We start from the raw sequence: 72089 nt of genomic DNA on the forward strand, positions 1-72089 counted from the left end.
CCCCGTCCATGAGGAAGTGGAGGTCATCCTCCCCGTCGGTCAAGGAGTCGTCGTCCTCGGACTCGACGGAGAAGTTCCAGTCCCTCTCGTCCCACCACTCTGGGGCGCGGGCCTCGTACGCCCTTATCGGATCGTACTCCGGCATCGGCTCACTAGAGGAGGAGGACTGGAAAGAGAGACCCGAGGAGGCAGAGGAGGAGGAGTCCATGGCAGAGGAAGGGTTTTTTTTTCGAGTGCTAATGCAGAGGAAGAGGATGAGGAAGCGAACTGCTCGGTGCGGTTAAATAAAGGGGATATAGTGGAGATGATTCAATGCTGCGGCGGTTTCCGAGGATGTGGTGTCAAATCTGTCAAGTCGTGCAGTACAGAGAAGTTGAGAAGGCAAGGCATCATGATGAAGGATACTGTAGCGGTTCTGCTCTGCAACGCGTAACCCGATGAAGAAAAACAGAGTGGTTTTGGAATTATTATTGCCAAAACCAGGGGGGCATGTGTTATCACCAGAATTTAGCCAGAGCAGGAGATGGGCCGTGATTGAGATGGGCTTAGAGGACATGCATATAAAGTGTCTCTGAATCAGCCTCGTACGAGAGTTTGGGCTAGATTGCCCGTGTATCTGTATATTATGGTAGATTACGTTTTATGTTTAGAATTAAGAGATAGAGTTTAGTCGTACATAGCTAGGTTTATTCCCAAGATAGAAAGTCTACGGACTATAAATATGTACCTAGGGTTATTGAGAAAGGAGGACGATCACGTTCACAACAAACCAATCTAGGCGCATCGCCACCCCTTGTTTCGAGGGTTTCTTCCGGTAAGCGTCATGCTGCCTAGATCGCATCTTGCGATCTAGGCAAGATTCTGTTTATTCGTTGCTTGGTGTTGCTCGTGCTGAAGCCTTGTTGATGACGAGCAACACCGTTTATCGTAGATGTTTTGGGGCTGACGTGGATACTTTTCTAATATACTTGCTTAGCTATGCTGCCCCTCAACATCTAGCTGCCTTTGCACCTATCTTGGGTGTAAGGGCAGCATCTTGCTTCATCTTTATTTAGTAGATCTGATCTGTTATGGTTGTTCCTTGTTCTCCAAGGATTAGTTTGATATCCGCATGATTAGGCCTTGCAAACGGGTTGAATGATCCAGTAGTGCGTAAGGTATAGTTTGCTATTCCTAGAGGGATTGTTCCGGGAATCGACGTTATGTTGGTTTTTAGGCCTCTTTAGGACTAGTTTTCTATTATCTTACGTATCTCGCTGTGCTCAACTACGTGTAGGATGTTCCGGTTATGCGGTGAAAACCCTAGACTGTCGTAGATTGATTTAACTTGGTATCGATAAAGCAGGATCCCCATGTTATCGTAAATCCAACGTGAACCATGGGTCAATCGGCTCTTTGAGCCGATTCACAGGATAACCTGAGAGCCGATCGGGGCTCGTATTTAATGTTTACGTGTCTGCCATGCAGGAAACTAATTGAAGCAATCCATCACCTTCCCCGACCAGGTATAGGTCGTGTGGCACGCCCTTGCAACCGCCAGGACGTGTGCCGGAGCATTGTGGGCCGTCGCCCGAGGGACCAGGGCCCACCAGCAGTCCTGGGAGCCTCCCGGCTCTCCGTGTTGCTCGTCGCTGCTCGCCGGTGGGTTTTGGCAGGCAACAGGATCTTACCCACATTTGACAATAGACTTTTCCGTTGATCTTTTTCGTTTGCTATCCACCCTTACCCACCACATATAGAGTTCTTTGCCTTTTGCGTGTGCTTTGAGTGTGTGTGTGAGTAACCCCGATACATTTCGACTTTGCTCTTGACTTGAACCATTTTTCCAATACTTTCTTGAAAGGTGGGATACTTGTGTAGTTTTCCTTCCACCATACATATACACCTATCCTAGTGAGATATACATGATGACCCCACAAGAGCAAGCCGAGATGAGAGCGTACTTCGCCGAGCTAGATGCTCGAGAAGCCCAAATGACACCCAAAGATAAAGCCAAGTGCAACGCATACTTCAAACACCTTGAGAGCAAGAGTGACACACCCCATGAGTTGAGTGAGGACGTTTTGATTTCTAACAACTTAACCTCTACTCCTCTTGTGTTGTCTTCCTCTTTGATAGGTTGCTCGGACATCGACGACGCCATTGCCATAGAGATGAGGGACTCCACTATATGTGAGATGACCGACTCCACTATATGTGAGGTGAGTGACTCCACTATATGTGAGCTTGATGAGTGCCTCCACTTCGAGAGCATGAGTGATACACCAAGTGAGATGAGAGTGGTAGTTGATAGGTCATGTGAGGCCATTTTCAATTCTAACATCTTACCCTCTACCTCTAGTGTGTTTCCTTGTGTCTCATTAGGTTCCATGGATGACGAGACGCCGATTATGGAGAAGATGTACATGGTGCATGAAGATGATGCTATCGCACCATGCTTGATTAAAGATGAACATGGAGGCCACATCGAGCCTACCTCTTCCACAACACCTACCTCATATGAGCGGGACTACAAAGGTACCTATATGGGTGTTGATGATGCCATGATCCCACTATTGGACATGATGATTTGTGAGTGCTTGCATGAGTTGGATGATCCTATTGCTATGTCATATGCTTCTTTCACTTTCCCTTGTGATACTTGTGCCATTGTTGATCATGTGGAAGTAGTTGCTTGTGACACTTGGACCATGCCATGCTATGAGTGTTTCGATTTCTATCCTATTGCTTGCAATATGTCGAACAATTTCTCTTTCCCATGTATTGTTTGCAATGTTGATAATGATGCTTGTGTTGTGACAACCTTGCCGAACAATTGCTCTTTCCCTAGGTTTGTCGACAACAATGATCAAGTGTTGAACATGTTTTGTGCTACATGCTTGCAATATTCTCCCATTAACGCAACCAAAATGATGAACAATTTCTCTTTCCAATGCTTGGCTTGCAATAGTGTTAATATGCTTGTAAATGAGATTGCCCCCATAGCTCTCTCAAATTTTGGAGACTTTGCATATATCCATGTTGAGCATGTTCCTAAGTTTTCCCCGCATATTCACCATGTGTACTATAATATCTTGCTTACCACTAATGGTGATGTGCAAAAGAAATGGCGGATCATGATGGATGATGTGTTCATATACCATGCACACACGTTGTTCTTGTTGTCTAACATGTGTGTAGGTACCCAAACTCCAATGTCAACCTCGATTGAGCACGAGTTGACAAAAAGAGCTCTTGAGAGCATGATACAAGTGAGCTCCAATGAATGGTTTCGCCCGCACACTTCGCCTACACAAGATCTCTCAATGAGAGCACACCGACATCTTGCTAAGGTGACCTCCTTCAACTTGCGCTCTCTTGCTATACCCGTGGAACTTCATCTACTCTTTGAGTGTTGCGTTGCTTGTCTTGTGCTATTGATAGGGTTCATGATAAGTGATGCCACATTCAAGAGTTGTTGCCATCTCCCACCTCTACCCGTTCATGATGACTTATCGTCGAGGACGACTCTTTTTCAAGTGGGGGGAGATGATGCAGCCCGACCTTCGGTCTCCACCGCATCATGTGCGTCAATGCCGACACGTCACGCAAAGGTGAATCTTCTCCTTTATGCGTGCCTACAATTGTCTCTCATGAATGGTATGCTACCTCATCCTCCTTCATATGACCATGATAGGAACACATCGCCAAGTACGGAGGAAGTGGATGACACCATGGAGGCTCGAGGACTCAAGGCCGAGGTCACGGAGGCATGGAAGAGAAGAAGGAAGAAGAGCGCCCGAGGTCGCCAAGAAGAGACGGCGCATGAAGCATGATCTGCTCGGATTATCCGCCCCACTAAGGCCGGACAATCCGCCCCCTATGCGTCCAAGTCAATTCGGGCCAAGTCCCATGTACCCCCTTGTATGCCTAAACTACCCCTCCTTAGTGGCTCCCTATATATAGGCTCCCACCTCCCCCTTCATTAGGTAAGAGTTGATGAACTAGAATTTGGCTCATGCCTCCACCATACCTTTGGGATTAGGGAAACCCCCTCCTTAGATTTACCCAAATCTATTGTACAAGGCACTCCTTATATGATTAGTCTCTCACACTCGTGATTCTACCACCGGTCTCTCACTCGTGTGATTCTACCGATCGTATACCGATCTTCCTCTCGGGGATTCTACCGCGTGTCTTTCTCTTGAGAGATTCTATCGGGATAGTGGTTCGGGCTATCGGGAGTAAACCGAATTGTATCGGATTGGTGTGCGTTTGCGTGTGTTCATCGTGTTCATCGCCGTGTTCTTCCTGTTCTTCCTCTCCCCCGCCTTTCCCTCGGTCAATTCGTGAGATCGGGCAACCCACGTGGCCTTAGGCCGCATCAAAATGTTACATGCCTGAATGGTTGAATGGATAGATACAATGAGCTATAAAAACGTGTGATGTATATAATTAGCCGCATGAATAAATTCGTGCCTGGTGATTGCCGGCAATGCAATAACGGGAGCAAGTATGATAGGCGGTGATGCCATGACTCTTCTATTGTTGCTCAGGTTATATGTGATAACCATGGTTTGGCGAGGCTGGATCTGATTTTTAACATGGCCGCATGTGTACAATATATAGGTACCAGAACTATGGCCACAGGCGGGAAGCCAAAAATATATTGTTTAGGCTTTGGCGGTAATACTACTCTTTTTCCTGATACCAAAAAGAAAGAAAGCAAATCGTTAGAGAGAATAGCATCTTAAAAAATCAGGACATTCCTTCCGAGGGATAAATAATAATGGCAATTAATATTTTTGTTTGTATGACGAAATCAATAAATATTATGTGCGAGATACCTGCCTTTCTATGATCCCATCAGCGTGAGGAAATTATTAACGCCAAATATGAAATTAATTTTGGTGACATTTGTTTGGCTAAGTTGCCATTAATATGTGGGAGATCCATATCTTTATATGATATTTGTTTGGCTAAGTTCCGAATAACAGCGTGCTGACGTACGAGAGCTATCTGCTTGAAAAATATCATGAATACCAAATATTAGATTTGTATGACCGACAAGTCCCAAATATTTACATGACGTTATCAGTTAGAGAAATAACAGGAACAGTAATATTTATTTTGTTTGGGCGTCATTTCTTTTATAAATTTCTAAAATATATTGTGTGATACTTTTGTCCTTCACGGACACAATCATCAACAGGAGAAAAATCGGGAACAGTAAATAACAAATGATTTGGGTGACAATTATTTTGTCAAGATTCATATAATTCAGTGACATGAGAAATACGTCCTCTACTGGAGTAGTCTTTTAGTTTTCCAAAGTCTGTATTGTTGGACGTGGACTTAATTTTGTTTTCCTGTTTCATCTTGTTGATGTTTATTCTCATAAATTAACAGAACTTACTTCAGCTATTTTAATTGTATATTAAAAAATAATGAATGAATAATCAAAATGATACAAACTTCAATATCTGTAATAAAGATAAAGATTATACATAAAATGACAATCAGAGGAAAATAAACATCTCGGTTCACTGTACTGACATTTAAACTAAAACTTCATTATCAGAGAGAGACAATCACTCTAATTTTTATATTTATTATTATTTCGGACTTCCAAATCTCCTATGAATCATAAACAAAGCACTTCATTAGAATTCAGAAGTGAAGACTGTCAGCCATATCGGTCATGTAAACAGAAGAAAATTATTGGGGGTAAACTACCGAAGTGATGAGCAAGTGCAAATCCAAATACTATAAACCTGACCAAAATAACTTGTGTAGTCAAAATGATCTCTACCCAACACGATTGATTTAGAAGCAATACATACCTGAACGGGACAATGCGATGCTTAACTGTGAAAAATCAAGATAATAGTATCGTTGAGTTGTGGAGGTGCTTGCAGAGCAAGGCACGAATTGATCTGGGGCGGCTTAACTTTATAGGCGTTCGTCCATTAAATTTGAGATCTGATTGGCAATCCAAATCTCTTCAAACGTGGAAGGTTGAGATATCATACTGCAGTTACGTTATAAACTTTCCTTGCAAATCTTCTTGCAATAAAATCGTTTCTGCCAGCGTGCAATAAAAACCTTAGGAGGCTACCCTTGATCCGTGGCTAATTGATTGACCATAGATTGACCACGTAGTTAACATGTACTCATGTTCGATATTTTAGGGAGAGAGGGTGAGCTAATTGGAGTTAATGGCCTAAGTGCAAATGTTTACATGATTTTTTTTTTTGAAAGCCACACGTTTATTTAATAAGCTACCAGAAGCAAGAAAACTCGAATTTATATCTTCTTCAGCTCCCCTTGGTCCTCGATTATGGCAGCAGCTGCTGATCCATCTCTATATCTTGCCATACTTGCCGCGAGAAGGGTACAAACAAAACATGCATGTGCACCAGAAAATACAAACTGAACCAACACCTAGCCGCACATGCCCATCAGCAATGAATTGTAGATATCGCTGCCCCGGACACAGAAAATTCAGTTTTCATTGTTTCATGTTCTTCATAGACGAATGGCTAGCAGAATATTTCTATGCCAACTTGCATCAAGTACGATCATGCTCTACCTGAACGGCGGCGAGAAAAAGGGGAGTGATGGGAAGTGTGCTCCAACGAAGATATACCTGGAACGGCGGCGAGAAAAAGCGGAGACACAATTCATGTTTTTTTGCTTCAGTGATTGATCTGACAGTTGTACAAGGATGAGGATCGTGCAATGAAGGAAGGTGTCTTCCTAGAGCGTATCGTGATTGATTTGCTTCGCGGCAACATGACGACTTGCCTACTTATTTTGTACGTGAAGGAGAACCAAATCTAGAGCATAATTGATGTTACCATATTTTGATGTACGTGATATGTGATTGAGATATTCCGCCTGTGGATATTTGCTGATTGACTTGATTGACTTGATCGGATGAAGCGGAATAGGGACAATAGATTGGATGGCCAGGATCTTTTCAATGACGACCACCAAAGTGCGTTGAGTGTCAAACGACCAACTCTCATTTAATAGTAAAAATTTTGAGAGGTCCATCGGTGGCTGATTTTTATCCTCCAACCCTTTTAGATATATGACTAAGGATTTGGTAGCTAATATTGGATATGTCACAACTAGCTAGAGGCACAAACAAATGGTTAGGTTTCTAAACTTACGATCTAATTAAATTTTTGCATTGTATTCACTAAATTCTTTATTAGTTATTGCAGATTTGCATGTATAATTTGCGACGGCTAATATGAAACAAAGGAGTATAATAAACAAAATAATACAGTACTATGTGCAAAGCACGACGCTATCACCAAAGGTTGTGTCAGAGTCCACTTCAGTACAGGGAAGACTTTGTCACGTACATATAATAACATTATAAAATTGTAAAATCATTTTCAATATTCTTTTGATGGAAAAACATTTCCAATTCCCGCTCGTCTCCAATTCTCCGTGCGCTCCACCTTCTAGCTTCTCCAGGAAGGAATAGACTCTCCGCCCTTCTTCTCCCGGAAGAAACCCCAATAACCCACCCAAAATTCCTCAAAACCCAAACAAAAAATTTCATCCCCACACCTTCCATTCTCCTACAAATCCCTCTCTCACCGCAACGCGACCTGCTATCTAAGTATCTCTCCGCCGCCCCTCCGAAGTCCGAACCCTTGTACTAGAATCTTCCAGGAACCCCAAGGAGCCAGGCGGAGGGGGCAAGACGGGAAGGTGAGAGATGTCGGCGAAGCTGCGGGTGGAGGAGCTCCGCGCCGAGTTGCAGCGCCGCGGCCTCGACCCCTCCGGCACCAAGCCGGCACTCGTGAGTCGCATTCCCTTGTACAGTATTTTTTCCTCTCTGTAATCTCGCCTACTAGGCTAGCCGCGGCACGCCCCCCCTCAGTCTGCTCGCGTCACCTGGCCCCGGCGGTTCCTCTCCAGCATTTTCAGTCGAGCGCACGGTTTAGTTGCCCAAACGCGCGCACCATGTGCTCGTGCATATGCCAGCACGTGTTGCTCCTGTGCTGTTTATCTTTACTATGCTTAGTACAAACATCGTCACATATGGGGATTGCCCTTGCGACTTACTTCCGGCGATGCCTTCTCCACCAGGTGCGGAAGCTGGACGCTGCCATTCGTAAGGAAGAGAAGGAGCCGGCTCCTGCAGCCGAGATATGCAATGCGGATGGCATGGATGGTGTGGTCATGGATGGCGAAGCGGACGGCGACAGCAAAAGGAAGAGAAAAAGGCGTGCTGGAGCTGACAATGAGGAGGAAAATGGCGTGCCGTCGGACGCGGTAAAGGTAGAGAGCATGGGCTACCGCGAGCTGCAGGCTTTGGCCAAGGCACGAGGGCTCAATGCTAATGGGAGCAAGAAGGATGTTATGCAGAGGCTGCTCTCCACCCCTGCTACTTCTGTGCCAACTGTGGATGCTGGTGTTCAGGACAAGAAGGAAGCATCAGGAGGTTTGTTTATATGTAGTTTCTGTATATTGTTTATTGGAGGCTAGGATTTTGATTGTACCTGATTGAGGGCATGGGCCACAGATGTTACACTGGATGCGACACAGCTAGAGGGCATGGGCTACCGTGAGCTGCAGGCATTGGCCAGGGCACGGGGTCTCGTGGCTAATGGGACCAAGAAGGATGTTATTCAGAGGTTACTCTCGACCCCTGCTAATTCTGCGCCACTTGCTGATGGTGCTGTTCAGGACAAGAAGAAAGTTGCAAAAGGTTGGTTCATCTGAGTTTCTCATATTGGTTACTGGAGGGTGAGGTTTCAACTTTATCCACTCAACTGTTCTTTGGCTTGGCTGTTTACATATTTTGTTGGTGCAGGTGGTGTTGGGGACGTTGAGGAGGAGGTGAAAAAGGAGAAGATAGTCACAGCCACGAAGAAAGGTGCTGCAGTGCTGGACGAGCACATCCCTGACCACATAAAAGTGGCCTATCATGTACTGCAAGTGGTGCGTGAGTTCATTATTGACTATTTTTCCCTACATGTACTGCACCTTCGATGTGCATTTCAATTGTAACCATGTGTCACTGAATTCCTATACGGTAGGCATATTTGGCGAGTTTAGAGCAAAACATGATTCTTTTGTTGAACGATTGAACGTCAAACTTAGATAATTTGATCTCCTTGTTCAAACTAAATATTCTCATCAATATGGAGCCTGATGGATTACATCATGTCCACTTTGTCACTTTGTCTGTAAATATTCATAAATGTGATAGCATTTTGTGACACCCAAATGTATCACCAACTACAGATGCAAGTGGTCAAATATTAGGGAACCCTCTACCCTCTTTCCTTCAACAAAATGGACTAACTTTTCTGATGATATCATCATTTTGCAGAAGTTAGTTCATTTTTTTGCACTAAAGAGGGTAGAGGGTGCCCTAATATTGACCCACTTGTATCTTTATGTACCACCATAGCAGGCCTAACTCTACTACGTGTTTAGAGAATAGACCAATGAAAACTTACAATGGCATCCCTAATTGGTCATTTTAGTATTCACCGTGTACAGTACCTTTAAAGCTTCCTTATGGCCATCTCCTTACAATCGAATCCCAATATTTAACTACCTTAAAACTGATATGCTTTGATCTGAACAGTTATATGTTCCTTCTACTATTTTTCTTCTCATCTTTATGATATATATACATATTTTATTGCAGGGTAATGAGATTTATGATGCCACCATGAACCAGACTAATGTTGGAGATAACAACAATAAGTTCTATATCATTCAAGCTTTAGGTTTGTCCTGCAAGTTACTGTTGCTTACTTGCTCACCTTTTTTTCCCTTGAGAATGTCTTTATCCACTGCATTTTTAAGCGAGAATGTCTACTTCAATGAAATGTTGGACACTTCCTTTTTTTGCTTTCATCTACTTCAGTGCTATTTATTTTTGGAACATGTCACACAGAAATGCATTTTTCGCCTTATAAATAATGACAATATTCAATAAAAAAATTAACCAGTGCTTGTTAACTGTAGAATCTGACGCTGGCGGAAGCTTCCTGGTTTACAATAGATGGGGGAGAGTAGGGGCACGAGGTCAACAAAAGCTACATGGTCCCTTTTCAACACGAGATGAAGCAATATATGAGTTTGAAGGGAAGTTTGAGGATAAAACTAATAACGCTTGGTCCAACCGCAAGAATTTCAAGTTTTATGCAAAGAAATACGCTTGGCTTGAAATGGACTACGGTGAAGTTGACAAGGAAACAGTGAGTTTTGACTTAAGTTTCATTAGCAGTTTTTCACCTCTGTTGTTTTTAATCGTCTGGTATTCAATTTTAGACTCAGATTCAGAAGAAAGGTTCCATTGCCGATCAGATAAAAGCGACAAAGCTTGAAACTCGAACTGCACAATTCATATCCCTCATTTGCAATATAAGCATGATGAAGCAGCAAATGATGGAAATAGGTAAGTCACTTGATGATTTATGCCTTGTCAACTGACGAGAGCATCATAATATTCATCTATTTACAGTGAGCTACTTATCTATATCTATATGCTTGCATAGTGGTAACATTATCAGATGCAGCATAGTGCCAGAATCTTACTTGTTCCTTGTTTTCTTTTTTCTCTCCTTGTTTTGGTTTCTGTTTGTTCCTGTTGGGTTTCATATTTAGCCTACCCCATCTTGCTTGGGAAAAAGGCTTTGATGTTCATTTTTTTAATGCAATCTTCAATGATGTATCAACACCTTCATATGCTGATGTGTACCCATATCCGTGCAACTTCGGTTTCTATGATTCAGCAGTTATAACTATGGGAGTTATTTTTATGAAGAAATATGATCAGAAATAGTTAATGGCCAAATATGATCATCTGCTCAACTACCGGAGTTGAATTAGTTTGCTTGGACTTTTTTATGTTCTATATCGTTCTACAGGTTCTTTTATTACATGTATATTCCTGTTACTTAACCGTGTAGCATTTTCTGTTATACTAATTCATCTTGCCTATCCAACTAGGTTATAATGCTGATAAACTTCCTCTTGGAAAACTGAGCAAATCAACAATACTTAAGGTGAGTTATATTGATGCTTCTTTGTCAGGAAGTATGAATTCAGCATGGATATAAGATTACATTTTGAAGAAAACCACACATTAGTAACATGGACTCTAGAACTTCTGTTAGATGTTGATTTTATTGTCATATGCAGTAACAGTTTGGATCTTGGTTTAATTTTCCGTTATCCTGTCTTGTCTCTCTATTCTGATGATGAGTTTCATATCTTTCCATAGGGTTATGATGTTCTAAAGAGGATTTCCAGTGTTATTTCACGAGCAGACAGGAGACAGCTTGAACAATTGACTGGGTGAGTCTATACTTTTCTTTTTGCATTGCTTCAGTTTTTTTTTTGCATTGCTTGAGTTGTTTAAACCTTGTGTCATCATAGTCCTAAGACTTATGCAAAAAAAATTCTAAAATTAAATGTTAATCTAAAGAGTAAATCAAAAGTTAATGATATGTCTACTACATTAAATGTATGATGATTTCGGTAGTTAATTTCTTGCTAACTTAATAGGTGATCTCATATGGGTGGAAGGACGGCCACCAACTCGGATCTATATAAGAGTAAAGACAAAGATTTGACTGCAGCAACCATTTATAACAACTAAACATGCCAATTTCTTAGTGCAAGCTAGGTCATCTTTGAATAATAACAAATCATCAGGTTTCGATTCTTACTGAATGGTTTGCTCACTAGGATATGATTATAGGTTATGGTTGCCTTCCTATGTTGGAGTCTGAGATAGCAAAGATTTCTGTGGAAACATTTGCATGAATTGATGATAGTTATGAATGCATGACTTCTTTTTCCTATATTTGTAATTGACGTCCTTTAAAGGCTAGATGATTTGTGTTTATTGTGATGTTCTTACCTTTGGTGACAGGGAATTCTACACCGTGATTCCACATGACTTTGGTTTCAAGAAGATGCGTGAGTATCAACTTTCTAGATTAACTGAACTTACAGTCACCATTTCACAATTCAGCTATGATTTGTACCTTCTAGGAGTAAATCTGACCTTCTAAAAAGTTCATCTGACAGGTGAATACGTTATCGACACTCCTCAAAAATTAAAAGCTAAGCTGGAAATGGTAATACTACTATTTTGGGTTAATTTGAGCACTTAACTGTCTTGAAATGTTTAAATCTTATGCTAAACAAATAATTCTTTTCGAGCAAACTTTTAGAACAACGAATCTTTGGAATAGAGATTTTAGATTTATAGAGTGCAGCCTCCTTTGGTCCTTTCGAGTATACTAATGTTCTTATATGTATGCTATTTGTTATCTTCTAGACTCCATCAGATATACTGTCTATGGAAGAAAACTTACCTGCCATTCTTCTCAAAAAAGTTATCAGGGTTGTTTAAAATTTATGTTGATTGTAGTTTCACATTCAAATTGTTTCTCACAAATATATTATGCCCTCTATGAATTCCAGCTTTATCTCTAGTTCTGTACTACCCCTGTTTCTATAGAATCTTCTCAGTGCTGCCTCTGATGTTTTTTCATAGGTTGAAGCCCTTGGTGAGATTGAAATTGCAACTAAGCTTCTGGAGGATGGTTCAAGTGATGAGGTAGGATATTTTGCAAATTAATCGAATTGCAGAGATCGATATCCGCATTTATAAGTTCTTATCAATTGAACAGTCTCCATTTATCTTAGATTTTCAAGCTTGTGGTTCTTGTGCAAAATCTCCATTTTCAGCCTGTCTTGGATAATAATAACTGCAATATGAATTTCTACTTGTTGCTTAAACAAATTATCATTGTTTAAGTGACTAAAGCATTATTTGTACATGTTTATCCTTACACATGTTGCAACCTAACTTTAACATGTTTCACAATGTAGGAGGATCCACTGTATGCTCGATACAACCAACTTTGTTGTGACTTTACGCCTCTAGAAGTTCAATCTGAAGAGTACTCTATGGTAATAATTCTACCAAGAATCTCTATTTACATTTAGACATTCCATGTTGGTCGCTAGGTGTATAAAGGTAGCAACTGTCACTGTAACAACTTAAATGTAGAATTTTTTTTACATTTCCTTCGTTGAAAATGGCCGAGAGTATTTTATTAGCAGAGATCGAATTAGCACGTTGAATGACATTAGTTTTTGTTGTCCACTCCCTTTTAGTCCTTTACTCTTGCTAATGTTGATATTTGTCAAGTTCACTCTGATAATAGTTTGAGTTAACCACATTTGAAATTTTCTGCTGCCCAGATAAAAACATATTTGGCGAATACGCATGGGAAAACGCACTCAGGTTATACTATTGACGTATTGCAAATGTTTAAGGTGTCAAGACATGGCGAAACAGAGCGGTTTCAGAAGGTCAGTGGGTCTTCCTAATCTGCCGTGTGTAAGCATCGCAAAGAACTAGTACTATAAATGTCTGATTCTCAATATCTGTGCAGTATGCTAGTGCAGGAAATAGGATGCTTTTATGGCATGGTTCTCGTCTGTCCAACTGGGCTGGGATCTTTTCTCAGGGTAATATATCATGCTTTTTATTCACAAGTATAAGTATGGAAGATAAATTCACTCAGCTTTCTTCGTTTGTTTTATGAGTTATGACATACTATTTGCTCTTCCTGGAGTTCCTAGAAACAGCATTTAGGTTTTGTCACATGTATGGAAATACTAATTTACCTTCACATGCATGATTTGATGCTTGATTATCATTTAAATCCATTTGCCTGTGGAGCCTCCCTTCATGATCATCACCCTTGTTTAAAACCAAAACTGTTTGTTAGCATAATGAATGTCAGTTTTAAAACTAACATTGTTATTCCTCTCAGGTTTGAGAATTGCCCCTCCTGAAGCACCTGTTACTGGCTACATGTTTGGAAAAGGGGTTTATTTCGCTGATATGTTCTCCAAGAGTGCAAACTACTGCTATGCTTCAGAAACATCTAGATCTGGGGTGTTGCTTCTCTGTGAGGTCTGTTCGTTGTTGTCGCCTCCCAAGATATTACAATTTCAGCATACAATTTTGCGTGTTAGTGCAACCATTTGACTGACTGTGTTTTCTTCAGTGATTGTATTAATCACCTCGTCTTATCTGATTGAGCCATGGTCTCAAGAGCCCAACCATTTTTGTTTAAGTTATCTAAAATTATCCGTGTGTTGATAACTTACATTTCTCTGTGAGGTCTGCTTATAACATTCTCTTAACTTATATTTCTCAGGTTGCACTGGGCGATATGAATGAACTACTAACTGCAGATTACAATGCTAATGATCTGCCGAAGGGAAAACTAAGGTCAGTTACTGAAGCAAAATGCTTTTGATAAATTACAATACTAACCTGTTAATTCAAAAAGTTACACTAGTATTACATTATGCTGTAAAGTGCACATTCCTATCAACTGAAACCTCTTCAGAAGCTTTAATGTGTCTCTTTCTTAGAACATAATTATCAACATGATATATCATCTATTTCTATATGCTGTACTGATTTCTGACATAAATATTGCTGTCGCTACTTGATATGAGCATGAGAAACATCTGGTTGCAATTATTTTGATGCAGCACTAAAGGAGTTGGCCAGATGGCACCAAACATAGCGGAGTCAAAGATCACTGATGATGGTGTGGTTGTTCCACTAGGAAAACCCAAAGAGGAACCTTCAAAGAGGGTACGTTCACCTCGCAACCATGTAGAATACAGAAGCACTTTGATTAATTATGCACCGCCTCTCTGGTTGCAGGGTAGCTTGCTGTACAACGAGTACATTGTTTACAACATAGATCAGATAAGGATGCGGTACGTCCTCCATGTTTCCTTCAACTTCAAGAGACGGTAGACCAGTTTGGTGAGAACCTGGAAGCTGGAGCCAATGCTGTGATCATAACGTTTCCATCACAGCAACCACTTTTGGGGCCTTAAATCTTTTTCTGTGAGCAAAATGTGTAGGCCTTTCCTCCCATTTTAAGGCAGGGTTTCAGATTCTGATGGCTGATCCTGTGTGTGTATATAAAGGCAATCCAGTATCGAAATGAATGTTACTTCTCTAGATTAAAGACTTTCTGAAAATCAACTGTGACTTACTTTTTTTCAATCGCTTGCGGATGAGAAATTCCCTACGTTCTCTTAGTGAGGTTTGTGTGTATGCAGCCACCCGCGACAAGCGCTGTGAGCTATTCCCTTTGAAGATTCATAAGTCAGCTATTTTAAATTTTAAGCGGAAACTGAAGTGAAAACGGGACTGGTTTTTGGCGGAAAAGGATAAGTGGAAATACATAAAAAAAAGGAATTTCTATTTTCGTGCCCTCGGTTTCTTAGTTGTGCTGTTATTCCCAGCTCCTTAGTTTTTCCTCAGTTTTCCCCAAGACCTTGTCTGAAATCATCACAGGTGCTGTAACGGTCGGTTGCCCGATGGTTGACCGTTATCTTCTGACTAGTGGGGCCACGTAGAGCCCGCAAAGACACGTCAGACCATCCATCTTTGTTTGACCGTAAGCATCGCTGTATCCCTGACCAATGACCGTAAGCATCGCTATATCCCTGACCAAAACACGCACGAGTGGGGCTTCGGTATATCGAATGACAAGTGGACCATGGCGCTGATACAAGGGGCAATACACGGGTAGGAATAGATTTTTAAACGGAGCTCTACATCGATGGCACGGAGGAGATGGCCTGCGGGGTGCCGAGATGAGATCGACGTCCACAAAGAACTGCATGAGGCGAGACCAGACGCATTAGATAGATATGAACTAGACGCGTTTAACCATGCGAAGAAGAGAAGAAATGGTCGACGACATCGACGACTACCTCAAAACTTTGACTGACCGTGTCCGACACGAACGCGAGCAATGTAGAGAAAACTAGTGTCTCTCCTTTCTGGCGTGTATAGATGGGTGCTAGAAGAGTGTGGTCGCGAAGGGAAAGACCTCGCGGTGGTCTGTGGCGTCCAACATAGCGGGGCGGCGTGGCCGTGCCCACAACGGCGTGCATGCATGCTCGGCATTGGCATGAGCATGTACGTTCGGCATTGGCCTCGGCGGTATCTCTGGTGTGTCAGTGATCGAATGAGGGGACGGGATTGAGGGTGCATCCCGACGGTGACCTAGCAGTGGCGGCGAGCATAGCTGTTCTGACCATGCCGATATCGGCATCGGCAAAGTTTGGAGGCTGTGGTGCTCGAATCAAGGTTGGATTTGTTTCTTGCACGCCAAAAATGATTTGAAACAAGTTTCGTGTTGAAGGTTAGGTGACGAAAGTTTGTAACTAAGCCCAAAATTATACTAGCGCCATGGTGAGGTTCTTTTTGATAGAGCTATACGATTGGGCAAACTTTTTTGACACTTTTTAGATAGGGTTCCTTGTTGTTACACGTATGGCATCATGTATGGCAAATTTGGGGTCATTTGGAGATGTTCGAAAAAATCACTTTGCTTAAACGCATGCCGTTTCGTCTCACTAAAACCAGCTTTTCTAACAAGGTGATTTATTCTACCTTCTCTAAATGACCTCAAATTTCATACAGCTGATCTTCTATACATAAATAGATAGATTGTTTCATTTTTATATTTTTCTAACTTTTTATTTCCCTTTATAATACCCAATTGATTTTCAGGTCAAAACCTCGAAAAACAGCATCATGTATGGCATCATTTTCGCTCTAAATTTCAAATTTTGTGAAACTTTCCCTTTTAGATATTCCTTGTTGTTATAGATATGGCATAATGTATGCCAAATTTGGTTAGGTCTCACTGAAACCAGCTTTTGTAACAAGTTACCTTCTCTAAATGACCTCAAAAATCATACAGACGATCTTCTATACAAAGATAGGTAGATTGTTTCGTTTTTACATTTTTTTGAACTTTTATTTCCCTTTATAATACCCATTTGTTTTCAGGTCAAAACCTCGAAAGTTAACATAAGTAGATGGTGAACCCTTCCAAACTTCAAATACAGAGATAGATAGATTGGTTCGTTTATCATTTTTACCGTGAATAGTAATGGCTACAAGAAATCGGTGATTGTTTATCATTTTTTGCCTGAAAAGTAATGAATACAACAAATCGGTGATGGTTTATCATTTTTTCGTGAAAATTAATGGCTACAACAAATCGGTGATGGTTTATCATTTTTTGCGTGAAAATTAATGGCTACAACAAATCGGTGATGGTTTATCATTTTTTGCGTGAAAAGTAATGCCTAAAAGAGTTTATAATTTTTAGCGCGTGAAAATGAATACAGAAAACCGCCCTTTAGCATACTTAGAGAGTGGAAGGTAACCGCCGACAGAGAGAGAGAGGGGTTATCCTGCTCGTTAGATCATACGATCAACGGTCGGCGGACACGATCCGCGTGACATGAGCTAGACCAATCAGGGCAATGTTGCACGTGTGAGAGAATTTGTGGAGGGAGAGGGCAAAACTGAGTAGTATCAAGAAACCAAGGGCACCTATGTAATAAACAGACTAAGGGATTCAAATATGAGATTTAAAAAATGGAAAATGCGTGTTTTGTACAATGAAACCCATCTTGGCCTATCTCAAACTATTTGCAATACAAATATACATGAGCATGAGAATTGTGGCCTCATTTAGACAAAGTATGTTTTGGGGAAAGCTGTTTTGGGAAGGGCTTATTGTGGAAAACCATGCACCTTCATAGCTACTAGGTGATTTGAGAAGGCCTTTGAAAAGTGGAAATTTGTGGTAAAACTTGATTTATCTATGACTTAAACTAGCAATTTGTAGTAAAAACTCCATGAGTATGTGCCACTATTTTTCGGAATTTTTTGCACATTAAATGACTCATTTAACTAGTTAATCCCATTTGTTGACTGTCTGTTGACCAGCTACTTGAGGGTAAAACTGAGCATATTGCACTAGCCGATATTAGCACTCAAGGGGAAAACTGAGCACACAAAAAATGCTAGTATAATACTCGAGGTTATACGTGAGTATATCTAAATTTCCAGGGTTAGACTCGAGGACGCGTGTTGCGGTGCAGATATGGAAGACGTGCAATTGTTGACGCGTAGACGCGGGTCGCGGTGCAGAAGTCGAAGACGTGCAATCGTGGACGCGTGTCGCATTGCAGAAGTCCAAGACGTGCAGACGTGCAGCGGTGGACGCGTAGGACGTGGGTCGCATTAACCACCCCTCGCCTTTATAGACGCCTCCTCCCACTATCTCTGTCACTCTCACTCGCCTACGCAACACCGCCTCTCTCACGTCCCATCATCTTCTCCAACGCAAAAAACCCTCTCCCTCTCCTCTGCCGGCGAGATGGACAAGGAGAATGCCAATCCCATCATCCACGGCGCCGTCGGCTCCAAGCGCGAAGCCTCCCTCTTCGACGCCATCCCCTCAACGGACGTCGCCGCCTCCTCCGCCGGTGCATCGGAGGCTGCTGCCGCCGGTGGCAGTCAGATTCCGCCGGGATGGGACCCCTACGAGGAGGTGTCGTACGTCCCGCCCCCGAACCCCTACGACACCTCCATGGAGGACGCATGGAACGAGGTAACTACGGTTTGCTTCCTTTTTTGTTCCCCATTCCTTTGAACCCTATTTTTGCTGGTGTAGATGGATGTGTGGATGGATGAGTATTGGGCTAATATTTGCGCCGATTTTATTCCATTTTGCTTTGATCCCTCCTTGATTTCGTTTAAGATTTGGGGTTCGGCCGTTCGGTTAATTTATGCAAGTAATAATGGGATCTCAATCAGTTAATTTATGCAAGTAATCATAGGATCTCATTCAGTTATTTTATGCACGAATCAAAAGATATCAACCGTTTAATTTTGCAAATAATCTGGGATGTGTTCAAGTTCAGATCTGGAATCTGTTTCTTCGCCTATGATGAATCGGTGGGCACAGATTTTTACAGGGAGGGTTCAGCGAACCATTTATGTGTACAAATCTGTTGTGCATGAGCTTTGGTTCGCTGACTACATCCCTGTAGACATATAATCGTGTCCACTCTAACTGAGGCTGCCTCTGTTTTTTTAACTTTGTTATCATGCACGTTAGTCATCGTTGCAAATCATTCACTAATAGTTCTCGTTTGATATGGATCAGTTGTCTGGCAGCGACGTCGGCAGCAACGACGAGCACCATGACATCAAGACTCACCAGGTGCTGCGGAGGCTGCATGTCGGCCAGTACGTCTCCTACTTCGCCAAGGGTGTCTACAGGTGCCCCTTCTGCACTAGGAGGCTCGGCGGCACTGACTTCAACTGCCTCCTCACGCATGCCAAGAACATCGGCAACACCAACCGTAAGGTCGGCGCGTCGGTGAACCCCCACTCCTTGCGCGCCAAGCACATGGCGCTCGGCATGCACCTCCGCAGCATCCAGCGGGTGGAGATCTCCGCCGGGCGCATGCCTCCGCTCAAGCCCAAGGCTCCCAAGGGGAGCAACAAGTGGAGGCAGAGGCAGTTGGGGTAGGCGGAGTCCTGGACGTGTGCTGCTCGCTGCCTCCTCCATTTTGTTGTTGGGATCCCTTTGTTGTTAGCTAGGGATCCCTTGTTGTTATGTTGTTAGTATGATGGTGCTGTGAAGAACCTCGAACCTGTTACTATGTTTGGCTGCTGTATGCAGCTTATTATCTAGTGAGGGATCCCTATTATCTATCCCTATTCTACTATATGACCATGTGAATTTATCGTACATTCCCTGTAGTTTGCTTCTAGATTTAACTACATACATATGGACCAGATGGAGTACTAGATTGGGCTCCATACTAGATTTGCTGCCATATTGGGCAAACAACGAGGGCCAAAAGGCACAAATAATAATTGAAGAAAGACAGAAATGGAAGCTTCTCTAGATTTGATACTAATTAGGTGAAAAAAGGCAGAGAGAAGGAGGCGGAAAAGGTACTCTTAAAAGGGAAAATGCTAATTTGGGCCGAGAGAGACAAAACCCAGCTCTTGCTCACGTGCAACCAAACGCTATCTCGTCCTATCCCACGCGGTCCCTTTCTACCAGCCCCACGCGACGCGGGCCCACACGACACGGCCCCACACGTCAGCACGGAACGGTCAACTAAACGGGAGTGCTGCCGTCTGAGCTGCTTCTGCGCGTTTCAAACAAGGACTTGGGGAAAACTGAGGAAAAACTAAGGAGCTGGGGAAAACTGAGCACAACTAAGGACCCGAGGGCACGAAAATAGAAATCCCAAAAAAATCGAGAGTATACACAATGGCGTATGAATGTATCTTAGTTCTGCAGTACCTATAGTCTGAGTTACAAGATAGACATGACACGTTTGGTGATTGTGAAGGCCTCGAGCGAGGGACTGCTAACTCTACTTGCGCAATCTGCGCCACCGCACATCAATTTACGTGGATGATGTCGAAACTTTCTTACGTCCCACCGTGCTAGATTTCGTAGTCTTCACTGCGATTGTTGATGATTTTGGTACAGCCTCCGGCCTCTGCACCAACATAGGCAAATGCTTGACAAATCTTATTTGATGCATGGATACTGAGGAGGTTTTGGTGGTCCAAGATGATGAGAACATCCCTACTACACTACTACCTCCGTCATTGCAAGATGAAGACGAAGCTGATGTGAAGCTCAAGTCCAATAAAGTCAGGATTGGACCTATGACAAGGGTTCGTGCGAAGCTACTAAAACAGCAGGTGAATTTGTTTCTAAGTGATACTTTGATCGATGAGAACTTTATACTACCTAAGTCCTATTAATTATGTATGATCGGGTATGAAGATGGAGCAAGCATCGCACGAGGAGAAGAGGAGCAGCTGGACATGAAGCCGGACGTGAAGCTGGACATGGAGCTGGACATGACGACATCCCATGGACGCGCGAGGGAGGAGCGGGAGGCATGCGCGAGGGAAGAAGACGAAGTCCAGGCCGGCCCAGGTTCCGGTCAGACCGGTCGCCACGCCGGCGCGCCCGGTCAGGGACCCGGTCTGACCGGACGCCACGCCGGGGGCGGCCCGGCGCCAACCGGAATCCATGCTTTTGCCAACCGGTGGGTGTACTGCAATTCACGACCCATGCCCGGTCAGCACCCGGCGCCAGGCCCAGTTTGAACCGGCCTGACCCGGTTCCAGGCCCGGTCGACCGGCTCCTGAGCCGGCCGTGTCCGAGTCTGTCTCGACCAGATCCAATCTGGGTCGGTTTTCTATGTATCTTTTCGACCTATGGGCGTCCTGAACCCCTATATAAGTTCCCAGGACGCCCCCATAATATCTTTAGACCATGTTTAAGATAAACCCTAGTTCATAGTTGATTGCTTTGCAACTCTATTGAATCTTTACACCAGATTGCATTGATTTTGTGTTTACCCCTGAAAGTCTTGTGTGATCTGCTGTTCTATTCGGAATTAGACGGTTGCAAGCTTCGTGGTCGGCGGCTACGTGCGCAAGTGTGTGGAGAGCTGTTACATTGGCGACAGGGACAATTCAAGAGACTTAGTTGCATCATACAAGTTACCATCCACTTCATCGTCGTGTTATCTCCGCTGTGTTCATCCCGTGATCATCATCACCACCGTTGCTTACTAAGAAGATCGGGCCACCCCTTATCATCTTGGTATCAGATTTCAGCGTTTCCTCGGTAAGCCATCCACAATCCACCCCATAGTTGAGTTGTGAGTGTTTCCTATCCAGAAAAAGCCATAAAAAGTTAGGGTTAGGGTTTGCCATAGCCTTAGGTTGCACTAATTTCGAGTTTTAGTTGCTTTTCGTAGTTGTTTTTGCGTATCTTTTTCTTCCATCTAGTATTGTTAGGGTTTGTGTTTCCGCCATCATCTAGTTCAGTTTTTGTTACTCCGAGTCCACATAGCATACAATGTGTTTGTCCAAACCATAGCCACAGCCTTTCGATATAAGTGACTAGGAACTTCCCCAGAAGAGACTAGTTTTACCGCTCGACAAGCTGCTCATTAGGGTTTTGGCTCTTTGCAATTTCTGTTGGCCGTGTTATCAAGGAGTTGAGTCATAAAAAATCAAAAAAAAGTGAAAAGAGAAAAGAAGTAAAAAGAGCTACATAGATGTGTGTTATACAAAAAGAAAATTCAAAAAAAAGTGAAGTGCTAGTAGAATAAAGTGAAGGCCTAAGTTTTCTTTAACTGCACCCGTAGTTGAGTAATCTTGTGCCTGTCTTGTTGAGCTTTGCTAGCGTCTCTCCAGTGCATTGAAACCTTTTCATCCATATAGTTGCATTGCCACATTTATCGCCTTGTGTGAGTATCTTTGGTTGTCTACGGTCAGCGCTAGAGCTTGTTATTGATGCAAATAGGTAGCCCACCTACAGCCTCACATATATCCTGTTTTGTCGTGTGATTGTTCTTATACCCTTGATATTCGCTTCGCTACATCCGTGCACTAGTCGTCACTACAAGTGGTAAGCAATACTAATTCACTTTGGAGCGGTAAGATTTCCTTTTCTTACTAGTTTTGAGTGAGTTGTGAGAGTACCACCACATATATTTGTTTTAGTGCACTAATCTACTAACCATGTCTTCTAGTGATGAAAAAATCGTTCACCAGAAAAACAAGGATGCTGCTGATGTGATGACATGGAGGGAGTATGGGTTCTTCGTAATGAGATGCGACGCGAATTCCGCGTTCAGGACATTCTGCCACAGAGTTGTGTCCCTTTGAGGTGGTGTATGGTTTCAAACCCATTACTCCACTTGACTTGTTGCCTCTACCCATACATGAGAGATTCAATATGGAGGCATCAAAGAGGGCATAATTTGTACGGAAGATACATGTGAAGACTAAAGAGTTGATAGAGAAGAAAGGCAAGAGCAATGCCGCAAGAGTGAACAAGAAGCGCAAGGAGATATTGTTCAAGCCTGGTGATATGGTCTGGGTACTTTTTCGCAAGGATAGGTTCCCGAAGCTGCGGAAGTCCAAGTTGCTTCCTCGTGGTGCTGGTCCTTACAAAGTGCTTGCCAATATCAATGATAATGCATACTCGATAGATCTTCCAACTGATGAGTTTGGTGTCAGTAATTCTTTCAATGTTGTTGATTTGACACCATATGACGGAGAAGACCTTGGAGCGTCGAGGTCAACGCCTTTTGAAGGGGGGGAGATGATGAGGACATCCCTACTACAGTACTACCTCCATCATTGCAAGATGAAGACGAAGCAGTTGTGAAGCTCAAGTCCAATGAAGTCAGGATTGGACCTATGACAAGGGCTCGTGCGAAGCTACTAAAACAACAGGTGAATTTGTTCCTAAGTGATACTTTGAGCGATGAGAACTTTATACTACCTAAGTCCTATTACTTATGTATGATCAGGTATGAAGAGGGAGCAAGCATCTCACGAGGAGAAGAGGAGTGATACGTCTCCGACGTATCGATAATTTCTTATGTTCTATGCCATATTATTGATGATACCTACATGTTTTATGCACACTTTATGTCATATTCGTGCATTTTCTGGAACTAACCTATTAACAAGATGCCGAAGTGCCGCTTGTCTGTTTTCGCTGTTTTTGGTTTCGTAAATCCTAGTAACGAAATATTCTCGAATCGGACGAAATCAAGACCCAGGTTCCTATTTTCACCGGAAGCATCCGAACACCCGAGAAGGACCGCAGGGGGGCACCGGGCCCCCGCACCATAGGCCGGTGCGGCCCAGGCCCTGGCCGCGCCGCCATATGGTGTGGCCACCCCTTCGACCCTCCTGCGCCGCCTCTTCGCCTATATAAAGCCTCCGTCGCGAAACCCCTGATGCGAAGAACCACGAGACGGAAAACCTTCCAGAGCCACCGCCATCGCGAAGCCAAGATCTGGGGGACATGAGTCTCTGTTCCGGCACCCTGCCGGAGCGGGGAAGTGCCCCCGGAAGGCTTCTCCATCGACACCGCTGCCATCTCCACCGCCATCTTCATCACCGCCGCTGCTCCCATGAGGAGGGAGTAGTTCTCCATCGAGGCTCGGGGCTGTACCGGTAGCTATGTGGTTCATCTCTCTCCTATGTGCTTCATTACAATAATCTCATGAGCTGCCTTACATGATTGAGATTCATATGATGATGCATGTAATCTAGATGTCATTATGCTAGTCAAGTGAGTTTTACTTATGTGATCTCCGGAGACTCCTTGTCCCACGTGTGTAAAGGTGAAAGTGTGTGCACCGTGTGGGTCTCTTAGGCTATATTTCACAGAATACTTATTCACTGTTGAATGGCATAGTGAGGTGCTTATTTATATCTCTTTATGATTGCAATGTGTTTGTATCACAATTTATCTATGTGCTACTCTAGCAATGTTATTAAAGTAGTTTTATTCCTCCCGCACGTGTGCAAAGGTGACAGTGTGTGCACCGTGTTAGTACTTGGTTTATGCTATGATCATGATCTCTTGTAGATTGCGAAGTTAACTATTGCTATGATAATATTGATGTGATCTATTCCTCCTACATATGCATGAAGGTGACAAGTGTGCATGCTATGTTAGTACTTGGTTTAGTCTTTTGATCTATCTTACACTAAAGGTTACTAAAATATGAGCATTATTGTGGAGCTTGTTAACTCCGGCATTGAGGGTTCGTGTAATCCTACGCAATGTGTTCATCATCCAACAAGAGTGTAGAGTATGCATTTATCTATTCTGTTATGTGATCAATGTTGAGAGTGTCCACTAGTGAAAGTGTAATCCCTAGGCCTTGTTCCTAAATACCGCTTGTTTACCGTTTTACTCGCGCTACTACCGTCGCGTTACTACCGCTTGTTTATCGTCCCGGGCAAAGCACTTTTCTCGGTGCCGTTGCTACTACTTATTCATACCACCTCGTATTTCACTATCTCTTCGCCGAACTAGTGCACCTATTAGGTGTGTTGGGGACACAAGAGACTTTTTGCTTTGTGGTTGCAGGGTTGCATGAGAGGGATATCTTTGACCTCTTCCTCCCCGAGTTCGATAAACCTTGGGTGATCCACTTAAGGGAAACTTGCCGCCGTTCTACAAACCTCCGCTCTTGGAGGCCCAACACTGTCTAAAAGAATAGAAGCTCCCGTAGACATCAAGCACTTTTCTCGGCGCCGTTGCCGGGGAGGAAAGGTAAAAGGCACTCATACTCCGGCCCGTGTAACAGTACTTTTCTCGGCGCCATTGTGTTTGTGCTCGAAGCTATTTCCTTTAGATCCCGCAATTGCATCTTTTTGTTTCTTGTTTACACTAGTTGGCATAATGGACAACAATGAGCTTCTTATTCTATTTCCTGATTTAAAACATGGATTGTTTGATGCGAAAATTAAAAAACCTATGGAATCTTATTTGCATGCTGGTAGTAATATTAGTATGAACGCTTTGAACACCATTGTTGATAATAATGTAGAAAGTTCTAAGCTTGGGGAAGCTGGTTTTCATGATCTTTTTAGTCCCCCAAGAATTGAGGAGAAAATTTTCTTTTATAATTACAATATGCCTCCTATACATGATGATAGCCACTTTGTTGAATTTGCTCCCACTACAACTAATAAAATTGATTATCCTTACGTGGAGAGTAATAATTTTATACATGAGACTCATGATAAGAATGCTTTATGTGATAGTTATATTATTGAGTTTGCTCATGATGCTACTGAAAGTTATCATGAGAGAGGAAAATATGGTTGTAGAAATTTTCATGTTACTAAAACACCTCTCTATGTGCTGAAATTTTTGAAGCTACACTCGTTTTATCTTCCTATGCTTGTCACTTTGCTCTTCATGAACTTGTTTATTTACAAGATTCCTTTTCATAGGAAGCATGTTAGACTTAAATGTGTTTTTAATTTGCCTCTTGATGCTCTCTTTTGCTTCAAATACTATTTCTTGCGAGTGCATCATTAAAACTTGCTGAGCCCATCTTAATGGCTATAAAGAAAAGAACTTCTTGGGAGATAACCCATGTGTTATTTTGCTACAGTACTTTGTTTTATATTTGTGTCTCGGAAGTTGTTTACTACTGTAGCAACCTCTCCTTATCTTAGTTTTATGTTTTCTTGTGCCAAGTAAAGTCTTTGATAGTAAAGTAAATACTAGATTTGGATTACTGCACAGTTCCAGATTTCTTTGCTGTCACGAATCTGGGTCTAATTCTCTGTAGGTAACTCAGAAAATTATGCCAATTTACGTGAGTGATCCTCAGATATGTACGCAACTTTCATTAAATTTGGGCATTTTCATTTGAGCAAGTCTGGTGCCCTTTTAAAATTCGTCTTTACGAACTGTTCTGTTTTGACAGATTCTGCCTTTTATTTCGCATTGCTTCTTTCGCTGTGTTGGGTGGATTTCTTTGTTCCATTACCTTCCAGTAGCTTTGAGCAATGTCCAGAAGTGTTAAGAATGATTGTGTCACCTCTGAACATGTGAGTTTTTGATTATGCACTAACCCTCTAATGAGTTTGTTTCGAGTTTGGTGTGGAGGAAGTTTTCAAGGGTCAAGAGAGGAGGATGATATACTATGATCAAGGAGAGTGAAAGCTCTAAGCTTGGGGATGCCCCGGTGGTTCACCCCTGCATATTCTAAGAAGACTCAAGCTGTCTAAGCTTGGGGATGCCCAAGGCATCCCCTTCTTCATCGACAACATTATCGGGTTCCTCCCCCGAAACTATATTTTTATTCGGCCACATCTTATGTACTTTACTTGGAGCGTCTGTGTGATTTTGTTTTTGTTTTTGTTTGAATAAATGCTTGTGTGGGAGAGAGACACGCTCCGCTTGTTCGTATGAACACATGTGTTCTTAGCTTTTAATTTTCATGGCGAAGTTTCTTCTTCGTTAATTTGTTATATGGTTGGAATTGGAAAATGATACATGTAGTAAATTGCTATAATGTCTTGGATAATGTGATACTTGGCAATTGTTGTGCTCATGTTTAAGCTCTTGCATCATATACTTTGCACCCATTAATGAAGAAATACTTAGAGCTTGCTAATTTGGTTTGCATATTTGGTTTCTCTAGAGTCTAGATAACATCTAGTATTGAGTTTTGAACAACAAGGAAGACGGTGTGGAGTCTTATAATGTTTACAATATGTCTTTTATGTGAGTTTTGCTGTACCTTTCATCCTTGTGTTTGTTTCAAATAACCTTGCTAGCCTAAACCTTGTATCGAGAGGGAATACTTCTCATGCATCCAAAATACTTGAGCCAACCACTATGCCATTTGTGTCCACCATACCTACCTACTACATGGTATTTATCCGCCATTCCAAAGTAAATTGCTTGAGTGCTCCCTTTAAAATTCCATCATTCACCTTTGCAATATATAGCTCATGGGACAAATAGCTTAAAAACTATTGTGGTATTGAATATGTACTTATGCACTTTATCTCTTATTAAGTTGCTTGTTGTGCGATAACCATGCTTCTGGGGACGCCATCAACTATTCTTTGTTGAATATCATGTGAGTTGCTATGCATGTCCGTCTTGTCTGAAGTAAGAGAGATCTACCACCTTTATGGTTGGAGCATGCATATTGTTAGAGAAGAACTTTGGGCCGCTAACTAAAGCCATGATCCATGGTGGAAGTTTCAGTTTGGACATATATCCTCAATCTCATATGAGAATAATAATTGTTGCCACATGCTTATGCATTAAAGAGGAGTCCATTATCTCGTTGTCCATGTTGTCCCGGTATGGATGTCTAAGTTGAGAATAATCAAAAGCGAGAAATCCAAAATGCGAGCTTTCTCCTTAGACCTTTGTACAAGCGGCATGGAGGTACCCCATTGTGACACTTGGTTAAAACATGTGCATTGCAAAGATCCGGTAGTCCAAGCTAATTAGGACAAGGTGCGGGCACTATTAGTATACTATGCATGAGACTTGCAACTTGTAAGATATAATGTACATAACTCATATGCTTTATTACTACCGTTGACAAAATTGTTTCATGTTTTCAAAATAAAAGCTCTAGCACAAATATAGCAATCGATGCTTTCCTCTTTGAAGGACCATCCTTTTTACTTTTATGTTGATTCAGTTCACCTATCTCTCTCCACCTCAAGAAGCAAACACTTGTGTGAACTCGTGCATTGATTCCTACATACTTGCATATTGCACTTGTTATATTACTCTATGTTGACAATTATCCATGAGATATACATGTTACAAGTTGAAAGCAACCGCTGAAACTTAATCTTCCTTTGTGTTGCTTCAATGCCTTTACTTTGATTTATTGCTTTATGAGTTAACTCTTATGCAAGACTTATTAATACTTGTCTTGAAGTACTATTCATGAAAAGTATTTGCTTTATGATTCACTTGTTTACTCATGTCATTACCATTGTTTTGATCGCTGCATCCACTACATATGTTTACAAATAGTATGATCAAGGTTATGATGGCATATCACTTCGTAAATTATCTTTGTTATCGTTTTACCCGCTCGGGACGAGCAGTAACTAAGCTTGGGGATGCTTGATACGTCTCCGACGTATCGATAATTTCTTATGTTCTATGCCATATTATTGATGATACCTACATGTTTTATGCACACTTTATGTCATATTCGTGCATTTTCTCGGAACTAACCTATTAACAAGATGCCGAAGTGCCGCTCTGTTTTCTGCTGTTTTTGGTTTCGTAAATCCTAGTAACGAAATATTCTCGAATCGGACGAAATCAAGACCCAGTGTTCCTATTTTCACCGAAGCATCCGTAATACCCGGAAGGACCGGAGGGGGGCACTGGGCCCCTGCACCATAGGCCGGCGCGGCCCGGGCCCCGGCCGCGCCGCCATATGGTGTGGCCACCCTTCGACCCTCCCCGCGCCGCCTCTTCGCCTATATAAAGCCTCCGTCGCGAAACCCCCGATGCGAAGAACCACGAGACGGAAAACCTTCCGCAGCCACCGCCATCGCGAAGCCAAGATCCGGGGGACAGGAGTCTCTCGTTCCGGCACCCCGCCGGAGCGGGGAAGTGCCCCCGAAGGCTTCTCCATCGACACCGCTGCCATCTCCACCGCCATCTTCATCACCGCCGCCGCTCCCATGAGGAGGGAGTAGTTCTCCATCGAGGCTCTGGGCTGTACCGGTAGCTATGTGGTTCATCTCTCTCCTATGTGCTTCAATACAATAATCTCATGAGCTGCCTTACATGATTGAGATTCATATGATGATGCTTGTAATCTAGATGTCATTATGCTAGTCAAGTGAGTTTTACTTATGTGATCTCCGGAGACTCCTTGTCCCACGTGTGTAAAGGTGAAAGTGTGTGCACCGTGTGGGTCTCTTAGGCTATATTTCACGTAATACTTATTCACCGTTGAATGGCATAGTGAGGTGCTTATTTATATCTCTTTATGATTGCAATGTGTTTGTATCACAATTTATCTATGTGCTACTCTAGCAATGTTATTAAAGTAGTTTTATTCCTCCCGCACGTGTGCAAAGGTGACAAGTGTGTGCACCGTGTTAGTACTTGGTTTATGCTATGATCATGATCTCTTGTAGATTGCGAAGTTAACTATTGCTATGATAATATTGATGTGATCTATTCCTCCTACATATGCATGAAGGTGACAGGGTGCATGCTATGTTAGTACTTGGTTTAGTCTTTTGATCTATCTTACACTAAAGGTTACTAAAATATGAGCATTATTGTGGAGCTTGTTAACTCCGGCATTGAGGGTTCGTGTAATCCTACGCAATGTGTTCATCATCCAACAAGAGTGTAGAGTATGCATTTATCTATTCTGTTATGTGATCAATGTTGAGAGTGTCCACTAGTGAAAGTGTAATCCCTAGGCCTTGTTCCTAAATCATCGCTTGTTTACCGTTTTACTGCGTTACTACTCGCTAGCGTTACTACTGCTTGTTTACTCGTCCCGGGCAAAGCACTTTTCTCGGTGCCGTTGCTACTACTTATTCATACCACCTCGTATTTCACTATCTCTTCGCCGAACTAGTGCACCTATTAGGTGTGTTGGGGACACAAGAGACTTCTTGCTTTGTGGTTGCAGTGGTTGCATGAGAGGGATATCTTTGACCTCTTCCTCCCTGAGTTCGATAAACCTTGGGTGATCCACTTAAGGGAAACTTGCTGCTGTTCTACAAACCTCTGCTCTTGGAGGCCCAACACTGTCTACAAGAATAGAAGCTCCCGTAGACATCAAGGAGCAGCTGGACATGAAGCTGGATGTGAAGCTGGACATGGAGCTGGACATGAAGACATCCCATGGACGCGCGAGGGAGGAGCAGGAGGCATGCGCGGGGGAAGAAGACGAAGTCCAGGCCGGCCCAGGTTCCGGTCAGACCGGCCGCCACGCCGGCGCGCCCGGTCAGGGACCCGGTCCAACCGGACGCCACGCCAGGGGCGGCCCGGCGCCAACCGGAATCCATGCTTTTGCCAACCGGGGGGGTGTACTGCAAGTCACGACCCATGCCCGGTCAGCACCCGGTGCCAGGCCCGGTTTGAACCAGCCTGACCCGGTCCTAGGCCCGGTCGACCGGCTCCTGAGCCGGCCGTGTCCGAGTCTGTCTCGACCAGATCCAATCTGGGTCAGTTTTCTATGTATCTTTTCGACCCCTGGTCATCCTGAACCCCTATATAAGTGCCCAGGACGCCCCCATAATAGCTTTAGACCACGTTTAAGATAAACCCTAGTTTATAGTTGATTGCTTTGCAACTCTATTGAATCTCTACACCAGATTGCATTGATTTGGTGCTTACCCCTGAAAGTCTTGTGTGATCTGCTGTTCCATTGGGAATTATACGGGTGCTACTTACCGCTTCGTGGACGGCGGCCACGTGCGCAAGTGTGTGCAGTTGCGAATATCTTGCAGGGTTGAGAGCTGTTGCATTGGCGACATGGACCAATCGAGAGACTTCGTTGCGTCATACAAGTTATCATCCACTTCATCATTGTGTTATCTCCGTTGTGTTCATCCCGTGATCATCATCACCACCATTGCTTACTGAGAAGATCGGGCCACCCCTTATCACAAGAGCTACGGTGTCCTGTGGTGCCCTTCCCCCTCCGGTACCTTGGGTTGCTGCTAAGGTTGAGAAAGCCGAGTGCAACTCAACTTCAATATCTCATGGACAGTGTGGCAAACAAGTTGCTAGGAAGGCCTCTTTGATTGATAAAGGAGGATGACTTGAGCTTGTTCTGACGACACTTTCCTTGATATCCATCTTCGCCACGATGTCCATCGACATCCCAATTAAGACCTTGATTGCGATTGAGAAGATCATAAGGGCTTCATCTGGAAAGACCGGAAATAGGTGAAGGGTGGCCACTGTCTAGTGGCGTGGGACAATGTGTGCGCTCCCAAGAAGTGGGGTGGCCTTGGCATTCCTAACCTTAGGATGATGAACATGACACTAAGGACTAGATGATTGTGGCTTAAGCAAGTTGACTACTCCAAGCCGTGGAAGGAGCTGAACATTTAGGTTCCCCAAATAGTGAGGAAGCTTTTCGAGGGGGTGACCTACTCAGTGTTAGGGGACGGAGCGTCCACTTTCTTCTAGATAGATCGTTGGCTTCCAGATGGGCAGTTGTGTGACATTGCGCCAAACTTGTGTGCCACGGTACGAAGCGCGCGATCATACAACAGCGAGTTCGTGAGGGTCTAGCAGGTGGATGGATGGAGGACCTCTCTTTGAACCTAGGTGCACCCGCGATCAGGGAATTGTTAGAGGTGGTCGACCGTTTGGTGGACATTAATCTTACTGAGGGTTCGGAAGATGCATTCCACTAGGGTTGGGAGAGTAATAACTCATACTCCGCCAGTCATGCTATGGCGCGATGTTTGGTGCCAAGGTTGTGATAGCTGGTGCCCTACAAATTTGGCGATCGCGAGCTCCACTAAATTGCAAGGTGTTCCTTTGGCTTGCAGCAAAAAAACAAATGTTGGATAACCGATGGATTGAGTCGGCGTGGACTACCACACCCGACATCTTGCCCTTTCCGTGACCAAGTGGACGAGACCTTAGATCACCTTATGATGGGTTGCGTACTAGCACTCGAAGTATGGGAAAGCCTGCGCTGGTGGGGCAAGCTACACTAGATGTCATAGACAAACACCAGTCTTGTCAGTTGGTTCCAAGAGAGGGGGGGGGGGAGCGGACCATGACTTGTGGACATGAGTGGCGCTCATTTGTTGGTGTGTATGGCGTCATCAGAATGATGTGGTTTTCGAAGGTGCAATTCCCTCAAAATTTGTGGTGGTTACGAACATTCCCGACGATGCTGAACTTTGGCTAGCTGTTGGGTTGCTCAGAGGCATTCTCCTGCCGGTGGATAAGTGGAGGTGTTGCGAGTAGTCAGGTAGTACGTGCGTGCTGCCTTTTTCTCGTGGTAGCGTGGAGCTGTGTTTCTCTGACGCCTATGCCATAAGCGCGTTGTAATCTTTTAACCTCTTGGCCTCTTCTTATATAAAACCGACGCGTCTATCCAAGACGTATCCTTGAAAAGACAACCTTGCATCTGAGTTGGTATTACAGTTTTTGTGAGGATAATGGGATAATCCCCACCCAAATTTAAATCCCAACTCATTTCTAAAATGAGTTTGGTACTACAGTTTTGAGCGAGTTTAATCTCCGCTCATCTTCACCGTTTTTCAAATCACACTGTATTTTCCTCAATCCCCAATACTCTACCCCTACCTAGTGGATTGGGGACGGGGTTTTGTGGGGATTGGGTGATGGTAACGGTTCACCCAATACTCTAGGGTAATTATCCCTACTAGTCCCCACAAAAATTCTAGTACCAAACAAGGCCTTAATGGGCCCCATCTTCTCCGGGTGTAATCCGCCCCCTTCATTTTTTTTCCCGAAAAGTTCATCAATCTATCAATAAACATCAACAATACTGTCATGGGTATACCCTTTCGGGTAACCATTATTGCTATACCCGATGCGGTTAATTATGGATGTGGAGCAGCACAAGGATTTAACAAGCTGAACCCGCATGTAATATCGACTTGGACTACAAGAAAGAGGATTCCAATTTGTAGTTGACTAGGACTCTTGTAAACCCTAGATTTGTTGCATATATAAAACCAGGCATGGCACCCCTTGGGGATATGTAAGATGAGATAGACGCAACACTAGACTAGACACAACTCCACCTACGGCGGCACCCTATACCCAATTATGATTATACTGGATTGCTAGCAGGATATAGCGATCCTCCACCATGGGGATGTGAAACTGGATACGTCGTGTGCCATCTCGCTCCCGGAGTCTTCAGGTGTTGATAAGGAGGATCCCACATGATCCTATCAGGCGTTGCCCGATCTTTCACAACGAGAACCCGGGTAGATAGATACTCCCAATAATGCGATGAACGCCACCTGGAGAAGATGGACGCATCTAGCAAGCAACGGATTTATGAACGATACGCATCAAACCTGAGCTAGACAATCCTTGATGAACACAAGAACCTTCACAGCAGATCTTTATTATGAACTAGATAAACGACATCGCCGTACCCCAGAGGGATGCAACACGTGAACACACGCAATACTTCTAATCTAAACTTGTCTGCCTCTAACTCTAGCCGCACCAGCCCTTATATGAGGGGGGGTGGTGTGATGACCCACAAGTATCGGGGATCGCAACAGTCTTCGAGGGAAGTAAAACCCAAATTTGTTGATTCGACACAAGGGGAGCCAAAGAATACTTATAAGCCTTGACAGCGGAGTTGTCAATTCAGCTGCACCTGGAAAAACACTAGCAATAGGGTGATGTGAAAGAAGTGGTAATATGATGCGGAGCCAGAAAATAGTTGGTACTACTTTGATGGCGTGTTGACAGGGAAATGTGATGCAACAGTAATATGAGAGCAATAGTAACACAACAGTAGCAGTAACACAGAGGCGATGGCACTGGAAAATATCCCATCGCGCAGTTGATTGAAAAGCAATGATGATGAAATAAAGGACCGGGGTTCCCGGCGATCTACACTAGTGGTAACTCTCCAGATAAAAAGTGCTGGGTGAACAAATTATAGGTGGGCAGTTGACAAAATTGAATTTAGCATTAAGACAAAATATCCAGTCTATTAATATCATATGCATGTTTTCCATATATAGTCATACGTGCTCGCAATGAGAAACTTGCATAACATCTTTTGTCGTACCAGCCCGTTTGCAGCGGGGCCTCAAGGGAAACTACTGGTAATTAAGGTACTCCTTTTAATAGAGCACCGGAGCAAAGCATTAACACTTGGTGAAAACATGTGATCCTCATATCAAAGCCATCCCCTCCGGTTATCCCAATTCGAGATCACTTTGGGGCCTCGGGTTCCGGATAAAGACATGTGCATACAATTTGTAGATACAATCTCAGCAACAATTATAGAGCCTAGATCTAAGATCATGCCACTCGTGCACTAGTGACAAGCATTAAACATAACAATATTGCAGCAACTAATACTTCACAAACTTATAAGATATACTGAACATAATGATCAATCCATCGGATCCCAACAAACACAACACCGATTACATCATATGGATCTCAATCATGTAAGGCGGCTCATGAGATCATTGTATTGAAGCACATGGGAGAGAGTACCATCTAGCTACAGCCAAGAACCCATAGTCCTTACGGGAACTACTCAAAAACCATCATGGAGTCGAAGTGGAGGCGGTGGAGTCGATGGTGATGGCTCCGGGGGCACTTCCCCGTCCCGGCAGGGTGCCGGAAAAGAGACTTCTGTCTCCCGAAACTTGGTTTCGGCGATGACGGCGGCTACGAAACTTTTCGTGGACGGAGGGTGATATTTTTCGGAGTTTTTAGGTCAGAGGGGTCTTATAGGCGAAGAGGCGACGCCAGGGGGCGCACGAGGTGCCCATACCAACCCCAGGCGCGGCCAGGCCTGGGCCCGCGCCTAGGCCTGGTATGGCTGCCCCGTGGCACATCTCCGTTTCCCCTTCTGGCTCCCGGAGTCTTCTGGTATATTAGATTTCTGTGATTTTTCCAGAATTTTCCGAGCACTTTCAATTTTGGACATTTTCTGCAATAAACAGATATAATAAACAGAAACTGGCACTGTGGCACTTGTTAGTAGGTGAGTCCAATAAATGTCATAAAATGATGCAAAGTGCACATAAAACATAGAGGAATTGGTGTAAAACAAGCATGGAGCATCAAAAATTATAGATACCTTTGCAACGTATCATGGTGGCCGGCCAGCCCTTGTGGGCCTCCCTAACTTGGGTTGGACAGGCCCAAACCAAAAATGACTCAACTTAATAAAATCCCTAATTGGCCCACATATGACCATAGATATAAAATACATTAAATAAGATAACTAGCTAGGTGGAGTTCTGAAATTGGGCTTCACCTCGGCCTTCATGCCCGTATCATCCCCCCTTCAAGAAGTGTTGTCCCCAACTCATGAGGATCTTCTCGAAAAGGTGACGTGATATGAACATCACACGTCCGCGCAGTCTTCAAGTCTTGCCTGCATACCACACCACATCCTCCCTCTCGGCGTGCTTGACTTGATACAACACTTGGCGCCTCCTTTCTTCTCCACATGAGCTTGGACTTTGGCGCCAATACCTTCTTCTTGTGAGGTCTTGATGGAACCATGTGTTGCTGAATATGAACTTTCTTTGTGCAACCCTGCAAACGAGTAATGCATGGGCCACAAAGTTGTCGAACACAACCATCATTGCCTCTATGCATCCACGGTGTCGCGGAAAACTGGACTGCAATACTCCTAGCACGGTAGTGCCGCTGCCCACTGTCTCCTCTGACGCGCTCGCCTCCCACTCCCCCCACACGCATCTGCGCCATATGCACTGAAACACCATCAACACAAACATCATCAGTCTGAATACTGGCATCAACACAAACTGGAACTGTAGCACATGTTGTAACATCCTTATCAACAATAGGCTTGACTTCAACCGGCTTGTCACCAACAAGTATTGGCTTGTCATCTACAGGCTTGGCTGAAATATCAGCAACATCGACACTTGGAATCATGCACCTGATGCTGCAATTTAGGCTTGTGTAACTTCTCCTTACGGACCACTAACTCCACATCGGACTTGATATGATCATCACCCATAGGCTTCAAAGTCCGCTGTTTGCCACCATGCATAAAAGAATATATATTTGCTCTCCCAGCATGTGTCACATTACGATCATACTACCATGGACGCCCAAGTAACAGTCCGCACACTTCCAATGGTAACACATCGCACTCTATCTCATCAACATAATCATCAACTGTAAATGGCACACACACCTTATGAGTAATCTTCAGCATACCACAACTATTCAACCACCCAAGACGCTTAGGCTCAGGAAGACGCTATGTAGACAACCCCAATGCTGCCACCATCGCCTTGCCTATGCCACTAGTACAGCTACCACCATCAATCATCAACTTGCAAGCCTTGCCCTTTATAATGCACTGAGTGTGAAAGAAACTCCACTGCTGACCCTTGTCAACTGTCTTGCAAGCATCATCTTGTACCTTCTTGAGTTGCATATTCATCCCGCTCAATGGTACATCCTCCTCAACAGACACAGTAGTGCCCATGGTATCAGAGCCAGGTTCCTTCTCCACAGTAGTGTTAGAGCACACCACCTCCTTGTCCAACCTCGTTGACAAGGTATTGACTTGTCAATGCCTACAGATTGTAGAGTAGGGTTTTCGTAGGAAGTAGAGGGCAAGTAGATCTCGAGGGTTCAGCCAGAAAAGTAGTCGACTGCTAGAAAACTAGGGTTATGTTGACAATGAAATCGATCCTCTCTTTCTCCCTCGACTCCCCCTTATATAGGAGGCGGAGCCGAGGGTTTCGTGATGTACAAGTTACGAAGTCCGGGAGACTCTTTGAGTTCGTCCCGTAATAATTACAAGTCATTATTCGTAATACAACTCTATCTTTCCAAACTACCTCTTTAATTGGGCTTCCGGGCTTCATAAACTTCGGGTCGTGGGCCTTCAGTAAACCCCGGGTACCATCTTCGGCGGGCCCATTAGGGATGCCTATGTCAGTAGCCCCCGAGATTTTGCTTGAATCGAGGAATCAAGAAAAATCTCCATCATTACAATTAACACCTGATTTCTTCGAGTTATCAAATGTAAGTCAAACATATATTGTACAGGGATAACAGTAATTGGGACTGGTTCATCTGACGGATCAGGTACCAGTTAACTGCTCTCGTGGCAATCCCGCAAATACCTACTTCAAGATCAAGTCCCTGGACATGATCTCGGTATACTGGCGTAGTTTCGACATGTGCCGCTTAAGGTCTTACAATATGTCAAACTCGAGTCGCGTTTTATCGGGTACCTAACGCGTCCGTTAGGATTTTTCTTCGCATCTATTGATACAGAAAAAGTAGCAGAGCGCATTCGGGTGTGATGCCACGCCGCGCAGGACGGATCCTGGGGTCTTACCTTCGCAAAATATTGCGGCATTCAGAGATTAAATCGCGACTGAAGCGCTCTGAGAATATATTGTCGAGTGCCTTTTTCGGTTGCTGGAATAGCACATTTGTTCGAGTCATATGATGAAATATATTTTTATCTTGTCTTCCCGATGGGAGTATATGAAGAGTTATATCATAACTCGAAATATGCTCCTTAAGAGTTCATCTATTTCATCGGGTACGCGAACAACATTCCCGATGGGAGTAGCCCCCGAGGCTACAGCCAAGTGCTTGTACTTGGTTGTAGGCTCACCTTTTTAGTATCTCTGTCGCTATATTGTCAACGTTTTCCAGTATCGCCATCTTTATCGGGTGCGCGACCAGCGCTCCCGATGGGAGTAGCCCCCGAGGCTACAATTAGGTATTTATACTTGGCTGTAGGCTCAATATTTTGTCTTTTTTGAATCATCTTTCTATCAAACTCCTTATAAAAGTAGCCCCCGAGCATTTGAGCAAAAACTTGTATTTGATCAAAAGCTCCCGAAATTCCCAATAATACTTTTATGTCGCCAAACCTCCAAGCACTGCAGCCGAAATGTTTCTTTTATTGTGACATCACCACTGACGATAGCCACGATCGCTATATTGGGAAGGCGCGGAGGATGTCATATCGCTGACCTGTGGACCCAGAACTCTGCAGTTTTTGACACGTTACGCAAGTGGGGGACACACGTCCTCCACTTTCCCTGGCACGCGCGCTGCAGCGCCTGTCAAGTTACTTCGCAATAAAATGTCATTTTTACCCTTGGAGACACGTGTAAGGTGTTAGATCCATTTTTCTATCATCCAACGGTGCAACGGTTCTATGGCTCGCTATAAGTAACTATCGTCTTCCTCAGAAATCCCCTTCGCTGCGCCGCGCTCCTATCCTCTCTCTGTCCAAAAGCTTGCATTGCAACCAAACAGGCTCTGATGTCTACGCACGCTTCTATTCATGTAGACAGTGTTGGGCCTCCAAGAGCAGAGGTTTGTAGAACAGCAGCAAGTTTCCCTTAAGTGAATCACCCAAGGTTTATCGAACTCAGGGAGGAAGAGGTCAAAGATATCCCTCTCAAGCAACCACCGCAATCACGATACAAGAAGTCTCTTGTGTCCCCAACACACCCAATACACTTTTCGGATGTATAGGTGCACTAGTTCGACGAAGAGATAGTGAAATACAAGTGGTATGAATGAATATGAGCGATAGTAACGGCGCTAGAAAATAGCTTGCTGAGCGTGCGGTTGATGGTAGTAATATTGCGGGAAGTAAAGATGCGGTAAAACGAGTAAATAAGCGATGATTGCAGTATTTGGAAACAAGGCCTAGGGATCATACTTTCACTAGTGGACACTCTCAACATTGATCACATAATAAAACCACTCTACACTCTCTTGTTGGATGACAAACACCATTAATTGTGTAGGGCTACAAGAGCACCTCAATGCCGGAGTTAACAAGCTCCACAACATTCGATGTTCATATTTAAATAACCTTAGAGTGCAAGATAGACCAACACAATTATACCGAGTACTATTATAGCATGCACACTGTCACCATCAAGCTATGAAAGGGGGAATAGATCACATCAATACTATCATAGTAATAGTTAACTTCATAATCTACAAGAGATCACAATCATAAACTACGCCAAGTACTACATGATGCACACACTGTCACCATTACATCATGGAGAAGGAATAGACTACTTTAATAACATCACTAGAGTAGCACATAGATTAATAGTGATATAAAGCACATTGCAATCATAAAGGAATATAAATAAGCACTTCACTATGCGATTATGAATTACTCTTTGGCAAGATAACGAACACTAATTCATCATGTAGGCAAACCTTAAAGATGTATTCCCAAGTACTAATAAACACCCCACGGCCCACGCTGTCACTGTGAGCATTCATAGGAGGTACTAACACACCACAATTTCATAGAGACATCCAACTCAAATCATAACTCAGTGAATAAGTATTCTGTGAAATATAGCCTAAGAGACCCACACGGTGCACACACTGTCACCTTTACACACGTGGGACAAGGAGTCTCCGGAGATCACATAAGTAAAATCCACTTGAATAGCATAATGACATCTAGATTACAAGCTCATCATATGGATCTCAATCATGTAAGGAAGCTCATGAGATCATTGTATTGAAGTACATAGGAGAGAGATTAACCACATAGCTACCGGTACAGCCCTTAGCCTCGATGGAGAACTACTCCCTTCTCATGGGAGACGAGCGGCGGCGATGAAGATGGCGGTGGTGTCGATGGAGATGCCTTCCGGGGCACTTCCCCGCCCGGCGACGTGCCCGAACGGAGACTTCTGTCCCCCGGATCTTGGCTTCGCGATGGCGGCGGCTCTGGAAGGTTTCTCGTACCGTGGCTTTTCCGTATCGAAGATTTAGGTCGGGGAGGCTTAAATAGGCGAAGAGGCGGAGTCGGAAGGGCCACGGGGGACCCACACAGCAGGGGGGCGCCCCCCTCTAGCCGCGCCGCCATGGCGTGTGGGGGCCACCGGGCCTCCCCTCTTGACCCTCTTCGGTGTTACGGAAGCTTCGTGGAATTATAAGATCGTGGGCCTTGATTTCGTCCAATTCCGAGAATATTTCCTTACTAGGATTTACGGAACCAAAAACAGCGAGAAAACAGAAGCGGCACTTCGGCATCTCGTCAATAGGTTAGTTCCGGAAACGCATCAAAACGATGTAAAGTGTGTATAAAACATGTAAGTATCATCATAAAAGTAGCATGGAACATAAGAAATTATAGATATGTTTGAGACGTATCAGGCTCCTACGCCCGTCCTCTTCCTCAATCTCTCCAGCGCGAACGTTGATGCCACCGCGGGCGAGGCTCACAAGGCACACCACCCCAGAAGCGAGCATAGCGACACAATATCTGGAGGTCTCTGAGTGGGAGAGATCTAAGATCTCAAACCAAGACACGAACCTGCTGAAGAAGCTTGGCTTGATGAAGAAGGAGGAGGCGCTGATCTTTCCCAGTGAAGAAAGCTTTCCGACGCCCCCCATCCAATACCGGGTAACCTTCGTTGACCACCTCATCCGCGGTCTCTCCACTCCTATCCACGAATTTCTTCGTGGATTACTCTTTGTTTATGGACTGTAGCTGAACCAGCTGACCCCCAATTCTATCCTCCATATCTCCATCTTTATCACCCTCTGCGAGTGCTTTCTCGGGACCCATCCGAATTTGGCCCTATGGAAACGCATTTTCTACATTCGCCGCAACAGCTCCCACAACATTGCCTACAATATAGGTGGTGTTGTAATCTGTGTCCGTCCTGACGTCGATTATTTCGACGTCAAATTCCCCAACTCCGTCCAAGGGTGGCGCAGGAGATGGCTATACGTCCGCGAGGAATATCTTGACTCGCAGGATTACAACATCGCGCCCTTTGACGGTGGCGCAAAAATCCTTCAGCGCCGATCATGGGATGCGGAGGCTACCGAAGAAGAGAAGATGGCGACAGATGCGCTGATGAAGCGCATCCATGAACTCCAGAACACCCACGGTAAGGAGCTATCGGGTGTTCAAATTACTGCGCATTTTCTTAGGATCAGGGTGCAGCCTCTACAGGCTCGCAAAAACCCTCTGTGGCTGTATGCTGGCGAGAAAGATGTCGACCGCATATCCAAAGATCTCTCTGTGAAGGACTTGGAGAAGCTTGTCCGGCGTGTTTCGTCGCTAAGCAAAAAAGATTCAGTTCCAACCTCCTGCCGCGTGGTGCCATACAGCAGCACCAACACTCTCCCCAAAGTAAGTAATCTTGTTTCTCAATTTTTTTGATTCCTATCCTCGTTATCTTGCTTTCTCGACTTTGATGAAAATTTCGTCTGCTATTTTGCTTGTCTTACTGTCTTGCTATCGAACTCTGTCCTTAACTTTCCCTTTCTGTTGATTTTTCTTCCGCAGAACCACCAAGCCACCTCTTCTCTACCTCCCTTACTTGAAGGTGGGGAGGTCGATGAACGAGCCGTCGTTGTCGACGATTCTCAGGGCACTTCTCGCCCTGAGAGTGAAGTCGCGGTATCTCACGAATCCGCGGCTTCTTCTGATAAAGAAACAGAATCGAAAGCTTCCGAATCTGTACACTCACTTCCTTCCGCTGCTTCTCCAAAGAACAAAAGGAAGAGAGGTGACGTCGAAGATTCCGACACTTCCAAACCCAGCGGGTCACCTGCCGAAGAAGCTTCCCCCGAGGAGGAGGGTGCCTTCAATCCTTACGAGGATGCCCTCATTAGCTCGTAAGCTACTCTGCCGTCTTTCTCTTTTTATATATTGTTTGTGAATGTTCTCATACTATATTTTTTGGACAGTGGCGAAGAAGAAGAAGAACCCGCTGCCAATGTGACTGCTCCAACGAGCACGTCACAAACTTTAGTTCTTTTGGAAACTCGCCGTGCAACGGAGGAAGCCTCGCCTCCTCAGCAAGACTTAGAAATGTCGACTCCTGTCGCCAGCCCCCGAGCCCCCTCGCCGAAGAGAGCGAGGATTGAATTTGGAGAGGAACAAGGCATCTTGGCCGGGAGTTCAACGACTCCTTCTTTGGATGATGTAAGGAATCTTGCAACTATTTTGTGTCTTTTGTCGAGGTTTCCCTTTTTTAACTTTTCGAGCACCCTTCTATCTACAGCCTCTCATGAAGGAATTCATCCATCTTGGTACTTTATTCATTGGGTACCGTGGCATACGTTGATAGTTTGAAAGGTACACCTTTCTATTGTCTTTATTTTACTAAATGGACTATCTTGCTTTTATCTTAACACTTCTGTTATGTTTCCTTCTACTAGAGGCTCTCGCCAAAGCTAACAAGCGTGCCGATGATCTCGCAATGAAGCTAGAGGCAGAGTGAAAAAGCTCGCGAGAAGGCTGAACAGGACGCTGCCTCTGTTGGAGATCATCGAGACTGACTCCACCAAGCTGAAACTGCTTTGAGCGAGAAGATAACTCAACAAGTTTCTCGTGAAGAGGATGTCATTGGCCGCCTGGAATCGCAAATCGGTGTTTTGTCAGTAAGTTCATTGATCATTTTGCTCGAGTCCCTTCCAAGATTAACTATCCTTATACTTGTTGATCACCATAACTTTTGTTTCAGCAGGAAAAATGGGTCAAGATTTTGAACTTCAGAGGCCTGAAGGGGATCGTCTTCTCGACACCCTTTCCCTCCTTGAAATTCATGGGGATCTAGCGCGCCGTAGTATTGCTGATGCGCGGACCGCATTTACGCGCCTTTTCCCCTACTTCTCCCCGAAGAAAAGACAGCCGGAAACCTTCTCTGATCTTGCCAAGCGCTTCATTCCTAAAGAAGATCTTGGGTTGGCTTTCCGGCAGGAAAACTTGAAGATTGGCGTTGAAGGCACCATAGATTTGGTTGCCGAGAGCCAGCAGAACGTCGACTGGGCAAAAGCTGGTGAAACAAAGAAGATAAACAAGGAGAGGAGGCAATCTTTGATTAAGGCTGCCAAGCCTCACTCGTAGAAGATCCTTTCCTTCCTCGGGTACAAGCCCGCCGCTTCCTCCAGTACTGCCAAGCCGGAGGTCAAGTAGACCATCCCACTCCTTCACTTGTTTTTCTTCTTTTGGTAGATGTCGATATCATTATGATATGCGACTGCCTCTGCGGACTCACTAGGAGTCGATATTTTGTAATGGATCTTCCCCCATGTAGATACTTCAATTTATGAATGGAAAAAGAGAAATTCTCGTTTGGTAATTGATGTCGACTTTTTCCTTTCTTCCAGTTGATTTTTGACAACTATTCTGAAACTGCTGGACCGCGATCCGCTTCTCCTGCTACATCTCGATTGAAACGGACCCCTGACGATGTTTCTTTGGACTACTCTTCATGTGCTAACTTAGATCAGTCAGAATTGACTGAACTTCGACAACAACTCCAAACCTTGAAAAACAGTCTCTTATTGTTATGGAACAATCCCGCAAATCTTCTGAACGGGAGAAAATAGCTCTCCAGCAGGCTCAAGAGTCTTTGAAGTTGAAAGAATCTCCGGCTGCCGAAGCTTTACAAGCCACCTCTCGAGAAAATTATATGCTTGACTTGATGGCTAGCGCTAGTCTGGATATGACGGGTAAGTTCCTCCTTGTGTGCTTCCTCTTTCCTTTTCCGTGTACAAGTCACTCGATTCTCATTATAGTTCTTGATATGGATAGGTTCCTTCCTGGATGCTACTGCCGAAGATCAGCGTGTTGACGCAAAATTTGCAGTTCTTCTTCGCCTTGCTCATGAGAACGACTCCAGCTTCTGGGCTTCCCCCGATCAGACTCGCCATATTGTGCGATTCTAGGATCGAGCTGGTCAGGTGCGGGAGTACCTTGAATTTTGCGCCAGGACTCTGGACAAAGTTTACAATGCCATGTTTCCTCGGAATCCCCAACCAAAAACACTTCCTGAACTGATGAATAACTTCAAAGATGTGGATCAGATCCATGGTTTTGTGAAGGCACAATTACTTGCTGGAGCTAGATTCGCCATGATCATGCTACAGATCTGCCACACGAAGTTGGACATGTCCGACACTGTTGAGCTTTGTCATGCTAGATTGAAAAAGAGAAAGAGAAATGTCGACAAGATCAACGATGAGGTGACACCAATAGCCGAGAAAATGATTGCGGATCTTCTTCGTATGGATTATGAGTATTTCTCCGAGGGCCATTACGTTGATTCCATGGATGCTCCTGCGGGAGGTGAAAGGGTGCGAATAGATGATCTTATATGAGGTGAACATCTTCTACCTATTTTTCCTGTAACAAAAGCATATCTTATATATTGCGCAAAATATGTATATTGCGAGAACTGTATGTATATTGCGAGAACTTGTATGTATTTTGCGAGAACTATATGTATTTGTTTTTTTGTTCGTCCTTCTCTAGCCCCCGAGTATTTGGATAGGTGTATGTACACTTACGACTCACGAGGTGTTGTAACCAAGGCAAGTAATTGGTGTTTAATATATTGTTCAGGTCGAATTTATGTTGTCTGTTTTGTGAATTGTAAACCTCCAATCTTGCCGAAGAAAAAGATGTATATCACCAATATCTTTACTATATTGTAGCATCATGAGCCCACCTCATTAAAAACCTTTCAGCCCCACTCGGTGCCCCGAAAGGAAAAGAGTGCGTCTGAAAACTCGCGAGCTTTTCAGTACAATGTATGTTTACATGCATGTTTCTATTTTGACTTCTACGCGTAGAAACGCCGAAGCTGCGCCACGTTCCATGGATTTTTCTCTGGGACTCCCGTCTTCTTGTCCTTTATCATGTACGCTCCTCCCGTGATCACTTCTGTGATGATGTAGGGTCCTACCCATGGCGACTCGAACTTTTCATGGCTGTCATGGGTAAGCCGAAGAACTAAATCGCCCACTTGAAAAGATCTTGGACGCAGACGTCGACTATGGTAGTTTTTCAAGTCTTGCTGGTACTTAGTGACCCTCGACAGCACCTCGTCTCTAGCTTCATCAAGTGCATCGACATCGTCTTCTAATGCCTTTCTCGAGATTTCTTCATCATATTCCGCCACTCTCAGAGAACTGTGTTCTATTTCTATCGGGAGCACTACCTCGGCTCCATGGACCAGGAAAAACGGGGTTTCCTGTGTTGCTGTACTGGGTGTTGTTCGTATGCTCCATAAGACTATTGACAACTCTTCTGGCCAAGTGTGTCGAGCTTTCTCCAGAGGTGTTATCAATCATTTCTTGATACCATTGCAGATGATACCGTTTGCTTTGTCGACTTGACCATTGGTTTGCGGATGTGCTACTGACGCAAAGTGTAGTTTAATGCCTACCTCTGCGCAGTATGCTTTGAACTCCTTGGAGGTGAAATTGCTGCCGTTGTCCGTGACAACACTATGGGGGGCACCAAATCGAAAGACGATACCTTTGACGAAGCTTACCACAGATGCTGCATCTGGTGAATTTATTGATTTTGCCTCAATCCACTTGGTAAACTTGTCGACAGCCACCAGCATATACTTGTAACCTCTTGGCCACGCCTTATGTAGTTTTCCTACCATATCAAGGCCCCATTGAGCGAAAGGCCATGATAAAGGTATTGGCATCAGCTCTGCTGCCGGAGAATGAGGTATTGTCGCGAATCGTTGGCACGCGTCGCAAGTGCGCACTATGTCCTTTGCATCTTTTATTGTTGTTAGCCAGTAGAATCCTGCCCTGAAAACCTTGGCTGCTATTGCTCGGCTGCTTGCGTGGTGTCTGCACACCCCCTCGTGTACATCCTTCAGAATAATTCTTCCTTGTAACACATCTCTGTAATACTCCCGAAATACTTCGTTTGTAGAGTTCTCCTTTGATCATAGTAAAAGCTTTGGATCGTCTGATAACTCGCCTTGCTTCTTTCTTTAGGATATACGCTACGTAAGTATGCATCCAAGGAATTTGTACCATCATTATCTCATGTGATTCCTCCTCGCCTCCCGATGTGTTTGCTTCTGATCCTATTGCAGCCCCCGAGGGTTTCTCCACCTTCTCCTTCTACTTTTGCTGTTTCCTCGCCTTGGTTGACCTTTCAGTTATCTCTTCCCAAAATACGCCGGGTGGTATTGCTAAACAATGCGACCCGATGTTTGCCAGAACATTGGCTTCATCGTTGCTGAGTCTGCTAATGTGATTTACTTCACACCCGTCAAAGAGTTTCTCGAGTTCATTGTATACCTCTTTGTACGCTATCATACTGTCATTGACTGCATCACACTGATTCATCACCTGTTGAGCCACCAGTTGTGAATCACCGATTTTTTTTAATCGGGTTGCTCCACAGGCCTTCGCCATCTTCATCCCGTGTATGAGTGCTTCGTACTCTGCCTGATTATTGGATGCGTTAGGAAACGTCATCCATAGCACGTATTTCAACTTGTCTCCTTGAGGGATACTAATATCACGCCAGCTCCAGCTCCTTCTAGCCTCTTGGACCCGTCGAAGTTCATGGTCTCGACAAATTCGGGGGTCCCGTGTTTTGCAGCTCCATCCACTCTGCGATGAAGTCAGGTAAGATCTGCGACTTTATTGCTTTTCTTTTCTCATATGTGATGTCCCGAGGGGAAAGCTCTATTCCCCAAAGGGAGACACGACCCGTAGCCTCTGGGTTGTTTAATATATTGTATAAAGGCGCCTCATTGACCACTATGCGCCGAAAAATAGTGTCGCAATTTTCTTGCGGTTGTGAATACTCCATATGCTAACTTCTGGTACTGCGGGTACCGCTGTTTTGAAGGTGATAAAACTTCACTGATGAAGTATACTGGCCGCTGGACTCCATGGAGTTTTCCTTCTTCTTCTCTATCGACCACAAGTACTGTGCTAACCACCTGAGGCGTGGCTGCGATATATAACAGGAGAGGTTCCTTTTCCTTGGGCGCCACCAATATTGGTGGTGTCGAGATCGTGCGCTTGAGGTCCTCAAAAGCTCTATCTGCTTCCTCGTTCCACTCGAATTTTTCTCTTTGCTTGAGCAAGGCGTAAAATGGCAACGCCTTTGCTCCCAACCTGGCGACGAATCTGCTCAAAGCTACGACTCGCCCAGTTAGCTGTTGTATTTCCTTTAGCTTGGTTGTTTCCGCATTGTCATGATGGCTTGAATTTTCTCTGGATTAGCCTCAATTCCTCTTGCTGACACCAGAAACCCGAGAAGTTCTCCTGCAGGGACGCCAAAAGAGCACTTCGTCGGGTTCAGCTTGAGGCAGAACTTGTCGAGGTTGTCGAAAGTTTCATTCAGATCCTCGATCAGGATTCGACCCCACTTTGTTGTTATGACGACATCATCGATGTACACCTGGACATTCTTGCCAATCTGTGTGGCAAGGCACTTCTGCATCATCCGCTGATATGTTGCTCCCGCGTTTTTAAGCCCAAAAGGCATTGTTCTGTAACAAAACACACCATATGGTGTTATGAAAGCTGTTTTGACCTCATCTTCTTCTTTTAGTCTGATCTGGTTGTAACCAGAGTATGCGTCCAGGAAGGAAAGACGTTCACAGCCTGCCGTGGAGTCGATAATTTGATCGATCCTTGGGAGGGGAAAGTGATCCTTTGGACAGTGTTTATTGAGACACGTGAAGTCGACGCACATGCGAAGGACCTCTGTGTTTTTCTTCGGGACCAGTACTGGGTTTGCTACCCATGTAGCTTCTGTGTGTAACTCTTTGATAAATCCTGCCTCTCTGAGTCGATTAATTTCCGACAGCATAGCTTTGCGGTTGGGTTCTGAAAAACGCATCAAAGGTTGTTTGATTGGTCTAGCCATTGGATCCAAGTTAAGGGGGTGCTCGGCAAGTTCCCTGGGTACTCCTGGCATGTCAGCTGGACACCATGCAAAGATTTCCCAGCGCTCACGGAGGAACTCGACGAGCGAGCTTTCCTATGCGAGGTCCATGTTTGTTGCGATAGCTGTCGTCTTCTTGGGATCTGTCGGGTGGATCTGCATTTCCTTTGAGTTTTTAGTGGGATCAAAGGTTGGCTCCTTGAGTGGCCTCCCTCCATCTGGAAACACGTCGTAATCAGTTGTTAACCTTGACGCTGTATATTCTGCTTGCATCCCGAAAGTTTCGGACAGTTGGTGAAAATCCTTGTCGCACTTATCAGCTAGCGCGAAACTGCCTTTCACTGTGATTGGGCCCCTTGGGTCCAGGGAGTCTCCACAATAGATATGTGTAGTGTGGTCTGCCATAAACCTAGCATAGGCGGTTCGCCCCAACAAAGCATGATACTGTGACGGGAAATCCACGACTTCAAACTCCAACTTTTCTCTTCTATAGTTTTCTCGGGTTCCAAACTGAACGTCGAGATTGATCTTTCCCAATGGGTAACTTGGCTTGTCCGGTGTGATGCCATGGAAGCGTGTGTCAGTTGGTAGTATATTTGCTAAAGATATATTCATCTTCCTCAATGTATCTGCATACATGAGGTTTAAACTGCTGCCTCCATCTATGAACACTCGCGCTACGTCGAATCCTGCGATTACAGCTGGTAGGATCAATGCAGACTGTCCTGGCCGTGGAACTTGCTGCGGGTGGTCCGCTATGGTGAAGCCGATATCCTGCCCTGACCAATTCAAGTACTCGATTGTTGGTGGAGGCATCTTCTCTGCCATAAAAACTTGCCGCGGAATTACTTTCCGAGCTCTATTGGAGGGCCTGCCCTTCTGAATCATCGACACCGCACCATTGGTGTCGATATAGGGACCGTTGCTTGGAGGTGCCGCCAACTGCAATTGATGTCGATTTTCGTCTGTAATTGCGGGTGGAGGTGGAAGGTGAATCTCACTCCTTGGCCCTCGGGGGTTTACATTGCTTCGCTGCGTCTTGGTATGCCCTGCATATCTGTGTAGTGCTAGGAAAGTTCGGCAGTCCTTCTGTAGATGCCCCGACTGCCTCTTTCCGTTATTGTCGAGAAAGAAATGCATTTGGCATGGTCCGTTTAAGAGATCTTCGGGTGACACATACGGCCTTTGGAACCTCGGTCCTTTATTTTGCCTGTTGGGACGGGAGCCATCCTTGTAATCGTTGCGCTGCTCACCACTCTTTTGAGAATCATCTCGACTATTACCTCCACTATTTCCTCGGAAACCAGCCGATATTTGGCCGGGAGCGTCATAATCTGAGAAATGGCGAGAAAATCGTCGTCTATTTTGAAAGTTTCGGTTGCGCTCATCCTCGGGCAACCTATGTCGTTTGTTGTGAACAACATCTTCTCCATCTTCCCAGCGATTCGCTATTTCCATGAGTGCTGCTATTGTTTTCGGGTTGGTTCTTCCCAAATCCTCGACGAAGTCCTTCCTTCGAATTCCAGCAACAAACACATCTATTGCTCTCTCGTCAGATATATTTTCTGCCGAGTTTTTGATGATGTTCCACCTCTGTATATACATCCTCATTGGTTCATCATACTTTTGTCTGCAGGCCCTTAGCTGCTCGAACGACGTGGGTTTCTTGCACGTGGACAAGAAATTCTTCACAAATATATCCTCAAAATTTTCCCAGCTGTCGATGGAACCAGGCGGCAGCTTTTTTATCCATGACCGTGCTGCTCCACTCAAGTGCACCTGGATGCTTTGCATGGCCGTGGCTCTGGTTCCACCCATCAGTTTTACTGTCTCCAGATAATCAACTAGCCAATCCTCGTGATCTTGCAGGCCGTAGAACTTTTTATAGTTGTCGGGTAATTTGAAACCGGATGGAACCCGCGTTTTGCGAACTCTTCGGGTGAAGCAAGGAAGCCCGCACATATCTTCCTCATCGACTTCTGGTGAGTGTCGACGGTCTCTTCTTTCCTGCCGCGCTCTGTCGACCCTTGCCTGTGTCACTGTATCTCTTTCACCACTCGTTCTCAGAGGGTCTTGCACTACTACTGTAGGTCGTGGACTATTTTGCCTTGCAGTGCCTTCGGGAGGCGTGCTTGTACCCGCGAACGCTGTTCCCATGGCTCCAACTCCTGCCATGGCCATGTTGTACAATGCTTCTCTTGGATCTCCGGGAGGTGGCCTGGACGCTAGGATGAAAGCCTGGGTCGCCATATATCTAGCCTCTGGTGTCTTTGGAATAATATTCCCCCTTGTATCTATCGACATAAAGGACATGTCGAGGTTTTGGACTAGGTTCTCCCTCTCGGCTTCAGGTATATGCTGCAACCGAGACCTTGCCCTATTGCGAGCTGCTCTGTGACTATCTCCTCCCGAAGTACCTGATTGTCAACTCAACTCAGCTCTTCGCCTGCTTGACTCGGAAGTTGCGGCTCTCCTCCTATCAAGCTCAGCTTTTTGTTTTCCGAGTTCTCGTCCAACACGGGCGAGTCTATATTGGTATGCTTGCAACTCTTCAGTTGTGGCAGCCGTAGTCATCGGCTCCGTGCCATCGATAGCTTTTGCAACTCTGTCCCAAACCGCTTGCGGAAGTTGCACCATCTGTCGCGTCGCAGGTCCGACATATTTGGTGCCCAAACCTTGCATAAGATTAGCGGGATCGATATACGGATTTCCCGCATCATCGAAAGCCTCTGATGTCTCCTCCTGTGGGCGACTTGCTTCTCCAATTACATAGATTTGATGGTATTTTGGAATTTGGCCTTCGTCGGGATTGGTGACACCGTTGTATAGATCGGCGAAGACCTCCCTAACAGAAGTAGATTTGTCGATGAAGTCAAAGATGCCGACGCTATCTGAATCACTGCTTATATTGGAGTCCGTAGACGACTCGAACGTCATGCCGCCGAAGATCTTGGCGAGTTTTTCGCTTGTCACAGTCTTGACGAAGCGTGGCAGCGAAATCTCCTCGTCGCCCGTCTCGAACGATGACGACGATTCCGAAAGATCGGAGTCCGCCGCCGACGATCCCGACGAAACCGGAACTTCGAGACGATGTGATCCCTCTTTCCCGACGCGCAAGTGGAACCCCCCGAACGTCATCTCCATAGGCTCCTCCAGATACGCATATGCATCCAAACGGGAGGGCGGGTGAGGAACAAAATCGACTAGACCACTTTTGATCCGTTTACCTCTGTCCATCGCGTTGCTTGCCATCGAAGATGTCGATGATGTTGAGCGTGCCATCGAGATCAACTCCTTGTCGCCTCTAATCCCCACAGACGGCGCCAATTGACAAGGTATTGACTTGTCAATGCCTACAGATTGTAGACTAGGGTTTTCGTAGGAAGTAGACGGCAAGTAGATCTCGAGGGTTCAGCCGAAAAAGTACTCGACTTCTAGAAAACTAGGGTTATGTTGACAATGAAATCGATCCTCTCTTTCTCCCTCGACTCCCCCTTATATAGGAGGCGGAGCCGAGGGTTTTGTGATGTACAAGTTACAAAGTCCGGAAGACTCTTTGAGTTCGTCCCGTAATAGTTACAAGTCATTATTCCTAATACAACTCTATCTTTCCAAACTACCTCTTTAATTGGGCTTCCGGGCTTCATAAACTTCGGGTCGTGGGCCTTCAGTAAACCCCGGGTACCATCTTCGGCAGGCCCATTGGGGATGCCTATGTCACTCGTGAACTTGACCACAAATCTAGCACGCAGAAACAGCTTGAAATCTGCCCAACTAGACCTTACACCAATGATACCCTTGACTGTCAGATCATCACGGTACCAACTAGCCACAACATCACCAACACGCCGGTATGCAATAGCAAATTCAGTTTGGCCACCAAAAGTCCTATCAAACGCCTTGCATCTCTCAAAACCACCGTCAATGTGAGATTCCCAAAGCTGAAAATCCGCTGGTGTCGCGGAACTAGCCAACCTCCGCTTGATTGTAGTTGCATCAAATTGCGAACCCATCACAATACTGAGGTAATCATGATAGACATCTTCCTTCCTATCTGCGACGCCACCAAAACGTGAAGAAACCATAGCATAAAAATCAACAACAGCAGCAGACAAAATAGCAGGAGGCAACACAACAACAGTAGGTACAGCTGTCGGCCTAGGCTCCGTTCTGCCGGCCTGGACGCCGGTTTTTCCGGTCAGGGGCCCGGTCTTGCCGGCCTTGGCGCCGGCCTGGCCGGTCTGGGGGCCGGTCTCGCCGACCTGGGCACTGGGCAGGAGGGCATAAGCCCCTGGATTTGCCCCGGTGGGCACCGACCTGTGAGCCGTTTTTTGACGGCCTAGCCGGCATAGGGCCCGGTGCTACCGGATGTGGCACCGGTCTGGCCGGTGGTAGAGCCGGCCGGCTAGTCTTGGTGCCGGATCCTGTCGCGAAATTGCTTCTTCTTCGCGACTCCAAACAACAAAATTCGCGGTTTTGACACCTGTAACAGCCATAGACGGTAGAGAAACTGCACCACAACAGAACAAACCTTCCTCCACATCAATCCCCTTCAACCTTGAGCCAATATCCTCCGATGCAAACAGATCTAGCGAGACCGATCAAGAACTCCTCGCCGTGAGCAACCCAGAAATCTTATACCACATGATAAGGAGGATCCCACGTGATCCTCTCGGGTGTTGCCCGATCTTTCACAACGAGAACCCGAGTAGATAGATACTCCCAATAACGCGATGAACGCCACCTGGAGAAGAGGGACAAATCCAGCAAGCAACGGATCGATGAACGATACGCCTCAAACCTGAGCTAGGCAATCCTTGATGAACACAAGAACCTTCGCATCGGATCTTTATTATGAACTAGATAAACGACATCGCCGTACCCCAGAGGGATGCAACACGTGAACACACGCAATAGTTTTAACCTAAACTTGTCTGCCTCTAACTCTAGCCGCACCAGCCCTTATATGAGGGGGTGGTGGCCGACCAGCCTTTGTGGGCCTACCTCACTTGGTTTGGACATGCCCAAACCAAAACTGACTCAACTTAATAAAATCCCTAATTGGCCCACATATGACCATAGATATAAAATACATTAAATAAGATGACTAGCTAGGTGGTGTCCTGAAATTGGGATTCACCTCGGCCTTCATGCCCGTATAAGGTGTCGCCTTTTCCCAAAACACAAGTCCATAACCTTGGACATTGCCAAGGGTTCAACCTCGCCAAGTAAAAAGAGTTCAAAAAGTAATGAAAATTACAAATAGATTTTTGAAACACCTAGCGAAGACTACAATCACTAGAGCGAGCCGAAGGCACGCCGCCGTCCTCGCCTCTCCCTCACCAAAGACGAATAAAGATTGTGGTAGTAAAGCTTGTTGTAGTAGACATACGAGGAATTGTCCTGTTAAGGCTCCAAAGGTAGACCAGGAACCATAGATCGAAAGGGCCAGACTTGCAACCACACCAACGAGCACGAATACCAGCTAGATCCCAGGAGATCCGATGGGAAGACAACTCCACACGCCCTCCGAGGCGAGGATGACCTTATTCTAACTTTGGGATGCAGCTGTCATCTCACCATCTCAAAAAAGGCACCGCAAATACCTACAAAAGAACATAAACCTCGCACTGACAAGAGGTCGTGGTCCATCACATCTCCAAGGCCCTAAGGTTTTCGAAGGTGGGGACCTGTGGCGTCACCAACGGGAGAGACGAAACCCTATATTTGTTTTTCATCGAGGCGAGGATGACCTTATTCTAACTTTGGGATGCAGCTGTCATCTCACTATCTCAAAAAAGGCACCGCAAATACCTACAAAAGAACATAAACCTCGCACTGACAAGAGGTCGTGGTCCATCACATCTCCAAGGCCCTAAGGTTTTCGAAGGTGGGGACCTTCGGCGTCACCAGCGGGAGAGACGAAACCCTATATTTGTTTTTCATTGAGGCGCCTCCTCTCTCTTCCCGTGTTAGTCCCTCCACCCTCATTGATCCCTGCAAGAATAGCATAGCACGGATTAACACGAGTAATAGAACTATTCTAGCGCCATGTAACATCTATGAATGATCTGTACCTTCGAGAGGGCCTTTCCCACATAATTAGCCCCAAGCAAGAAAAAATTTCTACATAATTAATCATGTTATTTATTAGTTAATTTTATGTTTTGGTATCTGAAATGGAAAAGGAGATAATGGACTTGTATACAAGAATAGATGGAGTAGTATTGATATATTGCGCTGCTTCTTTGAGCTTTAGAGCATCTTCAATAACGATTTTGCCGTCTATCTAGTACGACAAGTTCTACAATGACCAGGAGCAAGGATGGCGGCATGCTTTTGGCTCCCTCGAGTGTTTATAGTCATCGCTAGGTGATTCAATGATCTATTTATTATTATTATAATTTTTTATTAATAGTACTAGAATTGTGAACTTTTTAAAGAAAAAAAACTCTTCTCCGAGGGAAGGCACTCCCATGACAACATGGCCTCACCTGCACAAGTACCCCTTTCTCTTCTACTCCTACCGGTATCACCTGCTCCCCCTGTTGACCTGTTGTCCAGTGTCCACGTTCAACCGCCGTCAGCTCCTCTTCCTTTCCTTGGCCACCAAAACTAAGCCTTCTCATAATGCCCACTGACATGTGGGTCCAACACTTCCCTGACTAGTCGCCGAGAATACTTCTTCATTATCTGGACCCCACTTCCAGCCACTCAACGCCAGCTCCCTCGACCGCCTCCCTGTTTCTTCTCTAGCATCCCAGCATTCATTTTTTTCCATTTCTTGCCCAACTCGGCAACTGCTCTCCAGTCTCCCCCCAACCCCACCCTCCTCCAGATCTCGATGCGCCGCAAGCTCCCCGGCGACGCGCCGCCGTCGGCGTCGGCCGGCGGCGGCTCAGTCCCGTCCGAAGCAGACCTAACTCAGCTCTCCACCGCCATCTCCGCGGGGGAGGACCTGGGCCCGTTCGTGCGCCGCGCCTTCGCCTGCGGTCGCCCGGAGCCGCTGCTGTCCTCTCTCCGCGCCGTCGCGCGGGACCGCGAGTCCGAGATCGAGGAGCTCTGCCGCGCGCACTTCCACGACTTCATCCGCGCCGTCGACGACCTCCGCTCCCTCCTCGCCGACGCCGACGTCCTCAAGGGCTCCCTCTCCACCTCCCACTCCGCTCTCCTCTCCTCTGCCGCGCCGCTGCTAGCCTCGCTCGAGTCCTTCCTCGCCGCGCGCGCGCTAGCCGGGAACCTCTCCTCTGCTCTCGCATCCTCCCGCCGCTGCGTCCGCCTGCTCGCGCTCGCCGCTCGGGCTAACGACCACCTCCAGGCAGGCAACCACAGCCTCTACCTCGCCCTCCGCGCCGTCGATGCCATCGACCTCGACCTTGCCTCTGGCCCCGAGCCGCTGCCTCTTCCCGCCCTCCGCCGAATGCTGCTCAGCCTCGTTCCCGCGGTGCGCGTCCACGCTGAGCGTGAGATCTCCAGGGAGTTCGCCGACTGGATGGTCAGCATCAGGGCTGCTTCGCGCCACCTTGGACAGGTGGCCATCAGCCGCTCAGCTGCCACCAGACAGCGCCAGGAGGAGCTCCGCTCCAAGCACCGCCCGCTGGAGGAGTCAATCACCCTGGACGACGACGGGGCTGGTGATCTCGACGACTTCGCTGCAGCCACCGCCATGTCGGATGTGGCGGATGGTGCCGCCGCGGCCTCCTTCGACCTCACACAGCTATACCGAGCCATGCACATACACCAGACGCTGGCGCTTGGGGAGCGCTTCAAGAAGTACTACCTGGAGAACAGGAAGCTGCAGCTAACATCTGACTTTGATGTCATTGCAGCAACGCCATTCCTCGAGTCCCACCAGGTCTTCTTCGCTCAGATCGCTGGGTTTTTCATCGTCGAGGACCGTGTGTTTAGGACTGGGGGTGGCCTCACATCCCGGGCGGATGTAGATGCACTCTGGGAGGCTGCAGTGGGGAAGATGGTCTCTGTGTTGCAAGATAACTTCTCTCGGATGCAGACAGCAAACCACTTGCTTCTCATAACTGATTATGCCGCCTTGCTTGCCGCCACTATGAGGCGATACAGCTATCCAGTAGGGATGCTACTAGATGTGCTGGCTAAGCACCGAGACAAGTACCATGACTTGCTGCTTGCTGATTGCCGTAGACAGGTAGCAGAGGCGCTGGCTGCAGATAAGTTTGATCAGATGCTCATGAGGAAGGAGTACGAGTATTCGATGAACGTGCTTGCTTTCGGGATTCAGAGCTCTGATATCACCCCGGCGTTCCCATACGTCGCACCCTTTTCATGCACTGTGCCCGACATTTGCCGTATTGTGCGCTCATTCATTGAGGACTCTGTCAGCTTCATGGCACATGGGGGTGGTGGTGACACATATGCAGCGGTCAAGAAGTACCTTGGTCGGATTCTCTCAGAGGTGGTGGATGCTTCCATACAAAAGCTCGTGGATTCAGGTGGCGGTCTAAGCGTCTCCCAGGCCATGCAAGTTGCTGCCAACATGTCTGTCATGGAGCGTGCATGCGAGTTCTTTACACGCCATGCTGCCCAATTGTGTGGCGTGCCGCTACGTGCAGTGGAGCGTGGGCGCCGTGACTTCCTACTTCGCAAGTCTAGAGATGCTGCCGAGGCGCTTCTGCTGCGGCTATTGTGTTCCAAGGTCGATGAGTTCATGCAGCTATCTGATGGTGTCAACTGGATCGCTGATGACCCACCTGCTGGGGGCAATGAGTATGCCAATGAGGTCACTATCTATCTTGAGACGCTCACTTCAACTGCGCAGCAGATCCTTCCTCTTCCTGTGCTCCGCCGTGTTCTTGTTGCAGTGCTTGTGCATATCTCTGACAGTATTATTGCTCTCTTTTTGAGCGACTCAGTCAAGCGGTTCAGTGCTAACGCAGTTGTCGGTATAGATACTGATCTCAAAATGTTTGAGACATTTGTAGAGAGCATGTCCAGCCTGTTTGTGGACTCTGATCAGGATTCCGCAGCAAGTGAAATGAAGGCTGCATTGGTGGAAGCGAGGCAGCTGGTGAATCTTCTTATGAGCAACAGCCCAGAGAACTTCCTTAACCCAGTGATTCGTGAGAAGAGCTACAATAAGCTTGATTACAAGAAGGTGGCAGCCATCTCAGAGAAGTTTAGAGATGCCTCAGAGAGCTATTTCTCGCAATTTGGAACTAGGGGTAATAGGCAGAATCCAAAGAAGAAATCTCTGGATACCCTGATCAAGAGGCTTAGAGAAGCCAGCTAGTGCTAGTCTCTACCTTGCAGTAAGATAATGCATGCAACCTACTCATGTTTTGTATGCAATTTAGTCTGTATGTGGTGTGCATTATGTGTGTTACAATCATTATTCTTCTATATACTATTTTTTTTTAAAGATATAGAGCTTGTTCCATATGTGTGGATATCTTAATGTTGATTCTTTTCTTCCAGTCACCAATTGTATGTATGATCGAGAATTCAAGATATAGTACATCATTCATTCCCTTCCATTATTCACGGCAACCATTTTGCACTAGCTGATTAAAGTTCTTGATATGCAGTATGCATAATATAGTTCCTTGTCACTTAGGATTGTAGGACTGCATTTCTTTGTTCCGCTCAAATCCTTAGTTGTGTTAATATTGCCTGTGCTTGGATCTTATGTTAGCTTATGTAAACTGCAGTTATAACTGGATGGACTAACCGTTTCGATGTTTAAGAAATGACGTTCACCCGTAGCATTAAATTTCTGTTTCTTGTGTTTTGAAGTGTCCGAAAATGATAACTCTTACAGCGTGTTTGTAATTGCAATCTGTCCATACTGGGTGATATGCCTTATAAAGGTAATCCAGACAATTAGTTACAAACAAACTGGAAGGATTCATGAAGAAACATACTGTAGGATCTGTTGGCTCGATGATTAATTACTATTGGATACAACATGTTGCTCCATCTTTCCTTTTGTTCCTTAGTTCACAGTTGAGAAACTACATAAGTTGAACTGTGGTACAAAATTCTTTATGTAGCTTTCCTGACATGTTCTTTAGTCTAGGGGCTTCTGTACTGATCATTGAAGCCTCATAGTCAAGGTAGCTGTAGAAGTTCTGAACTTGGTATCAGGATTCAGATGCGGAGTCATGCGTTATTATTGGAAAGATGTTTGCCAGTGTGATGGTTTAAAAAGAGAGGTACACATGTAACAGACTAAAAGTCCATAGGGGCTCTTCGAATCTGACCAGCATAGTTTGTACCCCCTCTGATCCATAATAAGCCTTCGGTTTTTAGTTCCGAGGCTGCTGACGTAAACTGGAATCCCAAGCATCAAGCAGGCGGTGAAGCTGCGCTATCTCATGCGCAGAGAGGGGCGCGACTGGAGAGGTCGACGTACAATCAGGTGCCGACGAGGAGCTATCACCCACACGCACAAAGGCCACCAAAGGGGGTGATGGAGAGCAACACGCCGATGAAGACAAAGTCGGCAAAGCGAGGTCATAACCACGTGAAGAGGTCGCGAAAGTCGATGTAGAGCGGCAGGCCGACGTCGACGGAGTCGACGAAGCGTGGCCATAACCACGGGAAGAGGCCGCAAAAGTCGATGTAGAGCGGCGGGCCGACGTAGACGAAGTCGGCGAAGCGCGGGCAGAGTCGCGTGAAGAGACCGCAAACGGCGACGAAGAATGGCTAGCCGTCATACACGGAGGCAGCGAACAAATACCAAGTACCGAAGGGAGACCCAAAGAGAAGGCGGGATCAGCGGAAGAAGACATAGCCGACGACAGTAATTTTTTTTTTTCGTTTTTTTTTTTTTTTTTTTTTACTCAGATCGAAGTCAACTTTGAGGAGACGTGCAGCAGCCGGATGTGTGGGGCGGAGCTAAGAAGATGAGCAGGAGATCCACGTTTTCTTCTTCCTCTGTAGCTTTAGAAGCTCTCGTCTTGAAACTCTCGTCTGGGATCCACGTTTTCTTCTTCCTCTGTAGCTTTAGAAGCTCTTGTCTTGAAACTAATCTGGGATCCAGCGAGCAGGGAGCAGCACGGGCGAGCAGGGAGCGGAATCAGAAGGAGCAGCGGCCACGCGCGAAGTCAACACGGGCACGCACGAAGCGGAAAACCAGGCAGGGAGCGGGCCGATCCAATCGGCAGAGCGAATCGGGGAGGAATCGTGGAGGCCGGCCACGCAGCAGGAGGACGGGCGGGCGGGCGCCACGCGCGGGGAAGGAAACCAGCGGCGAAATCGGCCGGGCGGAATCGGCCGGGATGAGATTGGGATGAGATTGAACAAGCAACGTCGCCGGGAGAAACTAGAGGATCAATATTTGCTCTGATACCATGTTAGGGCAATATACTTGTCAGATACTGCGCCGAAGGCTACAATATATAAGTACGTATGACAGTGCACATATGCAGAAAGCCCCCTAACATATGGGGAAACTGATGAGGTCTAAGACCCCGTGTGTGGCCCGATCTTGCGGATTGACTTCGAAACCGAAGGGGAGATGGGAAAACGCGAGGAACACGAAGAACACGGTGATGAACACGAGGAACCCCGAGACTCACGCACGCACACCAACCCGATACACCCGATGCTTACCTCCGTGGCTCGATGGACCACGCCAATAGAATCTCCGTGGAAGAGACACGCGTAGAATTCCCGGAGAGAGATTGGGATTGGAGAGGAAGAGCTTGGGGAAGGAGAGAGAGTAACAAGTACTAGAATCTCCTTCAACAAGATCTAAGTCAACAACCAAGGTGCCTTGATTACAGAGGGATGATACCCAAGGGAGACTAAGCTCAAAGTTAGGGTTTGAGTTCAAAACAAGTCTAAAGAGCTAATGAGGGGTTCCAGCTACTTATATAGGCACACCCAGCCGGCAAGGGCGAACGTGTACGCAAAAGGATAAGTTAAGGCGGTTTGGTGGGGCTCTCTCGTCGGAGTCCGGTTTGGGGTCCGGTCGGACGGGCCTCGGGACCGGGCTGTCCGGTCAAGGGTCCGGTCTGACCGGGCCTCGTGACCGGGCGGGCTGGTCATGGGTCCGGTCGACCGGTCGGAAACCGGATTCTCGCGAGGTTTCCGGTCGTCGTCCCGTACGAGGGGCTGGCCCGGTTTCCGACCGGCCGACCGGGCCTATGACCGGGAGCCCGGTTGTAGGTCCGGTCCGACCGGTCCTGGACCGGCCGGCGTCCGTCTCTTCCTTGGAGCCGCTTCGAGCGACGTCGGCTTTGGCTCCATGATCATCTTCATGTCCAACTGCTTTCTCCCAGCGGCTTCTCCCTTCCTTGGCCTTGGCGCCTCCTCCTCTCCGAGGTCTTGATGCGGTTTGTACCTAATGACACATAGCACGTCGGCATGAGGTAGCAATCCATCCAAAGGGGTACCAAGATCAAGGGTAGTGAGGAGCGAGTTCACCTCATCATGTAGAGCCTTGGCTCGGGCTCGTGTCATTGGTCCACTTGGGGGACTAGTTGGTCTTGATGGAGTGTCGTCGGTGAGCGGGGCTACATCATCTCCCCTTGGGAAAGAGTCGTCCTCGACTCGTGGCCTTCCTCATCTCCATGATAGGGTGACAAGTCGGAGACATTGAACGTGTTGCTCACCAAGTACTTGGAGGTGGGGATGTCGATGACGTAAGCGTTGTTGTTGATGCGTTTGAGGACCTTGAAGGGGCCATCTCCTCTTGGCTTGAGCTTCGAATTGCGGTCATGAGGGAATCTTTCCTTCCGGAGGTGGATCCAAACGAGGTCGCCTTCCTCAAAGATGCGTTCCTTCTTCTTGGCGTTGAGTCGTGTAGCTTGACGAAGCACATGTTCTTGAATGGTAGCTCTTGTCTCTTCATGAAGTTTCTTGACGGCGGCGGTGCGCTTGTCGAAGTCCATGTTGATCCGCTCATGAAGTGGGAGCGGGAGCATGTCGAGTGCCGTGAGCGGCTCAAACCCGTAGACGACCATGAAGGGACTCCTTGATGTAGTCGAGTGCTTGGCGCGGTTGTAGGCGAACTCCGCGTGTGGAATGCATTCCTCCCATGACTTCAAGTTTTTCTTCACGAGTATGCGTAGAAGGGTGGAGAGGCTTCGATTGACCACTTCGTTTGGCCGTCCGTTTGCGGGTGCGAGGATGATGAGAATAAGAGCTTCACTCCAAACTTGGCCATGAGCGACTTCCAAAGATAACTCATGAACTTGACGTCTCGATCCGACACAATGCTTCGCGGCACTCCATGTAGGCGAACGATTTCCCTGAAAAACAACGAAGCAATGTGTGAAGCATCATCGCTCTTATGGCAAGGTATGAAATGAGCCATCTTAGAGAATCTATCCACTACCACAAAGATAGAATCATGTCCATGTTTAGTGCGAGGCAATCCTAGAACAAAATCCATGCTAATGTCCGTCCATGGTGCATGAGGTATAGGCAAAGACATGTAAAGACCATAGGGATTGGAAGTAGACTTAGCTTGAAGGCATGTCGTGCAACGGTTGCAAAGGCGCTCGACGTCCCTCTTCATCTTCGGCCAATAATAGTGAGTGGCTAACATCGCAAGTGTCTTATCTCGACCAAAATGTCCCATAAGGCCACCACCATGTGACTCTTGCAAGAGTAACTTTCGAAGAGAAGACTCGGGAATGCAAATTTTGTTGGCTTTGAACAAGTAGCCTTTGTGCAAATAGAAATCATCAAATCCTCGGTCAACGGAACACTTCTCAAATATCGGAGCAAAGAAAGAATCGGAAGTATAGAGTTCTTTGATCTCTTCGAGTCCCAAAACGTGAAAATCCAAGCGAGTCAACAAAAGGGTGTTTTGCGGGAAAGAGCATCCGCCACTACATTGTCCTTGCCCTTCTTGTATTTGATGACATACGGGAAGGACTCAATGAATTCAACCCATTTTGCATGACGTTTGTTCAAATTGTGTTGGCTTTTCAAGTACTTCAAAGACTCATGGTCGGAGTGAATGATAAACTCTTTTGGCCAAAGATAGTGTTGCCAAACTTCAAGAACACGAACCAAAGCATAGAGCTCCTTGTCATATATAGGATAGTTGAGGCGTGCGCCATCTAACTTCTCACTATAGTATGCCACGGGTTTGCCCTCTTGCATAAGAACACCACCAATACCAAGCCCACTTGCATCACACTCAATCTCAAAAGTTTTGGAAAAATTTGGAAGAACAAGAAGGGGAGCTTCGGTAAGGCGTTTCTTCAACTCATCAAAAGCATTTTGTTGGGCCTTGCCCCAAACAAACGGAACATTCTTCTTGGTAAGCTCATTCAAAGGGCAAGCAATGGTGCTAAAATCTTTCACAAAGCGGCGGTAAAACCCGGCAAGGCCATGAAAACTTCGGACTTGGCCAACATTTGTAGGAGTAGGCCAATTATGGATGGCCTCTACCTTGGAAGAATCAACTTCAATTCCATTAGCGGAAACCACAAAGCCAAGGAAAACCAATTTGTTTTGAGCAAAGGTGCATTTGGGGAGGTTAGCATAAAGCTTTTCATGACGCAAGATGCACAAGACTTCTCTCACATGTTGCACATGGTCCTCGAGGTTTTTGCTATAAATGAGAATATCATCGAAATAGACAACCACACTCTTGCCAATGAGAGGACGCAAGATGTGATTCATGAGGCGCATGAAAGTTGATGGAGCATTGGATAGACCAAATGGCATAACAAGCCACTCATATAGACCAAGTTTGGTCTTGAATGCCGTTTTCCATTCATCACCAATGGCCATGCGGATTTGATGGTAACCACTACGCAAGTCGATTTTTGAGAAAATCGTGGCACCACTAAGTTCATCAAGCATGTCATCTAACGCTGAATGGGATGGCGGTAACGGACGGTAATGGCATTGATGGGGCGACAATCCATACACATCCGTTGCGTCTCATCCGGTTTAGGCACAAGAATCACGGGAACCGCACAAGGGGAAAGGCTTTCGCGAACGTACCCTTTAGCGAGGAGGTCTTGTATTTGGCGTTGGATCTCCTTTGTCTCTTCGGGGTTGGTGCGGTAGGCGGCACGGTTTGGAAGCGGAGCGCCGGGTATGAGGTCGATGCGGTGCTCGATGCCACGAAGCGGTGGTAGTCCATGAGGGAGCTCGTCGGGAAGACATCTTGAAACTCCTTCAAAATAGACAACAAAGACGAAGGAATTGTGGTTAAGTCGTTAGTCGCCGATGACGGTCCCTTGCAAATGAGGACGTAGTGCAATATGGTGGATGGGTTTGCTTGCACTTCTTTCCACTCGCTTTGGTGGCTAGGAGGACACTCTTTCGCTCACTCATATATGGCTTGTGGCGCTCACTCTCCATTTGGTGGGTCGCTCCCTCACCTCTCAACTCACTATGGTGGGAGTGGTGTTGTGCCCTCGCTAGAGCCTTCGCATTGTCGGCGATGATTTGACTAGGAGTCATGGGGCGCAACTCGAACTTCTTGTCGTTGACCTTGAAGGTGTATGTGTTGGAGAGTCCATCATGTATCGCCTTCTTGTCATATTGCCAAGGGCGGCCAAGCAACATGTGGCACACCGTCATGGGTACCACGTCACACTCAATAGTATCCTCATAGGGTCCAATCTTGAAATTGACGGTGACGGTATATTGTATCTTGACGTTGCCCTTGTCACTCAACCATTGGATATGGTAAGGGTGAGGATGCTTGCGGAGGTTGAGGTGGAGCTTCTCACACAACTCGGTGCTTGCAAGGTTATGGCAACTTCCACCGTCTATGATGACCTTGATCGACTTGCCACCAATTCCGGCACGGGTTTGGAAGATGTTGCACCGTTGTTCTTCCACATCATGAGGTTGCGTAGTTAGCACCCTTGTGACCACAAGTGAGGGACTTGGGTCATGCTCACATAGGAGAGGATCTTCTCCACATTCTTGCTCATAAGCTTCTTCACTTTCCACGGCGGCTTGCACAAGGGCTTCATATTCATCCTCATCAAGCGTCTCGATATCACCATTCTCCATAGTGATCATGACCTTCGTGTTCTTGCACTCAAACGACTTGTGACCTTGGGTGCCACACTTGAAGCAAGTGACACTAGAGGGTCCCGTGGATGCCTTAGATGAGGCGGTGGAGGAGACCGTTTGCTTCATGCGACTTTGGATAGTCGGTTTCTTGAATGTTGTAGAGGATACGTCGGCCTTGGCACTTGTAGCATGAGGAGTTGATGTAGTAGGAGTAGTCGATGTAGCGAGCTTGGAGGAGAAGTAGGTCTTGGCCTTGGAGTACTTGATGTCCTCAATCACTTGGCGCTCGGCCTTCGTTGCTTGATGGACCAATTCAACCATGTTGGAGTAAGGTTGGAACTCCACTATTCGCTTGATGGGATAGTTGAGGCCATTGAAGAAGCGAGCAATGGTTTGGTCATCGGACTCTTGGATGTTTGCTCTCATCATAGTGAGCTCCATCTCCTTGTAGAACTCCTCGATCGGTCTTGGTACCTTGCTTCAACTTTTGGAGCTTGTTGAAGAGGTCGGTCATGTAGTGCGTGGGCACAAAGCGAGCATGCATTTCTTTCTTCATTTCTTCCCAAGTTGCAATTGGAGGTTCACCCTTCTCTTCTCGGAGAGTGAGGACTTGCTCCCACCAAGTGTTTGCGTAGTCCTCGAACTCGAGAGACGCCATAGCCACCTTCTTGGCACCGGAGTAGTTGTGGATGCGGAATATCTTGTCCACTTTGAGTGCCCATGAGAGGTAGGCCTCGGCATCTTCTTCACCCTTGAACTTTGGCATGGTGAACTTGAGGCGTCCAAACATGTTCTCTTCATCCTCCAAGTTTCTTCTACGAGGAGGGGCACCTTCATCTCTTGCGGCTTGAGGAGGAAGAGGAGGTCTTCTACGGCCAACCATAGCATTGGGTTGGTGTTGGAGGTGCACACTTGCTTCACTTGGCTCACGGTGAGGATGTGGTTGAAGATCTTGACGAGGTGGTTGAAGATCTTGACGAGGTGGTTGGCGACGCCCAAAGATGGCCCTCTCATCTTGCTCATGTGGTGGCTCCTCTTCCACGTTGGTCATGGCGAGGATGATTGCGAAGATCACGCCTCGGTTGGTCTTGATGTTCATGGTCTTGAGCATCACCATGTGGCTCCATGTTGTGGAAGACGTTGTCATGTGGGTGGCCGTCACGCCCATGGTGGGCATGGCCATCCGGTTGAGGACGATCTTGTGGGGGACGTTCATGTGGACGAGCATGGCGATGTATTTCTCCTCGCCTAGAGTTGGAGCGAGAGTCTTCATGACGAGCATGTGAGCGATGCGGTCGATGATGGTCTTCATGCCTTGAGGAGGAGCTTGAGGACGAACGATGACCATGAGAGTAGTAATCTTGTGATGAGCTTGAGGATGATGAAGTAGAGCGGTGTCGACGATGACGACCCAAGTTGGTGATGGCGCGCTCGAGGCTATCCATGCGCCGCTCCATGTTCGCATCATTGGCCGCCATTTGACCATTCAAGTTGTCCGTAGCTTCGCGAAGGAGAGCCAAGTCTTGGTTCACAACGGAGAAGTTGTGTGCCACTTCATCGTATTGCTCATCGATGCGCGTCTCGAAGAGGGTGAGTTGCTCCTTGAACTCTTGGCGTTGTGTCCATAGGTTGTGTTGAGTAGCCAACCTCTCGGTGTTGCGGAGGATTTCTCCCTCCCTTGCTTCATCTCCGCTCCTATCCATGATACAAAGACAAGCACTAGGTTGTGTATGTTAGTGGAAGGAGACTACCTCGCACTCTTACCAAGGTAAGATAGTATTGAGGCAATCCACCAAGCCGAAAGTAAGATCAAGTGTATCGGGAACACACGCAAAACCACACGCAAAAGCTAGCAAATATGGTGTTAGGCGAGTGTTGTGGAAAGCCAAAAGACAAATCCAAGATCGAGTATGTTGTTAAGAGTGGTGGAAATCCGAAAATCCAAAAGTTGATGCGAAGATCACTATAAACACTGAAAAAGGATGTGGAACACACACACGAGATAAGCGGGGTTAGTGCAACCAAAAGTGAGCGGAAAATTGTATGTGCGGATGCTCGGTGTCACACTAACACAAGGAGAGTCAAAGCTTTGGTTGCAAAGGAAGAGACAACTAGATTTGCACGCGACCTCTCTTCTCGTATCTCTCTTTGCTTACAAGCTTTTCTCTCTTTGTATATGGTGGCACTTGCACTCGTTGTATCTTTGGTGGCACGTGGACACTTTGTATGTATGGGCGTATGGATGTATGGATGTATGGATGTATGGTGCTACTCGCACTCTTTTTGTGTTTTTGGGGCTTTTTCACGCACTCTGTTAGCGTTAGCCTCGCTTTTGCTATCTTGCCACACGAGTGTTTGCTTGGGTGCCTTACTCAACGCTACACACACACCTCACAATGCGGGGCCACGTGCAATGTCTCGCAACACTAGACAAGCAATGCTCAATGGGATAGATCGCAAAAGGAAGAGGGGTTACAACGGGACGTGCTGCAAGTTATACCCGCGATGGTGGTGGTGGTGGTGGTGGTGGTGGAGATCGCCGGATGTCGAGGTCGAAGGAGGCGTTGCGTTGTCCGGTCGGATGCCCGGCCGGACCGGCTCCTGGACCGGCTTGCTCGGTTTGACGCCCGGTTGACCGGGTGCTGGGCCGCTCGGCCGGTCGTGGGCCCGGTTGACCGGCTGCCGAACCGGATTTCGCGGGATGAGTTCTCTCTCCTGTTCTTCACGAAAACCAAGCCAAAACGACCAAATCGAAGGGAAACGATGGAATTGGAGGCTCAAAGTTGGGGAAGTAGTAGATCAAGCACAACAACTCCAAATCCACGGACCAAAACCACTCAAAACGCAACCAAATCACAGATCGGTCAAGAGGCAATTTGGGGCTATTTTTGGGGATTTTTTGAAAATTTTCTAGGGACGAAATCGGGTGGGTGGAGGGTCAAATCCGCGGAAACCAAAGGCTGCTGATACCATATGATGAGGTCTAAGACCCCGTGTGTGGCCCGATCTTGCGGATTGACGTCGAAACCGAAGGGGAGATGGGAAAACGCGAGGAACACGAAGAACACGGTGATGAACACGAGGAACCCCGAGACTCACGCACGCACACCAACCCGATACACCCGATGCTTACCTCCGTGGCTCGATGGACCAGGCCAATAGAATCTCCGTGGAAGAGACACGCGGTAGAATTCCCCGAGAGAGATTGGGATTGGAGAGGAAGAGCTTGGGGAAGGAGAGAGAGTAACAAGTACTAGAATCTCCTTCAACAAGATCTAAGTCAACAACCAAGGTGCCTTGATTACGTAGGGATGATACCCAAGGGAGACTAAGCTCAAAGTTAGGGTTTGAGTTCAAAACAAGTCTAAAGAGCTAATGAGGGGTTCCAGCTACTTATATAGGCACACCCAGCCAGGCAAGGGCGAACAGGTACGCAAAAGGATAAGTTAAGGCGGTTTGGTGGGGCTCTCTCGTCAGTCCGGTTTGGGGTCCGGTCGGACCGGGCCCGGGACCGGGCTGTCCGGCCAAGGTCCGGCCTCGACCGGGCCCGTGACCGGCGGGGCTGGTCATGGGTCCGGCCGACCGGCTCGGAAACCGGATTCTCGCGAGGTTTCCGGTCGTCGTCCGGTACGAGGGGCTGGCCCGGTTGCCGACCGGCCGACCGGGCCTATGACCGGGGAGCCCGGTTGTAGGTCCGGTCCGACCGGGTCCCGGACCGGCCGGCCGTCCGTCTCTTCCTTGGAGCGCTTCGAGCGACGTCGGCTTTGGCTCCATGATCATCTTCATGTCCAGCTGCTTCTCTCCCAGCGGCTTCTCTCCCTTCCTTGGCCTTGGCGCCTCCTCCTCTCCGAGGTCTTGATGTGGTTTGTACCTAATGACACATAGCACGTCGGCATGAGGTAGCAATCCATCCAAAGGGGTACCAAGATCAAGGGTAGTGAGGAGCGAGTTCACCTCATCATGTAGAGCCTTGGCTCGGGCTCGTGTCATTGGTCCACTTGGGGGACTAGTTGGTCTTGATGGAGTGTCGTCGGTGAGCGGGGCTACATCAGAAACTACAATAGACAGATATATACATCTAACAATTTTTAGTTCAAATTTGAAATAAAACTCGGACACTTATTATAGATCGGATGGAGTACTTGTTTTTAGAGTAATAGTTTCCGACTGATGGTAGTAAGTAAATCTTCGTTGTTTGCGCCATGAAATTGGCAACTAGGGCGGGCTGCAGAGTTAAGGTCATTTATGTAAAGCCAATCCATAACAATTTAAACTCATAATTTTGCCAAGGCTTACTATAATGGGTGAATTGGTTCTATGCCACTCGTCAAAAGTTGTGTTTATGCCATTACAAAAACTGAAGGTGTGTTTATGCCACTCTCAATTCTCAATATCCTTTCTATGCTATTTTCAGCAATAGAACATGAAAACGGTTCAGTAAATAGTTGTATTTCAGTTTATACCTTCGTATTGACCAAAATAACCCTGTGTTCAGATTTCGGTCGGCCTTTTGGATGTTTCGGGCGCCAAAAAATCCAGTTTTTTTCAAATTTTGGCAAAAATTTGAAATTCTCGGAAAAATCTGAAAACATTACAGAAAATTAAGAACACTAAAACGAGTATACTGTTCTAATTTGAGCCATTTATGTGCATTTGCATAAAAAAACTGACATTTTTAGTCTAAAAATTGGTTAAATTTTGGCCGAAAATTCAAACTTCTCAGAAAAATTTGAAATTTTTACAGAATGTCAAGAACACTAATATGAGTCTACTGTTCTAATATGAGCCATTTCTGGGCACATAGGTCCATTAAACAGATGTGCAAAGTATGGTCCAGATTATTAATCACCAGGTGCAAAAAAAATTCAGCAGCATTTTCCCACAATTTGGCACATATTTCCAATCAGAATTTGAACATTTTCATAGATAGTATAACAAGCACAATTTAAGAAACTCACAAACATAATATTTCTTCGAAGTAGTACCAAAAGCAACAAGATAACAAGTAGAATTTGAACAGTAACAAGCACTTGAATCAGCCGCCGAGCCAATAGAGAGCTTCTTGTCGCACCAGTTGCAGGCTGCACAGCTGGAGGTGAAGGTGGCGGAGGTATAACAGGGGCGAATGGAACATTCTTCCTTGTTTTCTTTCCTGTGGATGTAGTCTTCTTCACCGGAGTCTTTTGCTTGGCCTTTTCTTTTGCTGCAGTGTTCTTCACATGAGTATTCTTCTTGGCCTTCTCATGTGTCTTTTTCTTGGTCTTCATATGAGTCTTTTCCTTGTCCTTCTCTTGTGTTGCAGCGCTGGGTTTATGTGGAGTTGTTCTAGCTTTTTTCGAGCATCAACAACATATGGTTTAGATTGAGTACTAACAGAGAATTGCAACAATTTACCTTATGAGGTTGATAAGGATTTCATCATCTGATGCATCACCACCATGTGATGTAGCAGCAGCTGCTTTATCATCTTTCTTCCTGCAGTACAAAACGGTGATACTCTTATCCGTGCTAACGATCAACTCTAAACTTAACCCATCCATGAGCACATCCATTGTAAAATCATTACAGTTCACATTCCAACTAATTTTTTTACCCTTCACATATGATTTCCTACCGCTGGATTCCTTGAGCACAAATCCTTAAACAACAATGTCTAAACTAAATGTATTTGTCAATCCGAGCCTACAAATCATGGGAAAAGGAATAAAACAATAAATGAAATTAAAATTCGAGCCAAAACAGTGTACTTCCAAGAACAAAGAAATTGGACAGAGAATTTGGGCCTCACTCGGCCGTGCCTTCCATGCTGCTCGTCGGGTTGGAGAGCGGATCGATGGCGAGGCGGCGACTGTCACGGGGTGTCAGCATCCGTCACGGTATTGCTACTTCTCAGCTAACTGAGAATTAGCTTAGAGCTCAAACAGGTCTTCCATTGTTGGATCGGTGAGAGTTGGGCCCCACCTTATACATGCGCTCTTCCCCTAATTCATTTGCGAGATCTAGCAAATCGACAGAGGGAGATGGAGAGAGAGAGAGAGAGAGAGAGGAGGTAGAGGAGACAACCGTTCATCGAGCCGAAATCGGTGATGCGACAGCCGCATCGGAGATGATGACGGAGATCCGTGATGTTGCCGAAAGCGGCAGTCGACTCACAAGCGGCGACAGAGGCAGGGAGAGGAAGGAACCGGAGCTTGGGGAAGGAAGAGGTAGCAAAGATGGTGCGGTAGCGATGCCGGATGCAGGTGGTTAGGGTCAGCGGGTTGACTACCGATGGCGGTGAAGAATGGAGGTGGTGGCGGTGACTCACCTCTTCATTCTCTACTCTTTAGTAGCGGTTCTACTCTTCGGCAGCGGTGACTGTTAGTCTAATGTGCGCTTGTGCGGCACATGGATCCTATAAATAATTATGCACAGTCAAATGATCATGCTTGAACCGAACATTGCTTGAAGATAAATCTAGGAGTTGGATACTGTAGTTTTGTACTACTCCATTCTTAAATACAAGGTCACTTTATAAGGTAAACTTTGATTAAATGTTGGATCAACCAAATATGAGTTGCATGCCTTTTAAAACTAATATCATTGGATGCACATTTCAATGAATTTTTCAGTGGTGTATTTTTGAATGACGTATAATTAATATTTAATCAACTAAATCATTAGTTAAAGTTTGACACGATGTGGTCTTGTATTCATGAAAGGAGGGAGTGTATAGTTAAAAGTAGAAATACTTGGCTGGTCAATATGGTAATCGAATATATTTACACTTGTATTATTTTTTAAAAAAAAATCATTTCAAGAGAGAAGACAAATTGCAGTTCGTACAAACGTATACCTGCACCCGGCACGCGGCAAGACCAGATCAGACGGGCGGCTTTCCTTGAACACACGAACTTTCCTGTCCAAAGTGGCACATGGACCGGCACGCCCCAGGCGTCCACCCAGGATCCAACGGCCGGTCCTGCTTCACGCGCTTTCGATCACACACAACCATAATAACCAGGGCCGCCATAATCGCCTCGCCGTTATCCAATCCCCACCACCTTCTCCTCCTCCTCCTCCATTTCTATTCTTCCTTCCCGTTCCGTCGTCGTCGTCGTCCGAGGATCGTCCAGCCGGTGGCGGCGGCGAGATGATGATGACGCGGGCCTCGATCGGGGCGATGGATGGGGCCGCGTTGGACGAGGTGGTGCGGCGCCTCGTCGAAGGAGGCCGCGGCGGCCGCCAGGTGCAGCTGTCGGAGGCGGAGATCCGCCAGCTCTGCGTCGAGGCCAAAAGGGTCTTCCTCTCGCAGCCAAACCTCCTGCGCATCCACGCCCCCGCCAAGATCTGCGGTGAGCACCGGCCTCGAGGCCCTACCCCGCACCCCCCTCATTTGGGCACGTCATTGGCTTCGATACTCTTCGTGCCGCGTTCACGCATTTGTGGCGTAGATGCCCCAAGATTGAATTCGATTTGGCTCTTTGGTGTCTGTGCCGCGTAAGGGTGATTCGATTCGGGGCATAATATTGAATTATTGAGAACCCGCCCGGTAAAACTTCTTTCAACAGCATGGAGCCAATTGTCTCATATTCAACAAGTTGAAATGTCCAATCTATGAATCTTGCTTCGTACCGTGGTCAATGCCCGGGTGTTCTCTTTCTGTACATTATTTTCTGGAGGATTAAGAGCACTTTTATGGCTAGGTGCTCCATACAATTTTGGATGTTGATTAACGCTAGATATGGAACTGTAACATCACCATGTCTGTAATTTTGGCCTTTCGGGGTGCTTTCTTTGTTCGTACTTGAAGTTAGTATTCCTGTTATTCTTTGCGGCCTAAACGAGAACACAATACCATGTTTTTTTCTTTGAGTGCAAATTAAGTCTGTCTCTCTGTGTGTGTGCATTGTGTGAATGATGATCTGCAAGGTTGATTAGGACATTAGTACTAAAATAGTAAGGTATTCATATCACAAGCAAATGCTATATTTTCTTTTTTTCATTTTGAAAAGGCAGTTTGCCCCAACATGACACATTTATGAAAAATCAGGTGCATTCTCAGAACAAGGGCTCTCCCTTAAAGGTGAAAAAAAGTGCGAAGGAGTTTTCGGTGTAGTGCATACTGGAGACATTGTTTATCATTGCCAGTGAGCAGAGTGATGGTGTGCTTGTAGGGCTTCCCTTGCACTTTGCTTGGGATGGAGGTTTAGGTGCAGAGTCGATGCAGCCATCACTCACCATTATGATGCTCCTGTTTTGTGTGCATGATGAAATAAGAAGCCACATTGTAAGAAATGGTTTATGCCTCTTTAACAACCTCTACCATCTGTGTGAACCACATTGTTGCACAGACCCCGTTTCCCCTCATTAGTAAGTAGAGTGAATGTCCTGAGATGTTTAGTTCTGAATTTTCAGATACATTCAGCTGCACCTGTTCTGAAATCTAT

General features: G+C 46.0%; 3 protein-coding genes across 3 annotated transcripts in view; all 3 read left to right on the top strand.

Annotated features, from left to right (window-relative positions):
* Positions 1–8215: 8215 nt before the first annotated feature.
* On the top strand, positions 8216–14954 carry LOC124655104 (poly [ADP-ribose] polymerase 2-like). Its single transcript, XM_047194065.1, has 18 exons — positions 8216–8446; positions 8528–8713; positions 8819–8946; positions 9665–9746; positions 9988–10220; positions 10294–10420; positions 10975–11030; positions 11249–11322; positions 11903–11949; positions 12061–12110; positions 12533–12595; positions 12871–12951; positions 13246–13356; positions 13440–13515; positions 13824–13966; positions 14214–14287; positions 14557–14662; positions 14735–14954. The coding sequence occupies exons 1-18, from the start codon at positions 8293–8295 to the stop codon at positions 14828–14830; spliced, it is 1887 nt and encodes a 628-aa protein (XP_047050021.1). The 5' UTR covers positions 8216–8292; the 3' UTR covers positions 14831–14954.
* Positions 14955–54509: 39555 nt separating this feature from the next.
* LOC124653081 (exocyst complex component SEC15B) lies at positions 54510–57081 on the top strand. The gene has a single exon (XM_047192134.1). The coding sequence runs from the start codon at positions 54530–54532 to the stop codon at positions 56948–56950; it is 2421 nt and encodes an 806-aa protein (XP_047048090.1). The 5' UTR covers positions 54510–54529; the 3' UTR covers positions 56951–57081.
* Positions 57082–70702: 13621 nt separating this feature from the next.
* LOC124652473 (serine/threonine-protein phosphatase PP1-like) overlaps positions 70703–72089 on the top strand; it is a 3638-nt gene continuing 2251 nt past the window's right edge. Inside the window, exon 1 of the mRNA XM_047191489.1 lies at positions 70703–70994. Within this exon, the coding sequence (XP_047047445.1) occupies positions 70793–70994 (202 nt within the window). The 5' untranslated portion in view covers positions 70703–70792. The remainder of the gene's footprint in view (positions 70995–72089) is intronic.

This window comes from Lolium rigidum, chromosome 5, assembly GCF_022539505.1.
Source record: "Lolium rigidum isolate FL_2022 chromosome 5, APGP_CSIRO_Lrig_0.1, whole genome shotgun sequence".
In the NCBI taxonomy this organism is placed as follows: Eukaryota; Viridiplantae; Streptophyta; class Magnoliopsida; order Poales; family Poaceae; genus Lolium; species Lolium rigidum.

What these genes read in the sequence shown, in the direction of transcription:
- LOC124653081 (XM_047192134.1), top strand. Translation starts at nt 54,530, where the DNA reads ATGCGCCGCAAGCTCCCCGGCGACGCGCCGCCGTCGGCGTCGGCCGGC.
- LOC124655104 (XM_047194065.1), top strand. Translation starts at nt 8,293, where the DNA reads ATGGGCTACCGCGAGCTGCAGGCTTTGGCCAAGGCACGAGGGCTCAAT. An exon ending in GTGAAGTTGACAAGGAAACA is followed by an intron (nt 10,221 to 10,293) that starts GTGAGTTTTGAC and finishes ATTCAATTTTAG; the next exon opens with ACTCAGATTCAGAAGAAAGG. An exon ending in CAGCTTGAACAATTGACTGG is followed by an intron (nt 11,323 to 11,902) that starts GTGAGTCTATAC and finishes CTTTGGTGACAG; the next exon opens with GGAATTCTACACCGTGATTC.